This window comes from Populus alba, chromosome 10 (assembly GCF_005239225.2).
Source record: "Populus alba chromosome 10, ASM523922v2, whole genome shotgun sequence".
NCBI lineage: Eukaryota > Viridiplantae > Streptophyta > Magnoliopsida > Malpighiales > Salicaceae > Populus > Populus alba.
Genome location: NC_133293.1, coordinates 2,056,973 through 2,121,684, shown reverse-complemented (window position 1 = coordinate 2,121,684; position 64,712 = coordinate 2,056,973). Strand labels below are relative to the sequence as shown.

General features: G+C 35.5%; 4 protein-coding genes and 1 long non-coding RNA gene across 6 annotated transcripts; 4 read left to right on the top strand and 1 right to left on the bottom strand.

The window, feature by feature from the left end:
• Positions 1-9,915: 9,915 nt before the first annotated feature.
• LOC140955989 (G-type lectin S-receptor-like serine/threonine-protein kinase At4g27290) lies at positions 9,916-11,451 on the top strand. Its single transcript, XM_073411674.1, has 4 exons — positions 9,916-10,067; positions 10,183-10,263; positions 10,411-11,272; positions 11,377-11,451. The coding sequence occupies exons 1-4, from the start codon at positions 9,916-9,918 to the stop codon at positions 11,449-11,451; spliced, it is 1,170 nt and encodes a 389-aa protein (XP_073267775.1).
• An 881-nt stretch (positions 11,452-12,332) lies between these two features.
• On the bottom strand, positions 12,333-13,534 carry LOC118036986 (uncharacterized). Its single transcript, XR_004685485.2, has 3 exons — positions 13,045-13,534; positions 12,780-12,965; positions 12,333-12,643 (listed from the first exon to the last, which is right to left on the bottom strand). It is a non-coding gene; the product is annotated as an uncharacterized lncRNA (long non-coding RNA).
• Positions 13,535-39,335: 25,801 nt separating this feature from the next.
• LOC140955988 (G-type lectin S-receptor-like serine/threonine-protein kinase At4g27290) lies at positions 39,336-40,544 on the top strand. Its single transcript, XM_073411673.1, has 3 exons — positions 39,336-39,788; positions 39,932-40,279; positions 40,362-40,544. Exons 1-3 carry the CDS (start codon positions 39,336-39,338, stop codon positions 40,542-40,544), a joined length of 984 nt encoding a protein of 327 aa, XP_073267774.1.
• LOC118036985 (G-type lectin S-receptor-like serine/threonine-protein kinase SD1-1) lies at positions 40,520-43,175 on the top strand. Its single transcript, XM_073411608.1, has 7 exons — positions 40,520-40,609; positions 41,036-41,176; positions 41,442-41,587; positions 41,827-42,037; positions 42,271-42,508; positions 42,586-42,736; positions 42,866-43,175. Exons 1-7 carry the CDS (start codon positions 40,591-40,593, stop codon positions 43,169-43,171), a joined length of 1,212 nt encoding a protein of 403 aa, XP_073267709.1. The 5' UTR covers positions 40,520-40,590; the 3' UTR covers positions 43,172-43,175.
• Positions 43,176-53,515: 10,340 nt separating this feature from the next.
• LOC118036984 (G-type lectin S-receptor-like serine/threonine-protein kinase At4g27290) lies at positions 53,516-58,207 on the top strand. 2 transcript variants are annotated; one of them, XM_035042859.2, is made up of 7 exons: positions 53,516-55,077; positions 55,737-55,877; positions 56,045-56,202; positions 56,444-56,654; positions 56,905-57,142; positions 57,220-57,370; positions 57,579-58,207. In XM_035042859.2, exons 1-7 carry the CDS (start codon positions 53,811-53,813, stop codon positions 57,882-57,884), a joined length of 2,472 nt encoding a protein of 823 aa, XP_034898750.1. In that variant the 5' UTR covers positions 53,516-53,810; the 3' UTR covers positions 57,885-58,207. The 2 variants fall into 2 exon arrangements, with proteins under 2 accessions (XP_034898750.1, XP_034898749.1); XM_035042858.2 differs by having other exon boundaries at positions 53,520-55,077; positions 56,042-56,202.
• Positions 58,208-64,712: the final 6,505 nt, after the last annotated feature.

Sequence of the window (64,712 nt, the reverse complement as noted above, 5' to 3'; positions counted from 1 at the left end):
AAAAATCAACTTATCGAAGAATAATTATCCTTCATGTTGTCATCCTATACTTCTTATTCACGAACTAATTATTCATTGGATAGGGTAATCAAATTTTAATAGTGCTAGTGCATATGTTCAAGGTTATCTTTGTGTCACACATCCAAACCTAATTTCTTGGCTTTTCGAGAGTTGTATCGTTTCCATATGAGTTTTATGTCACCAAGTTCTCACAAGCAGAGGCAGAGCTAGGGGTGACTTTAATTGGGGCTAAGCCCCTGCAAAAGTCTTTAAGATTTTATAACTAGACCCAACTCTATTTTTATATATATATATATATAAGGAAAATGTTGTCTTTTTCCATAAGAGATATAAATCCCTAGTTAAAAAGACAATAGCCACACCAATCACCTAGAATTCTCCCTTCCTCTATTGTTTTCCCTGGCCCTCATACACCAAAATCCTTCAATTAAGATGGTCTAAAATTCTCCTTGCTTTTTTCTAAGCCACAACGAAGAATATTTAATGGGAAACAATATAGTTTTCATATGTGGCATGGACTCCATATTAATGTGGAATCCTTATGGTGTATGGAAACAATTATTCTATCCTTATTATAATAGAACTCTATCATTAAAAAAGTTTCCAAGTCCGCTAAGAATACTTTACAAACAAGAAAACTAAAGAGGAGACAACTTCAGATTTGATTCTCCTAACTTGTACAGGACTTCTAAAGGGCAGCAAATTTGATCCTATCATATTTAAGATATTAAATTCGGATTTATTATTGTTATTATTATTTTCTTATTAGTTTAGGGTTTATTTATATTATTTGAGTTTAATTGTAGGTGGACATCATATAAGTCCATATAATGGGTCCATTAGAGTTTGTTTCAGTCTAGAGTCAGTATAAATAAAGGCATAACCAGATATGTAAGTAAGACAATTCAAATTAAATAAAATTTCTTCAATAGGTGTTGATGTTTTCTCTCAACCCTTCCATTTTGTTCATGTGTTTCAACACAAGATAATTGATGAATGATGCCATGCTCTTGATAAAAAAAATAAATAAAAAAATAGGCATATTAAACTCTTGTCCATTATCTAATCTAAGAGTTTGAATATTAGTGTTGAAATGAGTATGAACACAAGCTAGAAAGTTGGTAAGAATAGCTCTAGTTTCAAATTTGAATTTCATTAAAAATAACTAGGTGAGTAGTGTAATCATCAACAATGGTAAGGAAGAATCTATAACCAGAGTAAGAAGGAACAGAAAAAGGTCCCCAAATATCAATCTGAACCAATTGAAAGGCTTGATTGGATTTATTAGTTGACAAAGGTAAATAAAGGTTTTTTTTACTTAGCTAAAGGACAAAAATCGCTGATAGAAATGCTAGTAGCTGTTACATAACTACTTAGGAGATTAATTTTTTACGCTGGAATATGGCCTAAAAAAATGCCAAAGATCAGTGGCAACGATGCATGATTTGACTAATGAACTAGAAGGCAAGCCAATAGAGTTGGGAAGGATTTCAATATTAGATTGAGCAAAAGGTCTGTGAAGATGGTATGGGCCAAATTGAACTTCAACAAGCTCAATCATCCTCCATTTGCTTAGATCCTACAAGATACATTTTATTTGAAGAAAAATAATCCAATAGAATTATCAGTAGTTAATCTTGAGACAAAAACAAGATTGACATCAAAGGATGAAACATAAAGAGCATTATGTAAAACGATATCAGGAGAAAATTTAACAATTCCAGTAAAAACAATTGGAACCGTTTGACCATTTGGTAAATGAACCTTGGAAGGAGTTCTAGGCAAAATAATTGAATAAAAAAGAAGAGGGCTACAAATCATATGATTTGTTGCTCCTGTATCAAGAATCCAAACAAGTTGATTCTGTGATGAAGAAATGGTATGACAAGAAGAAGACATGCCTCATGCAAATGCAACATTAGTAGTAGAGTTTAAGTTTGAGTTGGAAATGCTATTACAAGAGTGAGTAGATTTTGGATTTGCTTTCAAGAGAAAACAATGTTGGGAGTGCTAGAATTTTGCTCCAAAACAACAATATTGTTTGCAGTGGATAACCTTTGAAAATTCTTGCCAATAGTTGGTGTATAAATAAATCTTTTTCCTCTTGGCCCCTTCCATCCAGAAGGGTATCTAATTAGCTGAAAGCATTTATCTACAAGATGTCTTGAATAACCATAATGAGAGTGGATTGCACCAAACTTTCCTTTTTGTTTAGTAAAATGATTGGCGTATGTTGAACCTGGTCTTGAGGATTGATTCACAGATTATTCAGCAACCATTGCTTGTGAATCAATAGAAATGTCAACTGCATTTGTCAAATACCTCTGACTCTCTTCTTGCAAAAGTAAAGAAAAAAATCTACCCATAGATGGTAAAGGAGATTGAAACAATAGTTGACTCTTAATTGCAGAATAGGAATCATGAAGACCCATAAGAAATTTCAAAACATAATCTGATTGTTGTCAATCTATCAGATGTTTTAGAATATTACATAAGCAATGATCAAGATTTCCACATTTACAACTGGGAATTGGACAATAATTGATGTATTCATCCCACAAAGCCTTGAATTCACTGAAATACACGATGACAGATTTGGAGTTCTGAGAAATAGTACTTAAAGATTTCTCCAAAGAGAAAACCCTTGGTATCACTTCTAAGATATCTAATTCTCAGTTCTTCCCAAATATCGAAAGTTGTTGTCAAGTAAAAAAGACTACTATGGATATCCTTGGCAATGGAATTCATTAGCCAAAACAAAAAAAGATTGTTAGATCTTAGCCAGGCCACACAAAGTAATTGATCAGTGGTGATAGGCTGAGCTAGAGAAGCTAGAGAACCATCAACAAAGGCAATTTAATTTTTCACTGTTAAAGCAATTGACATGGATCGACTCCATGCAATTTAATTCTCACTAGTGAAGATCTTAGAGACTAAAAGAGCACCAGGATTATCAGAAGAATGCAAGTAGTAGCAGCTGGATGAATCATCAGAAAGGTTCTCAATAGAGGTATTGATTGAACAATTATGTGCCGTAGAAGCATTATCCTCAAGATGATTAGACATTGTGAAGTCTTGGAAAGATCAAGAAAATGGTGAAAAGAAATGTGTAGACATATATCTAATTATCAGAAATGTACTCTGATACCATGTAAAACTACACAGAAATAATTTGTGCAGAAGAAAAATGTGAAGCTTAAGAGAAGAAAAATATGTTATGCTCGAAAAGGAATTCCCCTTTCTTTTGATATATCTTTCGTATATTACTTTTTTTATAGGATGGTGTGAATATATATATATATATATAGACTTTGATCCGCTGCAACTAACTATAAACTGCTATAACTAATTGCAGCTGTTATAACTAACTTTAATTGCTATAACTAACTTTACGAGCTAACCATGACTACAGACTTTAACTCCATTGTATCAATAACATTCTGTATATTCCAACACTTTTTTCTAAGCCACAACAAAGAAATTCAATTCAAGTTTGGTTTATTTTCAATTTATGGCAAGTTAACTTCTCATTTTTACTTCTCTCCACATGTTTCAACAAAAAAATTTACAAGTAGATTGTATAATGTGCTACTTGGATAGTTGGATTAGCCAATACTGGTAATATGCTTAGGTTCTTCTTGTAGATGAATTCATTACACGAGTTTAATGTTAATTTTTTTGTCGTTTTCATTTTGTATAGCTTATAAAGTGTGTTCACTACCAGAAAATCAATAAATACAAATGGAAATACTGAGGGAATATTTCCGTCGGTAAATTTCCGAGGGATTTTACCGACGAAAAGATTCCCTCGGTATATCCCGAGGGAATTACCGTGGGAAAAAAAATAAAGCAAAGAAAAAAAAAAGATGACGTGTCATTTTTTACCAACGGAATTACCGACGGAATTTTTCCGTCCGTAAATCCGTCGGGAAATCCGTTGGTAAACTGTGAACATTGTTCATCATGTCAATTACAAAGGGAATTACCGACGGAATTTACAGAGAGCTCCAGAACTGTTCATCTTCCAATTGCACTGTTAATTGTTTTACTTTACAGACAAAATCACCGACGGATTGAAAATTCGTCGACGTGTTTTGGCGGTTTTCTGAAAAAATTCAATTGATTTAAAATTTTCATTTAAATATTACAGACGGAATCACCGACGGATTGAAAAATCATCGGTAATTTTTGGCGGTTTCTAAAAACTTTTTACGAAATTGAAAATTTAAATTAAATATTACCGACGGAATAATTAAAAAATATTAATATTCAATTATCCGTCGGTAAATCCGTCGGTAACGAGCCCCAATAAAAAACCTAAATCCGCTTATTTCACAAGAGACAGACTCATTTCTTCTTCTTCTTCTTCTTCTTCTTCTTCTTCTTCTTCTTCTACTACTTCTATTTCTTCTTCTTCTTCTTCTTCTTCTTCACTATATGTAAAAAACATCAATATCTATTTCTTTCTCTTCTTTTCTCTCCTCATCTCCTTCTCTTTTCCTCCATGCTCGGGTATGTCTTCTTCTTCCTTCTTCTTCTTTCTTCTTTTATCCTCTTAGTTTTTTTTAATTAATATGCTTCACGAATTTTTTTTTCCTTAGCTTCACTTGCAAGTATATTAAGGTAAGATCTTTCTTTTTTCTTATTTTTTCATGATTTTTCACTATATTTGTTTTTTATTTAATTTTAATTGATTTTGCTCTTAATAATTGTATAAATGTTGTTGTGAGTTTTTTCTTTTTTTTTTCATATGAGATCAATTTTTAGTTGATTTATTTATAGGATTTTTAAATTTTTAGCAATTGCAACATTTTTTTCATATGAATTTTTTAGTTGAATTAATTTTTTTGTTTTATTTATTTGTTACAAATTTGTTTGAGTTGATTTTCTTATTCTTTTTTCCAAGTATTTTGAGTATATATTATACAATGTTGATTTATGTTAATTTAATTATTTTATAATTTTATAAAAATGAATTTTTTCAAAAATGTTTTTAAATAATTACCGACGGATTTACCGACGGAAATTTCCGTCGGTAAATCCGTTGGTAAATCCATCGGTAATAAAAAAAAATTTACCGACGCGTCTGTTCCGCCAGTAAATCCGTCGGTAATATTATTACCGACAGAATTACCGACGGACAAAAATTACCGACAAAAGATTCACCGATGAAAATTCTCTGTAGTTGATTTAGTCGGTAAATTAATTACCGATGGAATATGTGTCTTATGCCGACGGAAAAAGTTCGTCTGTAAAACTGTTAAATCTTGTAGTGGTTTGTCAATTTTTTTTATTAGGGTTTTTTTAGGAATGTCATAATGATTGTGATTTAAAATGTTTTTTTATTTAAAAATACATTATAATATATATATATATATATATATATTTTTAAAAAATTATTTTTAACATCAGTATATCAAAACAACTTAAAAATATATAAAAAATTAATATTTTTTAAAAAATAAATTTTAAGGGAGCACTATGCAAAACATGCCCTGGCTTTGCTCAGGACAATGCACCTTATCATTTCATATAATGTCATAATTCAATTTTTATCTCTTTTTATTTTTATTTTATTCTTTCTATTTATTTTTTATTTTTACTATATTTTCTATAAAAATGATAATAAAAATCATGAAAAAATGATAATAAAAATGACGATGAAAAAAATGATGATGAAAGACAAATAAAAATTGAAATGAAATGAAGAATAAATTAATATTTGAGTCAAGACAATATAAATTGAAAGTTTGAGGACTTAATTAAACTTTGGTTAGTTTAATTAAAGAATTGATAAGTTTGGAAGCTTAATTGAACTTGAAATAGTTTAAGTAATGAAATCAGGGTCTTAATTGAAAATAATACCAAAGTTTGGAGCTGAATTCAGTCAAAATTGCAAGGAATTAAAGAACAAGGACCAAAGTAAAAAAACAAGGGTAGTGTAGGGAGCTTAATTGATTTTTTAAGAGATAGTTTTGAAAGCATTAAAAGTTGAAGAGTTAATTAAGGACTGGATTGAAACATTTAGAATACAAGGACTGTTTTGTAAAGGGCTCTAAACTCCAGTGGTCCTATTGCAATTTATCCATGGCACAAAATTACAAAACAAAAGGAGCGAATTTCCTGATTAAGGGGCTTAATTACAAAATTGAAAAACGTCAGTGAGCAAAATAAAAATGATCATTTTCCATCTCAAAACGGTGTCGTTTCAAAGAGCATTGTTCACCAACTTCTTCATTACACCAGGGAAGCCGTTCCAGCAGGAAGAAGAAGGAACAATTCGCTCAGCTGACCACGATGCAATACGTTACTGAAACGTATGGCATTCTCCGGCTATAAAGCCAGAGAAAGAAAGGCAACGAGCAAACCGAGAGAACCAGAGGACGAACTGAGAGACCAAAAAGGAATAGGGAAAACCCCCGAACAGGGGAACGAAAAAAAACACGCAGGAGTGAGAGAGAGAGAGAGAGACCGAGAGAAAGAGGGAGAGACAGAGAAAAACTAAAACAGAAAAAAAGAACAGAAAAGGAAGCGAAAGGCGAGAAGGCAACAGAGAAGAACAACGAAATGAAGAGTAGAAACAGAAGTGCACCACTGTTTTCAAGCTTTGGTCTTCAGCAGCTACAGGTAAGCCTTCCTGTTTTCCCTCCCTAAAATTTAATTAATTCACGCTTGCGGAGAAAAGAAGACCAGTCGGGTTACTGGTTTCACTGGTCTGAAACCAGTAACAGTACTGGGCCGGCCGGTTGAAAAAAAATCAAAAAACAGCTGAGATTGAGGTGTGCTGGGCCAGGCCCAGCCTGCCCAATCTATTTGGATTAAGATTGTGTTTCATAAAACACACCATGGTTTTTTACTCCTCTATTTTCACCCTTTTCTATTTTGATATCTAGCAAAAAAAACAAAACTTTTTGAATATCAAAAAATTCTAAAAGAATTTGTTGATTTTTTTGAATTTATTTATAAGTACCTCTTGTTTTTTTATATATGTATATGTATGCATTAATTTAAATTTATTTCATTAGTTTAGTTAGTAAGGTTAGATTCAGGAATATCACACTTTTTTGTTTGCTACGTAATATATAACAACACTAGAGTGAAAAGTATCCGTAACCGAATATTTACTAGCACTAAAATCAGGAATATTACAGGTATACCATCAAAGATAAAACACAATAAACTCTTAGAAATTTAAAACAAAATCAGCAATGCATTCTGTCTTATGAATGATGATTAAGAGGTGATAATATCTTTTATTTCAAGTAACTAGTTCTATGCTATATAATCTCTATTGATCATTTAGGATTTTTAGTAACTATATTATTAAGTTACCAAGTTCTTGTTGGGTCCTGAAAGCCATACACACAGCTAAAATGATAAATTTAAGGTAATATTTAGGAGTTCCTAGGATTTCATTAGATAGATCTAGAGTTGTATTATTTGCATGTGAGTTATATGACTAAGTACTCACAAGTAGGGGTGAATCTAGGAGGAGGTTAGTGGGGCTTAGGCCCTATAAAATTCTTAACATTTTATAACCAGACCAAACTCGAATATATGCCCTTCATGGATTGGCTTCCAAACCTGAGCCTTCTTTTATGGGCAAAATTATGATGGAATAGCAAGCAAGCTACAACTTGCTCCACAGAAATATGCATCTTCCCAATGCTCTGCTCGCACTCTTGGAAGCTTCATCAACATTGCATCTTAACAATTTCCATCGAGCCACAAATACTTTAATTTTTAGTAGTTTTCAACGATTAAAATTCAAGAACGTTAAGATTTTAATAGAAGAAACCTTAATTTTATCGCTAAATTAGTACAAAATTCTTAACATTTCTTACACAATCTTGAAATTCATCACATCAACACAGTCATTAATGATCCACTGGATCTAGACCAAGTGCTCTAATACCAACTGTAACAATCCGGCTTTTCAAAACCAAAACAATAATAATTTTGTTTTTTAATAACATTCTAGAAATTGATAAACCGGTTTCCACTAGTTCTCGTAGCTCAATCTATACACCAAACATCAATCAACATTTCATTAACAATAATTTTTACACATACACATAATATTACATTTGCATGATTACAAGCTCGCATTATAATATACGTACATAATCATAAGTTTGTCCTTTTGTACCACTAATAAATATCATGAAATTAAATAAGAGTATCGAATAACAGATACACAATTAGTACACTTAGTTCATACAAAATACATCACGATTCAAAATGTAACTGTATGATTCTTTGCAAAAGTGAGTTCCCGTGTAATAAGGTTCCTAGGTACCTCATTGTTGAGATGTCCCTAATACAGTACAAATATTTACAAGAATTATAAACAGTTACTAATAACAATTAAATAGTTTAACAGAAGCATTAATGTTATTCTTCGTTTAAGGCATAACAAGCATAGTTTCTTGCATAAACTTGATATATAGAAAACATAGTGCACATGAACACATCAATTCTTGAAACTAACTCGTAACTCACAGATCCGTCTATCCTCTTAGGATGTCATTAGTCAAAGCTAATCATTTAATCACCCCAATCATCCTTTTAGGATGCCGTTAGCTGAAACTAATCATTTACTCATCCTGCTCATTCACTTAGGATGCCATTAGCCGAAATTAATCATTTAAGCATCCCAGTCACCCTCTTAAGATGCCCTTAGCCGAAGTTAGTTATGTAATCATCTCGGTCATCCTTTTAAGATGCCATTAGCCGAAGATAATCATATAATCATCACGGTCATCCACTTAGGACGCTATTAGCTGAAGCAAATCATGTAATCATCTTACTCATCCTCTTAGGATGTCATTAGCCAAAGCTAATCATTTAATCATCTCGGTCTCCCCCCTTCTTCTAAGTAGGTTTAAGGAAAGTTTTACAATATTCCTTCTTTTCTTCTCCTAGTTTTCCTCCTTTCTTCTTCCTCTCTCGATTTCTAGCCCCATTTCTCCTTCCCTTTAGGCAGCTATTCGATCTTCTCTCAAGTTCTCAACTCTCTCTCTCTCTCCCTCACACACACACACGTTCAAAGAGGCACTTACTGTTAGATTAGTTTAATATCCGTTAGGAAGGAGGAAGAGAAGAGAAGCATGCAGCTGAATATGCAGCTGCTGCAGATAGATTTTGGGAAGAGGAAGGGTCACCTTCTCTCTCCTCCTTGTATTTATACCTCCTCTTAAAGAGCTAGGGTGTTTGGGTGCTGGTTTAAGTTGGTTCCTATCCCCCCCTTGGTTATTCCAAGATTGGTCCCCCCTAACTCCTTAAGGCAGGCCAATTTGCTCCCCCAACTATAACTTAGCATGATCTAGCCTTTTACTTAGATTTATGTTGGGTATTACAACCACGAATGACACATAAATTCATCAGCGCTCATAACCACTGTTGACTCAGGAATCGTCACAAAAAACTAGGTCGCTACTGATTCAAAAATCAATAGCGAAAATTGATTTTTTTTTTCTATTCTAGTTTAATTCCAATCTGGAGTACACCCATAAAAATAATTTTTTAAAATAATTTAAAACTAGGGATAGGACTCAATTCAATTAAGACAGGGGTAAAAATATTATAAATTATAATTTTTTTCATGCAATCCAATGAAATCACAGCTAGACATTTTTTTAAAAAAGAGTGGTTAGTTACTATGAACTTCCCTTTTTTTTTTTATGATTCTAAATTTACATGTATTTATAACAAAGACAAAAAAAAATTATTATAGTATTAAAATTATCAAACTTGATAATTCAAAAATAAAAGCCACATGCACTATATTTACTTCATGCTGACAGACCCACAAAGTTTCTCTCATTGTGTGGGCTTCTCTTGGGGGCTAAAGCACCGAGGATAGTCTGGTGGTATGTCACTTTACATTATTACATGTACAAGTTATTCAGTCTTCGCTTGAAGTCTCCAGCACCGACTGCTCTTGGCCTCTTTCACTTGACAAGGAATAAGCTTCGCTCCACTATCCTTGACTGGTGGTATGCCACTTCCATGATTGGATATGAGTTCTCTGTACCAGAAGATTGGTATTCCAACGAACTCAAGCAATGGAGAAGAGATCTTAAGCTTGTAGGGTCGTAATTCAGAGTCCACTAGCCTCAATTTTCAAAGTAAACGATTCCTTGAGCTTTATGTTTTAAGTCTTAAAGTAGTGTCAACCATTTTTGGAGCACAAGGGTCACTTCAGAGCAATGATTTCCAGAGTCTTGCGTTCTCTGTAGAGTAATTGTGATGTTAAATAGGCAATTCCTTGAGACGAATATTTTCACATCTAGCAAGGCCAGCCATTTTTTAATATAAAAAATTGAGAGAACCAATGGATTACATCCCCATGCTTGTTTTCTGCTTCATTTCATTTCTGATTGTAAGAACAGCCACACCTACTGACACCATAAACACAGCTCAGTTCATTAGAGATGGAGACACTATAGTTTCAGCTGGTGGGACCTATGAATTAGGATTTTTTACCCCCGAGAAATCCAGAAACCGATACTTGGGGATATGGTATGGCAAAATATCTGTCCAGACAGCAGTTTGGGTTGCCAACAGAGAAACTCCACTTAACGATTCGTCAGGAGTTGTAAGGCTTACCAACGAAGGACTTCTTGTCCTTCTCAATCGTAGTGGAAGCATCATTTGGTCTTCCAACACATCAGCACCTGCTAGGAATCCAGTTGCACAGCTATTGGATTCAGGAAACCTTGTTGTGAAAGAGGAGGGTGATAATAACATGGAGAACTCCTTGTGGCAGAGTTTTGATTATCCAGGTAACACACTAATACCGGGCTCGAAGCTAGGACGGAATAGAATAACTGGCATGGACTGGCACTTGACATCATGGAAGTCATCAGATGATCCTTCCATAGGTAATATTTCAATAACCCTTATTCCTGGTGGATATCCCGAGTATGCAGCGGTGGAAGATTCAAATGTGAAGTATCGAGCTGGGCCATGGAATGGTCTGGGGTTCAGTGGATTGCCTCGGTTAAAACCAAATCCGATATACACATTTGAATTTGTTTTTAATGACAAGGAGATATTTTACAGAGAAACTCTTGTCAATAACTCAACGCATTGGAGAGCCGTCGCAACTCAGAATGGTGATCTCCAGCTCCTTTTGTGGATGGAGCAAACCCAAAGCTGGTTTCTTTACGCAACAGTAAATACAGATAATTGTGAGCGTTATAACCTCTGTGGTCCAAATGGTATCTGTAGCATTGACCACTCTCCAGTTTGCGATTGCTTGAATGGATTTGTACCAAAAGTTCCAAGAGACTGGAAGAAGACAGATTGGTTAAGTGGTTGCGTTAGAAAGACTGCACTAAATTGTTCCAGAGATGGGTTTCGGAAGCTCAGAGGTTTGAAGATGCCGGAGACAAGAAAATCATGGTTCAACAGGAGTATTGTTAGACAATTGACATTTTTTAACTCTAGTGTTTCATGTTGTTTAATCAAGTATTGTCTGTTTTCTTTTCTTTCATTTTTGTTTTGATTTTGTTAAAGTAAATCCCTTGTTTTTCTGATGTTGTTGCTGAGATTAGTGGCAGCATATTCTCCACTACAGTTAGTGGCTAGTGACAGCAAATTGTCCACTACAGTTAGTGGCTGATAACTAGGGAGGTTTGTTGTATTTAAAGACATGGAGTTAATGAAATACTCACTGAGACATTTTATCAAACACCTTGTGTGTAATTCGTGTTCTTCAATACCAGCATTGTTGTTCTTGATTGTGCATCCCTTCACCTGCACAAAACACAGCAACACAATTCTTAACAGTGGTATCAGAGCATCTCAGATCTTACAGGATCAAAACACCTTTTTTTTTCAAAATCTCAAAAATGACATCCAACAACTTACTTTTAAACTCCCCCATTATATTTACTGGTGAAAACTACCATATTTGGTCAGTGAAGATGCAAGCTTTTCTTGAAGCTTATGATCTTTGGGAAATTGTTTCCGAAGACAAACCAATAGCTCCCTTACCAACAAATCCCACTATGGCTCAAATCAAGTTCAACAGTGAGGAAAAGGCAAAGAAATCCAAGGCGAAATCAATCATCCAAAAGGCTGTGGCAGAAAGCATTTTCTACAGAATTATGGCATGCAATTCAGCCAAAGAGGCTTGGAACAAACTAAAAGAAGAATACCAAGACAGTGACAGAACAAGGCAAATGCAAGTGCTGAATTTGAAGAGAGATTTTGAGGCACTTAACATGCAAGAAGATGAAACAACCTCTAAGTATTCTGATCGAATTTCACTAATTATCAACAACATCAGATTACTTGGAGTAGACTTTCCTGACAGTAGGATTGTGGAGAAGGTTCTTGTGACTCTTCCTGAGAGGTTTGAATCCAAAATCTCCTCTCTAGAAGAATCAAAGGACCTCAGTAAAATCTCATTAGGTGAACTAATGAGTGCTCTTCAAGCACAGGAGCAACGAAGAACAATCAGGCAAGACAGATTGACTGAAGGAGCCTTTTATGTGCAAAAACAACAAGCTGGAAAAGGAAAGAAGTTGCCTAATCTGAGATTCAAAGGCAGAAATGAAGGGGGCAGCACTAGTGAAGCTTCAAAACAAAAGAAGTTTCCTCCTTGCACTCACTGCAAAAGAAACACACATTCAGAAAAATATTGTTGGTGGAGGCCAGATGCAATTTGTGGAAATTGCAAGCAATCAGGGCACATCACAAAGGTCTGCAAGTTCAAAAAATCAGATCCAAAACCTCAACAAGCTCACCTAGCAGATGAAGTTGATACACAGGAGGAGCAATTCTTTGCTGTCACTTGTTTCTCAACAAATGATCCAGCTGATACTTGGCTTATTGACAGTGGATGCACACATCATTTGTGCAATGATGCTGGAATGTTCAAAACCCTTGATGAATCTTACAAATCCAGAGTAAAGGTTGGCAATGGAGAATTTCTGGAGGTCAAAGGCAGAGGGTCAGTAAATTTTCAAACAAGTTCAGGTATCAAAATCATTCCTGATGTGTTATTTATACCTGAAATCAGTCAAAATTTGTTGAGTGTTGGACAAATGATGGAGAAAAACTATTCTCTTCAGTTTAAGGATCATAAATGCATTATCTTTGATCCTTCTGGAGAACAAATGTTCTGTGTAAAGATGAAAAACAGAAGCTTTGTTGTTGACTGGGATAAAGTATCCAATCATGCATATGTGAGTGCTACTCAGGATGTTTCAAATCTTTGGCATAAAAGATTTGGACATTTCAATCAAAAGGGCTTGTCAATTTTGAAACAAAAGGAAATGGTTGAAGCATTGCCCACATTGAATGGTGAGATTCAATTGTGTGAAACATGTCAACTTGGCAAGCAATCAAGGCCACCATTTCCTAAAAGGCAAGCATGGAGAGCCAGCCAAAAACTTCAGCTCATCCACACTGACGTGTGTGGACCTATGAAGACAGCCTCATTATGTGGTAACAAGTATTTCATTCTCTTTATTGATGATTATACTAGGATGTGTTGGGTGTATTTCATCAAATTTAAGAGTGAAGTATTTACAATCTTTCAAGCATTCAAAGCTTTAGTTGAGAATCAAAGTGACATGCTAATTAAATGCTTAATATCTGACAATGGTACTGAATATACTTCAAATCAGTTTCTTGAGTTTTGCAACAGCAGAGGCATTGTGCACCAGTACACTACACCATACACACCACAACAAAATGGTGTATGTGAGAGGAAGAACAGGACAGTAATGGAGATGGCTAGATGTCTCTTACTTGAAAAGAAAATGCCAAACAAATTATGGGCAGAGGCAGTCAATACCTCTGTTTACTTGTTGAACTGACTTCCAACCAAAGCACTGGAGGACAAGACACCATACGAAGGCTGGAATGGTGTTAAACCTGCTGTAGATCATCTTCGAATCTTTGGCAGCATATGCTATTATCATATAGCTGAGCCAAAGAGGAGCAAACTTGACAACAAAGCTCAAAAGGGAGTTCTTGTGGGTTATGGAATAACAACCAAAGGATACAGAATTCTTTACTTACAAACAGAGAAGGTAATTCTCAGCAGAGATGTGAAGGTTGATGAAGCAATCACATGGGATTGGGAACATCAGAAAAATATGATTTCTGATCAACCATTCACCATTCAGCCCCAGCCAGTAGCTGATGAATCAGTGGATGATTTTCCAGTTAAAGGCACAAGATCATTGGAAGATATTCACCTAAGATGCAACATGGCAATCCTAGAACCAACCAGCTATACTGAAGCTCAAGAATTTCCAGCATGGAGGAGAGCAATGGAGGCAGAAATGGAAATGATCAACAAAAATGCAACATGGCAGCTGATTGAAAGGCCTAAGCATCGCAAGGTGATAGGTGTAAGATGGGTTTTCAAAACAAAACTCAATTCAGATGGGTCAGTATGCAAACACAAGGCTAGATTGGTGGTAAAGGGCTATGCTCAGCAATATGGTGTGGACTACCTAGAGACCTTTGCTCCAGTAGCAAGGTATGATACTATTAGACTTCTCATTACACTTGCAGCACATAACTCTTGGCAGATTCACCAACTTGATGTCAAGTCTGCCTTCTTGAATGGATTTCTTGCTGAAGAAATCTTTGTAGAGCAACCCGATGGGTATGCTGTTAAAGATAAAGAAGATCATGTGTATCTACTTAAGAAGGCCTTGTATGGGTTGAAACAAGCTCCTCGAGCTTGGTATGACAGAATGGACACACATCTGCTTCAACTTGGGTTCAGTAGAAGCCAAAATGAAGCAACTTTGTATGTGAAATCATGTGGTAACCATTTTCTAATTGTATCTATTTACATAGATGATATGCTTATCACAGGAAGTGAACTTGGAATGATCCAAGAGTTCAAAGATGAAATGAAGAAGATGTTTGAGATGTCTGACCTTGGAATGATGAATTACTTCCTTGGAATGGAAGTGATGCAATCCAACAATGGCATTTTTACATGCCAAAAGAAGTATGCTTCAGACATCCTAAAAAGATTCAAAATGGAGGATTGTAAACCAGTGGGGACTCCTATGACAACAAGTATCAAGCTTAGCAAGGATGATGAATCTGAAAAAGTGGATGAAAGTTTGTATAGAGGCTTAATTGGCAACCTTCAATATCTTACAGCAAGTAGACCTGACATATTATTTGTTGTGAGTATTCTTTCAAGGTTCATGCATTCTCCAAGGGAGACTCATTTCATTGCAGCAAAAAGGATACTTAGATACATCAAAGGTACCATTGATCTTGGTATTTTCTGTCCAAGATCATCAGAAGGGGCTGTGGAACTAAAAGGCTATACTGACAGTGACTGGGGAGGCTGTGTTGATGATTCAAGAAGCACTTCAGGGTATTTATTCTCACTCAATTCAGGTGTCTTCACCTGGAGTTCAAAGAAGCAAGAGACAACAGCTCAATCTACAGCAGAAGCAGAGTACATTGCTGCTGCCGCTGCTGTCAACCAAGCAATTTGGTTGAGAAAAATGTTAAAGGATTTGGGACATGAACAGGTTGAAGCTACTAAAATCATGTGTGATAACAGTTCTGCAGTATCAATTTCAAAGAATCCAGTCTTTCATGGACGTACAAAGCATATCAAAATCAAGTTTCATTTTATTAGAGAAGTTCAACAATCTAATGAAGTGATGCTGATTCATTGTTCTTCCGAAGAACAACTTGCAGATATATTTACCAAACCACTACCTAAAGAGAGATTTGAGACATTAAGACAAATGATTGGAATTTGTCGTCAAAATGTCAAGGAGGAGTGTTAGACAATTGACATTTTTTAACTCTAGTGTTTCATGTTGTTTAATCAAGTATTGTCTGTTTTCTTTTCTTTCATTTCTGTTTTGATTTTGTTAAAGTAAATCCCTTGTTTTTCTGATGTTGTTGCTGAGATTAGTGGCAGCATATTCTCCACTACAGTTAGTGGCTAGTGACAGCAAATTGTCCACTACAGTTAGTGGCTGATAACTAGGGAGGTTTGATGTATTTAAAGACATGCAGTTAATGAAATACTCACTGAGACATTTTATCAAACACCTTGTGTGTAATTCGTGTTCTTCAATACCAGCATTGTTGTTCTTGATTGTGCATCCCTTCACCTGCACAAAACACAGCAACACAATTCTTAACAAGTATGAACCTGGAGGAGTGCAAGAACACATGCTTGAAGAACTGCAGCTGTACTGCGTATGCAAACTTGGACATCAGGGATGGAGGAAGCGGTTGCTTGCTTTGGTTCAATGATTTGATTGATATGAGAACTTTCCTTCAAAACGAGCAAGACATTTTTATACGGATGGCTGCATCAGAACTAGGTATGAATTTATCCTCAGATTAGAGAAGTCGTTTTCTTAATTATTATTAAAATTCGAAATATATTCAGATAGAAAACTAGCAAGCTATTGGAAAAAGGATGCAACGTTTAAAAATCTTAAAACCAAGCTATATAGTCTCTGATCGTATCCAAGCCTTTCCTACCAAGGCTATCAGCGACAGAGTTTCCTTCTGTTTCTCTGAGCGTATCCAAACCAAGCTATTAATTTTCCCTTATACACAACTAGATTAGTCATGGCTTGGCATGTCACTTGGTGATGGATTGGTTTTCTCCTACCCAAAATGATACTGTTTTATAATGAATGAGTAGAAATCTGAAATTGAATGATAATAACTAACCAAACAAATACAAAAGGCATTTGGCATTTCCTCTTTTTAACACCATTTTTTCTGTACCATGTTACAGATAACGGTGACTCTGCAAAGGTTAATACCAAATCCAAAGTGAAGAAAAGGATCATAGTAGGCTCAGTGTTGTCTACTGGGATTCTGTTCGTTGGCCTATGCTTGGTCTTGTATGTTTGGAAAAAGAAGCAGCAGAAAAACAGTACGTATTCACGCCATCAAAATCTAAGTATTCCTATTGCACCAGTTCTGGATCATTAGATAACATGATTGGGTTTTTTTTAAAAAATAAAATATAAATTTGATTTTCAGTAATGTAAGGTATGACTGTAAGTTGTTCAAAGCCCCGTTGTGTTTGATGCTATAAAAATATTGAGTTTAGCAGCAAATAGAGATCCTTTGTCTTTCTTTCTATTTTTTAAACAAGCATAACAGTTATGCTGACAGGAAAAATGACAGGTGATTTGCAGAGAACATCAAATAACAAGGACTTGAAGGAAGAACTGGAGTTACCCTTCTTTAACATGGATGAGTTGGCTTGCGCAACAAATAACTTTTCTGTATCCAATAAACTAGGACAAGGGGGTTTCGGACCTGTTTATAAGGTAATAATTATCCATAAGCAGTCGTGCAATATAGCTTCTGAGTTTTCATGGTACAAACTCCAGGCACCAATGGAGTTCTGTGTGTAGAAACACAAATTTTCCACCAATCAAATTTCACCATGTGTTATTTTATTCTTTAAAATAAAGGATAAAATAAAATTGAAATAAATGACATGGAAAAACAAATGAGCCTTCAAATATTTCTTGGCCAATGAAAAGTTGACACTTGAGATGAGATATTCAAGATATCTTGTCATAAAGTCAAGATTCCGTCAATAAAGACCAACCAATAAAATTATGTCACGTGGCATTGGAAAAGGACCTGAGAGCCCCTACAGATCTCTATAAATAGAGGGCCTCAACCTAAAGGCAGGGGACTGGAGGAGATACAAATTTTCTTCAAGACTCTCTCTCTCTCTCTCTCTCTCTTCAAGCAAGGAAGCTCTCTCTCAAAGAATTCTCGAGCCTCCTTCATCTACGCTTGAAGTTTAACAAGAACGAAGCTCTGTTGGATCAAGCCAAAACGCCCCATAAGAGTTCTTCAACAACACTTTGAAGACAAATCAAGGTACTCTTCAAATCATCAAACCACAACATCTCGCTTCGCAATACACGCTCAAATTCACGTTCTTGCAAAGCACAAATCTTGGCTTGATTACTCAAATAAATCAAGTCACCATACATCAAATCCAAGGGAGGAATCAGAGGATTGCCATATTCTTTTGATAGAATATATTACATAGAGATTGTACTCATTCATATATTTAATAAAATCATATATTTGTACACGTGTGCTTGTTTAATTTCAGGTGCACAAAATTGTGTCTACAAATTTCTAGCGACTCCACTAGGGACTCTCTACCTTTCATCTCTTCCCTTCAAGAAAGAATTTTCAACAAAACTCTTAATGGCAACTACGAGGAACATGATCACCATTGCCGCTTCGAAGAGCAACAAGGCCATTAATTCAAGTCCCCAACATACTATTGAAGATTCTTCAACCCTGCCATTGAAAACAAAATCCATCGTCGAGTTGTATGCACAAACTAGGCCGATTCTCAAGTTGACATCAACTTTGAATGCAAGAGGGGCACAAGATGTCGCCTCAAAGATGAAGCCACAAGCAACTCCACTGCAAAAGTCAAGTGAGGCGCGTGAAATTGTCTTCAGCACTCAAGGCGACTTTGACAATTCACCTATGGAAACTTCTCCATGTCAATCACCAAGTAAGGCTTTGGGTTCTAGCACCATGTCAGTGATGATGACCGAGACAACATCATTAGAAGATCAAGTGGCTAACTTGACAAAACTCGTCGAGGGGCTTTCGACTTCACTCAAGGCAAAAGACCACGAGATAGCAAAGTTGATGAACAAACTTGAGAGCTTGAACGAAGGAGGCCAAACCTCGACTACCAAGGCTTTTCAAGTAAATCAACTAGATGTCATTGAGGAGTCTGTAATCGGAGCTGTGAAGAATATACGTGGTATTACTGATGGCATCTTCACCACAAATCAACTGAAAGAACTCATCAAGGAAGCCATCACAGACCAGGTGGAAAGCTTAATTCAACCCTCATATTCGTATGCGAAGCCGTACACCCAAAGAATCGACCTGTTAAAAATGCCTCTAAGTTACCAACCATCAAAGTTTCAACAGTTCGATGGCAAGGGAAATCCTCGACAACATATAGCTCACTTTGTGGAGACTTGCAACAATGCCGGGACTAATGGTGATCTCATGGTAAAACAGTTTGTTCGTTCCTTGAAAGGTAATGCCTTTGACTGGTACACTGACTTGGAATCTTGCTCGATTGATACTTGGGAGCAGTTGGAGCGTGAGTTTCTTAACCGCTTTTACAGCACTCGTCGTGTGGTTAGACATGGATTCTTTTGAATACACATGTCTAGCGCAGAAGTTTCGGTGAGTCGATCTCTACAGTTGAGGCTAAGGTTTCTCCACCGATGAATGTAGTCAATGACAGGCTCTTCCTTCCACTGACGTGCATTAGTGAGTTCAATCATGCACTTAGCATTACGGCGGCTGAAAGTTCATTGTTACCTATGCAAGAGCCTAAAAGAAATAAGCCTGAAGGTCATAGATTTGGAAAGAGCACTCTGAAGGTCGAGGGAAAGCAATCTTTAGTAGTTAACTCGACTGCTGTAAGGGTACCAACTGGAGTTAAGAGGAATGATCATGCAGCGCCGACTACTTTTCAAAAGGGTGAAAGAAAGAAACCATCATTGAAAGAGCGACAAGAAAAAGTGTATCCATTCCCTGACTCAGACATATCTAGGATGCTGGATGATCTGCTTGAGGCAAATATCATTGAGTTGCCGAAGGTGAAACGCCCTGAAGAAGCAAACCAAGTAGATAATCCGAATTATTGCAAATATCATCGCTTAATCAGTCATCCCGTAGAGAAGTGTTTTGTGTTGAAAGACAAGATCATGAGGCTACACGAGAATGGAGATATCGTTTTTGATGATGAAATAGCAGCCTCTAATATCACAACCACGGTCAATTTAGGACCATGTCAATCACTCTCTACAATAAGTTTCGGCTCCTGTGAACCTATAAGACTTGATGCCATTTTCCCAATGAGCTTCACTGCATCCTCAAGTCAAACTCCATGTATAACCCTCACACCTCAAGTTGACGACTTGAAGCCTGAATGGTCTGAAAATTATGATGATGAAGGATGGACTTTAGTCACATGTAAAAGAGGAAGGAGGAAGCACATGCAAATGACAAAGCCAACAAGAATGAGGATCTCAATGGTGAGGAAGCTAATTGGTGAGCCGATACGCCGAAAGACTCAACAAAAATCCATACCAGTTAGAAAGGAGGGTTTTTCAGTTCAAAGTATAAGAAAGCCTGTTACACTGAATGAGTACATGCCAACAGAAATGAAAAGAATTGAAAATGTACCTGTTGCTTGCTATCAGGTTGATGAAGAGAAAACTCCTATTGATTATGTCATGAAGAAAAATCATGATGACTCTTCAAACTTATCTCACGGTGTATGCACAACAGAGATATCCTTCAACGATGAAGACTTGTTGCTTGGATCAAAACTCCATAACCGACCTCTTTTCATTAAAGGATATGTTGATGAAAAGATAGTGAATCGCATCTTGGTGGATGATGGCTCGGCGGTCAATATACTACCTCTTAAGACCATGAGAGAGCTAGGGATTCCTATGGATGAACTCTTCCCAAGTCATCTGATGATTCAAGGTTTTAATCAAGGAGGGCAAAATGCTATAGGAAAGATAAGACTTGCGATGCACATGGAAGATATGGAATCCAATGCACTTTTCCATGTCATAGATGCCAAAACTACCTACAATATGTTGCTTGGGCGACCATGGATACATGAAAATGGTATTATCTCCTCAACACTCCACCAATGTTTTAAGTATTGCCGAGATGGACAAGTAAGAAAGATAATGGCAGACACCGATCCCTTCACCATAGCTGAAGCTCACTTTGCAGACGCAAAATTCTATTTCAAGTCAAATATGATGGAGGAACTACGATCACCACCTGACCACTTAGGAGAAGGAATAATTGACTCTAAAAGCTTAAAAGGGCATAAGTCATCTGCAAATGAAGGGGTGTCTCAGCCAACAAAGAATAAAGGAAAAGAAAAGGTGGTAGAAAACTTTGTTGATAATAAACCACCACGTAAAGCTGCGACACTCCGATATATTCCAGTATCAGCAAGAAAAGAGGGTCAGTCTTCTTTTGCAAAGGATGAAGAAAAGATCAATAAAGAGCTTGAAAACTTGACCTTGCCAGCTACTAATCTCGCCTTGAACAAGGTTTCAAAACCTTTACTAAAAGGGTTTGTTCATCAAACTGAGTCGGTGGTGATAAATCTTAAAGGACTCCCTGATAGACGGTCAAATGGCTTTGATCCCAACGCTTACAAGCTTTTAGCCAGGGCTGGCTATAGTCGTGAGGACATCAACGAGATATCAAAGGATGGTGATACGACTCAACTTGAAGGTCAACAAGTTTCTGCAAGGACTAGAAAGGCATGGAGAGAGAAGAAAATTTCTAAAAAAACTTTGAGGGCTGGTCTTGGATATGAGTCTTCCACACCACTGTATTTTCATATTAATAAAGAAGCCTCACGGTACATAAGTGCGGAAGAAGTGAAGGACAAACAACAAAGTCAGTCGACACCTCTTAGAGCTTCAGTCTGGGATCGTCTTGGTGGAACTACAAGTCGTGCTCCTGTTTTTACTAGGATTGGAACCCAAAATAATGGAAGGGTGCTAAAACGCACACCAGTCTTTGCAAGACTTGGACAATCCATGTCAAAAGAGACAAGTTTGATGGGTGATTCAAAGGTTCTTCATAGCAAAATACCTTTACGCATGAAGAGACAATGTGAATGGGTAGTGAGTGCTGAAGAGACATTAAAAGGAAAAACACGCACAATAGTGATAACAAACCCCTCTAATGAAGAAGAAGATGATGAAATAATGAGTCTCACTTCAAATCACATCACTATTGAAGAAGATGATAATGATAAGTTTGTCGTCGAAGAAGATGTTGAGGAAGCTCCATCTTCCCTTGAATCAGAAAATAAGCCTACAATGGATGAACTTAAAGAGGTTAACTTAGGAACTGTTGAAAACCCACGACCAACCTTCATCAATGCAAACTTATCACCTGAAGAGGAAGCGAATTACATGGAACTTCTGATGGAATATCGAGATATCTTTGCTTGGTCCTATGATGAAATGCCAGGTTTAGACCCAAGGGTTGTTGTACACCAACTAGCAGTGAAACATGGGGCTAGACCTGTAAAACAAACTCAGCGTCGCTTTCGTCCTAAACTCATATCACAAATTGAGGCTGAAGTCAATAAACTTATCCAAGCAGGTTTCATTCGTGAGGTCAAGTATCCTACGTGGATTTCAAATATCGTGCCAGTAAAAAAGAAGAATGGCCAAATGCGTGTTTGTGTGGATTTTCGAGATCTTAACAATGCTTGTCCCAAAGATGACTTTCCACTTCCAATTACTGAGATCATGGTAGATGCTACCACGGGTCATGGGAGATTAACCTTCATGGACGGTTCATCTGGCTATAATCAAATTCGAATGGCACCCGCAGATGAGGAGAAGACGGCTTTCCGAACTCCAAAAGGGATATATTGTTATAAAGTTATGCCTTTTGGTTTAAAGAATGCAGGTGCCACTTATCAAAGGGCAATGCAGAAGATTTTTGACGATATGCTTCACCAACATGTTGAATGCTATGTTGATGACCTCGTGGTGAAATCAAAAGAAAAGGAAAATCATTTGCAGGATCTTCGTTTGGTGTTTGAACGGTTACGTCGATTCCAACTAAAAATGAACCCATTGAAATGTGCATTTGGTGTGTCCTCAGGAAAATTCCTAGGGTTTATAGTTCGACATCGAGGAATTGAGATTGATCAGTCTAAGATCGAGGCCATTCTAAAAATGCCGAAGCCAAGAAACATCCATGAGTTGAAGAGTCTCCAAGGAAAGTTGGCCTATATACGGAGATTTATTTCTAACTTAGCGGGCCGATGTCAACCATTCACCCACTTAATGAAGAAGGATACATCATTCTATTGGGATAAAGCTTGTACTAATGCCTTCAACAAGATAAAAGAATACTTGTTGAACCCATCTGTCCTTCGAGCACCGGTACAGGGACGTCCACTTATCCTCTATATTGCGGCTCAAATACGTTCCTTAGGAGTGTTGTTGGCACAACAAAATGATGAAGGCAAGGAAAGTGCTCTCTACTACCTTAGTAGGACATTAAATGGGGCTGAACTGAATTATTCCCCAATAGAGAAGACATGTCTAGCATTGATGTTTGCAATAAAGAAGTTAAGGCATTACCTCCAAGCGCATTCAGTAAGATTAATCTCCTAAGCTGACCCCCTCAAGTACATCATCTCAAGACCAGTATTATCAGGAAGATTGGCAAAATGGGCTTTATTGCTTCAAGAATTTGAAATTGTCTACGTCTCACAAAAAGCTATCAAGGGGCAAGCACTAGCTGATTTTCTGGCTGATCATCCTATTCCCGATGAATGGAAGTTCTCTGAAGACCTACCCAATGAGGATGTTCTGTTTATTGAACTATCAGAACCATGGAAAATGTTCTTTGATGGCGCAGCACGACAAGATGAAGCCGGTGCTGGGGTTATATTCATCACACCAGAAGGGGAGGTCTTGCCTTTCTCCTTTTCACTTACCAAATGTTGTTCTAATAACATGGCTGAATATCAAGCTTTGATTCTTGGGTTGGAAATGGCAGTGAATATAAAAATGTCTCGCTTTAAAGTTTTTGGTGATTCTCAATTAGTCATCAGACAACTCCTCTCACTATATGAAGTCAGGAAGCCAGAATTCATCCCATATCACAAGTATGCACTTAAACTGATAACATCACTTGATTGTGTCACTTTAGAACATGTACCACGAAAAGAGAATAAGCAAGCCGATGCCTTGGAAAATCTAGCGTCAACACTAGCATCATGTAGTGAGGAGATAAAAGTCCCTGTATGTCAAAGATGGGTCGTTCCACCACTAAGCCATGACATAGAAGAGAAAGAACAAGTGGGCGTAGTTTCTGTCTACGAGATTGAAAGAGAAGACTGGCGTCAGCCGCTTATCGATTATTTGAGACATGGAAAACTACCTAAAGACTTACGCCATAAGACAGAGGTGAGGCGGAGAGCTTCTCGCTTCATATACTTCCAAGGCACTCTTTATCGACGCTCTTTTGATGGAATCTTTTTGCGCTGTCTCGGAGAAGAAGAAGCAACAAAAGCACTAGAAGAAACTCACTCAGGGATTTGTGGAGCACACCAATCAGGCCCTAAACTTCACTTCCGGATCAAAAGAATGGGATATTACTGGCCAACAATGGTGAAGGATTGCATAGACTATGCTAGAAAATGTCAAAGTTGTCAATTGCATGCTAATTTGATTCACCAGCCACCCGAGCCTTTACACCCAACAGTTGCCTCTTGGCCCTTTGATGCTTGGGGACTCGATGTGGTAGGACCATTGCCGAAAAGCTCCGGGGGGCATCTTTACATATTGGCTGCAACAGATTACTTCTCCAAGTGGGCAGATGCTGCAGCATTAAGAGAGGTCAAGAAAGAGACAGTTGTAAGTTTCATCCGAACAAACATCATTTACCGTTATGGGGTACCAAGATACATCATAACCGATAATGGAAAGGAATTCTACAATACAGCCATGAACAAGTTGTGTGCACAGTTCAGTTTCAAACAACATAACTCTTCTATGTACAATGCTCCGGCTAATGGTTTGGCGGAAGCCTTTAACAAGACTTTATGCAACATTCTCAAGAAGGTGGTGAATCGCTCGAAAAAGGACTGGCATGAGAGAATTGGGGAGGCGCTATGGGCTTATCGTACTACATTCTGAACACCAACTCAAGCTACTCCATACTCCCTGGTATATGGGGTTGAAGCTGTTCTTCCACTAGAATGTCAAATTCCATCTTTAAGAATTGCGATCCAAGAAGGACTTTCCAATGAAGACAATGTTCGCCTACGCCTTGAAGAGCTTGAAGCTTTAGATGAAAAACATCTTGAGGCACAACAACGACTAGAATGTTATCAAGCACGACTTTGTAGAGCTTTCAACAAGAAGGTGCGACCACGTTCCTTTCAAGAAGGGGATCTTGTCTTGGCAGTACGACGCCCGATAATCATGTCAAAACGCATGGGCAGCAAGTTCCTCTCCAAATGGGATGGCCCTTATGTGGTTCAAGAAGTCTACACCAATGGAGCTTACAAGATTGTTGATGAGAATGGATTGAGGATTGGGCCTATCAATGGCAAATTCTTGAAAAGATACTATGCTTGAAATCTGATGTAACTCCTGGCCCGCACGAGCTAAAACTATGAAAGGCACAAAAAAAAAAGACAAAAAAAAATGTGTGAACTACGTTATGACTTGATCCTTTTATCCACAAAGGTACGTAGGCAACTTGGAATTCATTCCAAGTACAGTCATGCAAAAAAAAAAATCTTTTGAACTACATCGTGACTTGATCCTTTATCCATAAAGGTACGTAGGCAACTTAGAAATTATTCTAAGTACAGTCGCACCATCCTTTAAAGTTGTTTGAACCAATACTATTGTTCACGTAGAGAAGAGGGACAAATAAACCTCAGAACACAATCGTAACATGGAAATCTAGGTAACAAGACACAAGCGAAGGCAAAATATAGACTTTATTAATGGAAAGAAGAATTCTATTACATAAAGTATGTAGTCTCAACAGAAAGTCACAAGCCGATGTTACCAAAACAAAAAAATTCCAAAGCATAATAAACCATTATCATACTACGGTTTCCAGTTATGTCCTTCCATCTCCTTTTGTTTGGTCTCCAACAATCCTTTTAATTTTTGAAGAATGACTGCGTCAGTTTCACTTATCACAGGGGAAGAGGATAGTGTGGTGATCTCTGCTCGAATGCCGGAGGTGATGATTTTTCTCTCAGAAAGTTTTTCATCACACGCCTTGAGAGATGACTCTAACTCAGTCTTCTTGCTCTGCAACTCCATCAATTGTCCTGTTATTTTTGTTATCTCAGCATGAGTAATAGAAATGGATGTAGATGCCTCCTCTTCAAAAGCTTCTGAATTTTTAAGTTGCACTTCAAGCTTTTCAACATTTAAGGCTCGTTGCTCTAATGTCATCATAAGAGATAATGAAGACTCTAAGTGAATAAACTTTTTAGCATCCTCAATCACCTCGGTCACCATTCTTCTGATAGAAGAGCAATCAACCTTTATATCTTCAATGGAGAGGAGGATCTTCTCAACTTCACCAGCCAGGCTAGGAATATAATGGATCGGTGTACGAGCAATCTTATTTCTGATGCTCTCCCAACACTTGATAGCAAATTCAGATCTTATCTCTCCTATTATGTCATCAGCACAATACCTAGTGACTCCTGAAGGCTCAAAGGCAATAGTAGGTCCAAGATTATGCAAGTTGGTCACTATATTAAAGATCGGTTGAGGTGGATTAGGCTACTCATGTGGTAAACTGAATGAAGGATTAGAGGTTCCAATCCCAGCAGCTAAAATATTGAAAGGGTTAGGGCTAGCAACAGAAGCAACACTCATTTCTGGCCCAATATACATATTAAATTCATTCCCCAAGTCTTGTTGACCAAGCTGAAACAAAAAAAAAAGGGTTAATATATGACAAATGACATGAATTGAAAAAAAAAAAAAAGGAAAGTGTCAAACCAGTTCATCAATATTGTCTGGCATGATTGATGCACTAGGGACTCCATGAAGAAAACCCGAGCTGCAAGGATTGAACTTTTTTTTGGTACGTTTTAAACGTTTCCAATGATGATCACTGTTTTCATGCTCACTGTCCTCAACATTTAAGATTGCTTCAACATTATCTTCCTCCTCCTGCTACAATATCTTTATGAGCATCTCAATAATAATAAAAAATAGGAATTGATAAGGCACATAAAAAAGGAGACAAGTATTTATTTACCAATTGTGGAGAAAAGGATTGTGCACTCATTTCCTTTGCCCCTAAGGAGTTAGAGGATTTCTTATTAAGATGATCTTTTGAAGTACTCACTCTCTTCACACTAGGAATCACAAGTGGTGTCCTATTTATGTGGGCAGATGTTCGATTATCATCTTCCTTGCCTAAATCAACATCAACTACCCGCTTGTCTCTTTTATAGGTAGGAGAAGATCGTTTCTTTTTTGTTAAGAGAGGGTCATTCTTCTTTTCTTTTGTCCTTCAAGATACTATGGCAACATTAGCAGGACTTTTAAGAATGATCTTCATCTCTGGAGAACAAACTTTGGACCACTTTGGAGTCCACCAATCCATGTAACGTTTAGTCACCAAAGGAAGTTTATCATTTGGGGGTAACGGAAGCTTGCACTGGGAATGAGTGTTGAGTTTGGTAAAACTATGCCAAAGTTGATATACATCCTCCAAGGATGGGACTCCAGTTCTCCCTCCAAAGTCACGGGGAATATGTTGGCAAAACCCAAATTGTCTACTGAATCTATCAAGACAGTAAGATTCAATAATAAAAGCATCATCATAACGAAGAGTCAAATAGCCGGATCGAATACACATAAAGTAGTCACTCTCAAGGATTGACAAGTTGTCATCATCACATAAGACCCCAACTTTAGCCAAGGGAAGTAATGCAGGAAATATGATTCTCTTGGGATCTCTGAAAAGAGCATGAGCTTGAGATTCATTGAAATGTTTTGCCAACCCCACGCCGGCATATTTTGTCATCCCGACTAACTTGGTAGGGCTAATTGTTTTTTGATGGGTGCCAAATTTTTCTGCAAGCCAACTGCTGAGAAAATGAATAGGAAAAGGGATGTCTCGTGCGGTCACACTTAATGCAGATTGGACTTCCTTTAGACCTTTGAAGATACTTGCCAGAACTGGTATCGCAAGAGAGAATTGTCTTCTAGCTGCCATCATGGATGCTACTTTAAAAGTACTAGGACGAATGAAACCAACGTCCTTGCTAGGAAATACAAATTTGCATAGCCAACATGAAAGAAAAGCCGATAAATAAACTTCATCCTGAATATGAGAAGGGACATTAAGCTCCTTCAAAGGATGAATGAATTTGCTGGAACGAACACGAGACTTATCAATTGAGCCAGAAGGATAGGTAGTCTTATTGGATCCGCTAGACTTACCCACAGAAAAAGGTACCTTGTATCTCAAGTCATCTCGAAACCAGAAATCTACCCAATCTTAAAGGGTCATTACATGGTCACCATCAATGGTTTGACATTCTTTATGAAAGGCGATGAATAGGTACTTGCAGCTCTTTGGAAGAAAAGAACGTCCTTTCTTGTCAGCTTCATTAAGTTCATCGGCAGAAGGGATGACTTCATCATAAAACGTGCCAAAAATAGGAAGGTTGCTACATGATTTTAATTCCCAAAGGGATATAGATTCCTCGCCATTCGGGGTAGATAGCGTGTTGGTAGCAGGATTCCAATGGTTATAAAAAGAAAGGATAACATTCATCTGCAAGTCATATGTAAAAACGGATGCAAAAATAGTGTCTCGAATATGTGCTCTCTCGAGGATTGGCTCGTAATGTTTCAAAATATCTTCTGTCCATTCCCAATATTTGGGAGTATACTCAAGTGCATCGGAGATTGGGAAATAATCCTTGCAAGTAGCATTTCCATCACGTTTATGGTAGTCTAATGACGGCAGATCAGCTAGAAAAGTTGTTGAATGTGGAAAGGAGGATTGAAGTTGTAAAACTGATTGAGGCAAACCACCATGACCATAAAGTTCATAAGAAGTCTCCAATGACCAGGAAGTCAAATGCTTGATGCTTTCGAAAGATCGCTTCTTAGCAAATGGACCAATGGCGGGTTCATATACGCGAAGGCTTGTCCGACGATACTTCTCATCAATTACTAAGAATCTTTTAGTGGAAGAAGAAGAGTTCTTGAAAAGCACCATCTAAAAAAAGAAAAGGAAATATAAAAATGCATGAATTAGATGCATATTTGAAAGAAGAGAGGGGGAACAAGATTATAAATCCCATAATATTTATATGTCCTAAGAAAAAAAAATCTAATGATAAAAAGGTAGAGAATAAGAACTTACCTTGATCAAGAGCCAAAGAAAAGTGATGCTCCAATGTTAAGAAATTTATGATTGGCCAAAATTGATGAAAAAAAAAAAAAAAAAAACAGCAACCGTGACCTTTAAGGAGCAACTCGTCAAGCACCAATGCTTGTGAAGTATTACGGCAAGAGAATTCAGATCACCCAAAGAAACCTGCAACCCTGCAATAAGAATAGATGTTAATTAATGGAAACAGGCAGGCACACCAACAACTCAATCAGGCTTAGTCAAGTCTATTTCAATAACAAGTTTGCACCATCCATCATGCAGTTGCAGAAACAGATAAGGGTTGCTTTTGGTTAACACACGCATGTCAACAATATGCCTTTCCTCAACAAGGAAGCTGTTACAACTCCAAATATATTTTTGGGCGTCCATATTTTTCTCTTCCAGTACAAGCTCTCTCTTTGGATGTGCCATCAAGAAACTCTGCAGTGCTCCAAGGCTTTGAAAGGAGTTCTTTCATCTAGATAACAACAGTCTTGAAACAACTTGTCCGGAGCCTGCTAAGGTGAAGTTAAAAAAAAAAAAAAACTGTTGTTGTCGCTGCGGCATCTAGAGTTCACCTTTACTGTCAACATAAAGAAAATAGTTGCTTTCTAGTCACTGAGCAGTCACCGTCTCTGCGTCTCCATGTAATTCAACCATGGCAGATAAAATAACACATGACCGAATGCAGTTTCACTGCGTCACTATGTAATTCAATGAATAGAGGACTGCGGATTGTCAAGTTTTCCATGTCAGCTCTTAAGACTAGGCAAATTGTTGGAAATATTTCGCTGAGCAATCACTCCCTTCTTTTTTTTTTTTTTTTGCTTTATTCTAGGCCATGCATAATTTCACTCTTCTCCATGCGGTCAAAAAATACGAAGACGATGCAAATGCATTTATAAAAGAGAGGAGTTTGAATTACTATCATCATGAGCTTTGGTTAGAAGTTTAAAGCTCACTTCACATGCACAAACTCAGAATTGTGTCCTGCATATATATAAAGGACTTGCAGTTGTAAAACAAATACTGAAGAGTTATGCCTACCTGCTAAGACCGTCGATGATGCTGAGCTGCTAAGTGGAGGCTGCACTGTTAGTGAAGAAACAGAAGTATTGCTAGGTTGAGGCTGCACCGTTAATTAAATCCAAACTTGAGCAGTACCACACTTGGTTTAATGATATCACCAATTCTGCCCGTAGATATTGACACAATCTTCACAAAGCATCAAGTTAGATATTGATTTTGAAGCAAGACGTTTGGTTACTAGGTGGATGCTACGCAGTTAATAAAAAAAAAGCAACATGAAGTGCTGCGTGGTGGGTAACAGGAAAAGAGCAATGTAATGTTCTTTTATAGCCGCCTCAGTGACTCTTTCCTAATCTAAAACAAAGTCTTTTCTTATTCTGTGAGAGCAAGCAAAGTCGGCTTCCAGTACAAGAAATTGTGTTGGTCTCTTTCTTAGTAATTAATTCACGTTGGACAATTTATTTAGAAAAGAAAGTCAATTACACAAAGCAATTTACGTTGCAAAGTTATTTTGCTCTCTGGACATTCTTCCAAAAGGTTGAAATTAATTAAGGATGGGGGCACGGTTCCCAAAGCAGTGAGAAAAGGGAGTTGCAACTTTCATAATTCATAACTTGTTGATCGCTACTCGGAATCACAAACAGATTGCGTTATTGGATTCAGAATAACGAGATCTTTAAAACAAGATGCTACAGTGACCATTTTCAGTGAAAAGAAAAATTCATGCAGCCCGGTCAAAGTGTTGGTTGCTATTCGGGTATAAAGATAAATTTTGTTTGGCCCTGCATATGCAGCAGTTTCAAATGAGCAATTGGACCTGAATATTCTATCATGTTTATCTGATAAATCTCAATCAAGATTGATCCATAAATTTTCAATTTTTTGATTATTATATTTTATTTTCACAATAAGATTTATCTGTTTATTGTGAAAATCGAATATGATCAAATCAAATTTTAGTCGGAAATATAAAACCCTCACAGCCATATTTTTCGAGACATGCCCACTTGTTCCAAAAGTAAGTGAACTTGTCTCGAGGGGGCATCTATAGAAACACAAATTTTCCACCAATCAAATTTCACCATGTGTTATTTTATTCTTTAAAATAAAGGATAAAATAAAATTGAAATAAATGACATGGAAAAACAAATGAGCCTTCAAATATTTCTTGGCCAATGAAAAGTTGACACTTGAGATGAGATATTCAAGATATCTTGTCATAAAGTCAAGATTCCGTCAATAAAGACCAACCAATAAAATTATGCCACGTGGCATTGGAAAAGGACCTGAGAGCCCCTACAGATCTCTATAAATAGAGGGCCTCAACCTAAAGGCAGGAGACTGGAGGAGATACAAATTTTCTTCAAGACTCTCTCTCTCTCTCTCTCTCTCTTCAAGCAAGGAAGCTCTCTCTCAAAGAATTCTCGAGCCTCCTTCATCTACGCTTGAAGTTTAACAAGAACGAAGCTCTGTTGGATCAAGCCAAAACGCCCCATAAGAGTTCTTCAACAACACTTTGAAGACAAATCAAGGTACTCTTCAAATCATCAAACCACAACATCTCGCTTCGCAATACACGCTCAAATTCACGTTCTTGCAAAGCACAAATCTTGGCTTGATTACTCAAATAAATCAAGTCACCATACATCAAATCCAAGGGAGGAATCAGAGGATTGCCATATTCTTTTTATATAATATATTACATAGAGATTGTACCCATTCATATATTTAATAAAATCATATATTTGTACACGTGTGCTTGTTTAATTTCAGGTGCACAAAATTGTGTCTACAAATTTCTGGCGACTCCACTAGGGACTCTCTACCTTTCATCTCTACCTTGTTTAATTTCCCCAGTGGAGTCGCCAGAAATCTTGTGAGCCTTATTCAAGTGAGTTTTTATTTGCACAAAGTGAAAACCAAGAAAGCCTTAAGGATAAATAATTTTAACTTTAGCAACAACAAAATAATGAAATTGGTTATATTCTAAAATCTTCAACAAGTAATTACTTTAAACTGGTTTTGTTTAAATATATATTTTTATAAAAATTTAGTATACATGCTAGGATTGTATTTCTATATCTTATGCAAGTCTATATATTTACTTAATATGCATGCTATCTTTTTTTTATTGCAAGGTTATCATGTTCTTGTTGAGTTCTAAAATCCATACTCATAGCAAAATCAATAAATTTAATGTAATATTTGGGAGTCCGTAGGATTTTATTAGATAGATCTAGAGTTATATTATTTGCATTTGAGTTATGTGACCAAGTGCTCACGAGTAGGAAAAGAGCTAGGAGGAGGTTAATGGGGGCCTAGGCCCCTGCAAAAGTCTTAAAATTTTATAACCAGACCAAACTCTTTTTTTTTTTAAAGAAAAACGTTGTTGTTTTCCATTAAAGATATAAATCCTTAGTTGATAATAATTTAGATTGCAGCATCTCTCTTTGTGAGTGTGTGAGGATGAGTTATCTCTTTTACTTTAGTTTTTTAACGAAATGAATCGACTTATTAAAAAACAATTGTTTTCATGTTGTCATCATATATTTTTTATTCATGAATTGCTATTCCTTGGGTGAGATATCAAGAAAAGGATGCTGGAATGCCGAGGAAAGGTCAGAATTGGTTGAGAAGGCTTAGAAATACAAGAATTGAAATTTGGCGTTATATTTTTTACTAATGAGAGCCTTATTGACAAAGAAAATTCAAGTTGAGGAAGAAAAGTTCAAAATCAGATGTTTATGGACTCAATTAAATATTATCTAAGGTTTAATTGAATTTATGGAGGGTTGGATTGTAAGGAAAATTGATTTTTTAAAGTCAATTTAGGCTTTTATTGGAAGAAATTAAAGTTCTAGGATCCAATTATAATTTTTAAAAGTTGATTCGATCAAATCAGGGTTTAATTGCATAATTATTGAAGTTTGATGGCCAATTAGGGACTTAATTGAAACAATCCGAAACCAAGGACCAAATCGGAAAAGCCGCTAAAATCAAGGGATCCAATTACAATTTACCCGGGGGCTTAATTACAAAATTGCAAAAACATCCAAGGACCAAATCAGAAATATGCATGTTGAATTAGCAAACGACGTCGCTTCCTTGACAACTGTTGATCACCTTCTTCATCCGCAACGGCTTCAACAGTGAATGAGCGCTATCAATGGAGCCATTTCAGCAACAAAAACAGTAGAGTGCTTCAGTTATAGGGAATGTTTCACGGCTACTATTCAGACATGCCGTTACCAAGTTAGACGTTGCACTGCAGGCCATTCTTTGGCTTATAAAAGCCAGAGAAAGACGATGAAAAAAGGGAGGAAAAAGGTGATAAAAACAGAGAGAAGACAGGGAAAAAAAAGAGGGAGAAAACGGGGAAGAGTGGAACAGAAGGAGAGCAAAACAGAAACATAGAGAGGAAAGACAGCATAAAAACACGCAGAGAAAAGGAACGAGAGAGGAGAGGAGAGAAAAGGAGAGGAGAGGACGGGACAGAAAGGGAGAGAGGAAAGAACACAGTGGAAAGGAGAGGAGGAGGACGCAGACACACCAGGAAAAAAAAAAAAAAAAAAAAGAACAGGGAGAATAAAGAAAGGAAACAGAGGGAAGCGCACTGGGTAGCACAGGGAGAAGGAAGCAGGGAAGAGGGACTGTTGAACCTCTTTCAAAACCGCAGGATCCGTGATCAAGCTCAGACGAATTGGAAAAAAAAACACGAATACCAGTAGCAAGGAAAAACAGACAAAGAGGAAGAACCAGAGGAAAAGCAAACAAAACAGGGAAGATATAAAGCCAAAACATGTTGCTGTCTTCGTTTTGCTTCCAGGTAACTACAACTTTAGCAAAATAATGCACAAAACACTGTGCACTTGGAATTTAATTACAAGGTGGCTGTAGCAAGCGTGCGTGACTTATTCACGCACGCTGGCTGGTAGAATCCAGCCAGGTCACTGGTTTGGGCCAGTGACCCAGCTAGGCCAGCTGGGTCCAGCCCAGCCACATGGGCTGAGCTAGACCCAGCGAAAAAAACAATTTTCTTTAAAAAAATTATTTTAAAAAATCTGTTAATTTTTTGAAAATATTTTACCTTATTTTGATCAATATTGGTTTGTATTTTTATACAGTAAAGATATAAATCTGGTATTGAAATGCTTGATTTTTGTCAAAACATAAAAAACAAAAAAAATTATTTTCATGAATACGGCCAAGTCTCTCTAAATACACACACATATACACAACACACACACCCACCCACACACATATAATCATATTGTATCTTCATAAAAAAAATATATATATATATATATATTAGCATCCATTTTGGCTTTAATAACCAGTTTATTAAAGTCACAAGAACTAGACCAATATTTCAAAATTCAAAAAAAAATTATTTTGTTTTTTTTTTTTTAAATATCTAGGGTTATGATCTTGTACGTAAGACGTATTCCGGATATTAAAATTCTTTTGTTGACGTTAGAATAGTTAGGTTTTACCTGATAAGATAAGGATCTCTTTACCGTAGATAACTTTTCTTAAACCATAGACGGACCAACAACTAAAAAACACAAAAACACTTTAAATTTTATCAGACAATAAATAATGCAGCCTACCTTAGGTATGTCGTATTTGGGGTGCTAATACCTTCTCTTTACACAACTAGTCCCCGTACCTGATTTCTAAGACCAGTTAGGGTTCTTAATGGCCAAAATACTAGGTGGCGACTCCCATTCTAATTTTTCCACCAATAAAAGACAAGAATTTCTTGTCTCCCCATATTTTTCACATTTGCCACATTAGATAACATTTTTTAGGGTGGATGTTTTTTCACCGCGACGCAACACACGTGCGATAGTATTATTTGCAAATGAGTTAGGTTACCAAGTTCTCACAAGCAAAGGCGGAGCCAAGAGAGTTTAGTTGGGGCCAAAGTGCCCCCAAAGCCCCTGCAAAAGTCTTAAGATTTTATTAGAGACCCAACTCTATTTTGTTTTTTTAAGGAAAGTATTTTTGAGCCATGATAAAGTAAATGAGCCGAACACAACAAAGACCAGGGGACTGAGAGCAAATCGAGAGAACCAGAGGACGAACTGAAAGACCAAAAAGGAATAGGGAAAACCCACAAACAGGGGAACAAAAAAAAACACGCAGGAGAGAGAGATAGAGAGAGAGCGAGAGAAAGATGAAGCGAAAGGCGAGATTGAGCAAAGAAGACCAATCGGGTTACTGGTTTCACTGGTCTGAAACCAGTAACAGTATTGGGCCGGTCTAATTGGTCTAATTCATTTCAAAAAAAAAATTCAGAAAATAGCTGAGATTGAGCTGTGATGGGCGAGGCCCAGCCTGCCCAATCTATTTGGGGCCAAGATTGTGTTTCATAAAACACACCTGGTTTTTTACTCCTTTATTTTCACACTTTTTTATTTTGATATCTAACTAAAAAAAAAACTTTTCGAATATCAAAAAATTCTTAAACAATTTGTTGATTTTTTTGAATTTTATTTCTAAGTACCTCTTGTATTTTTAGGTATTTCACTATATAATCAATATGTGAATTTTTATTGTGAAATGCAAATCCAGTGTACGATATATATATATTTTTTCTTTAAAAAGATAAAAACAATATATGGATGCATTGATTTAAATTTATTTTATTGGTTTATTTATTGAGGTTAGATTCAAGAATACATTTTTTTTTTTTGCTACGTAATATTTACTAACACTAGAGTTAGAAGTATCCGCAGTTTAATATTTATTACCACTAAAGTCATGAATATTACAGGTATACCATCAAAGATAAACACACAACAAACTCTTACAAATTTAAAACAAAATCAACAATGCATTCTACCTTAGGAAGGATGCTTAAAAGGTGATAATGTTTTTTATTTTGAGTAACCATAATACTATTTTACCATGTTTTTATTGGGTCCTTAAATCTATACATACAACTAAAATGATAAATTTAAGGTAATATTTGGGAGTCCCTAGAATTTTATTAGATAGATCTAGAGTTGTATTATTTGCATGTGAGTTATGTCACCAAGTGCTCACGAGTAGGGGCGAAGCTAGGAGGAGGTTAATGGAGGCCTAGGCCACTGCAAAATTCTTAACATTTTATAGCTAGACCGAACTCTTTTTTTTTTTTTTTTAAGAAAAACGGTGTTGTTTTCCATTAAAAATATAAATCCCTAATTAATAATAATTTAGATTGCCTCATCTCTCTTTGTGAGTCTATAAGGATGAGTTTTCTCTCTCACTTTAATTCTCTAAAAAATTTATTTGATTTATCAATGAACAACTATTTTCATGGTGTCATTCTATACTTTTTATTCGCGAATTGTTATTCATTGGGTGGTGATATCAGATTTCAATAGTGTTGGTGTGTAGATTCAAGGTTATCTCTATATTAAATTTTCAAACCTGAATATTTATCTTTTCAAGAATTGTATCGTTTCAATATGAGTTATGTGACCAACCTCTCACAAGCATAGGTTAACTGTTAATTTTTCTGTCGTTTTCATTTTGTATAGCTTATAAATTGCGTTTCTCAATTTTCTTTCTTATCTCTGATCCGGACATTGCACCCTTTCTTTTCATATAATATGATTTATTAGCTCCATAGCTTTCAATCACTGAAGCCTTATTTTCTCTTATTTATCAACTTTTTCTCAACCCTTTTCACACAATCACATTAACTTTCTTTAGATTTATTGACTCACCTTTTCACTCAAAATATATTTTTTATTATCTTGGCATGTCTTGTCATTTTCTAATTTTTACTATTAAAATATTTATACTAATATACTTTTCCTTTATATTTGTAACGTGTTTAACTTTAAACTGCAATGCAATCGATTTGTTTTCAACAGTAATATATCAAAACAAAAAAAACAAAAAAAAAATATTTTTTTCAAAAAATATTTTAAAAATAAATAAACAGCTATGAATGAAATATACGGCGGATCAGTCTTCCCTTGAAGTCTCCAGCACCGACTGCTCTTGGCCTCTTTCACTTGACAAGGAATAAGCTTCGCTCCACTATCCTTGACTGGTGGTATGCCACTTCCATGATTGGATATGAGTTCTCTGTACCAGAAGATTGGTATTCCAACGAACTCAAGCAGTGGAGAAGAGATCTTAAGCTTATAGGGTCGTAATTCAGAGTCCACTAGCCTCCATTTTCAAAGTAAATGATTCCTTAAGCTTTGATGTTTTAAGTCTTAAAGTAGTGTCAACCATTTTTGGAATACAAGGGTCACTTCAGAGCAATAATTTCCAGAGCCTTGCGTTCTCTGTAGGTATTTGTTCAACCTAAAGAAAAAGTTCGAAACAAGGAGCGTATTAAGGCTTTGATATGCGAGACTTATATTTTTAAATAAATCTCAATATTTATCTTGTGTTATCTTGAGCCTCACTTGATAATAAGAGTCAACCGTGTCCCAAGACATGAAAAGTTAAAAATAAGAAGCATGTTAAGGGTTCGATATGCAATGATTATATTGTTAAATAAATTTTAATATTTATCTCGTACTTTTTTTAGCCTCACTTAATAATAAGATTCAACTGTGTCCCAAGACATAATGATGTGAAGAAGTGTCTTTAAGTGAGAATTTTTCAATATTTTCTCATCCTAAATGACTTTTACCAAAAAATATTGTAAGGGGAAAATATTTGATAAAAATTGAATACAGACATGTATATAATTTTGGGTTATTTAACTGCGATAAATTAAGAAATTTTTATTTAGTAAGTATAATATTAACATGTTATTTTTAAATATTTTCTCTTATATTCTCATAAACTGATAGATTAAAAATTCATCGTAGGTTACATCGTCAATTTCTACTATCTCAAAATTTACATATGACTGAATCTCAAATTTTCCAATTAAAAGAAGAAAAAAATTTCCATGTGGGATGGAATGTTTCTATTAAAACATAATTTCATTAAATATTTCTTTTTTTACATAAACTCCTTCATTTAGAAAGGATCGTTTTATAATTGATTGGTTACCCGTAATAAAAAATAAATGTAGGGGTCATGTCCAAGTTGTTCAGGATGGTAATGATAAAGTAACTACGAGAGATAATGTCTTCCAAAATCATGAGTTAATTGATACATATCGAGTTGTTTTGTCTACCGACTTGGAAGAAAAATTCAAATTTTTATATTATTAAGGAATTGTTTTTTTATGTTGATGTTAGGGAGTTAAATAATATATTGAAAATCAATGAACATATAGAAGTTGATAAAGATGAAGATATCAACAAGTATCAATTCAATGAAAAAAATATGATAGACATTTACGATAATGGAATTGATGAAGAAGAAGTTAATTCTAATTAAATTGTTAAACATCAATGTGCAATGATATTTGCTTTAATGTAATCTTTTTGGTTGTTCATTTACAATGAACTATTGTTAACATTGATGAAATATTTATTGTTGTGATTTTATTATTATGAATAAAAAATAATATTATTGTGTTGTGATTTCATTGTATATGCAAGTTGGATAGATAGGGAATGCAAAAACACTTTGGAAAACAATTACAAGACAGGCAAATTAAGTAACACAACCGGAATTATTGACAAACTAAGTCCCTCCGAAAATTCTAGAGAGTTGAAAAACAATTACATGACCTTGCCACTAATAATTATAGACAAGATCACTAACTAGTGCATATTATCCTTGATCTATTTTATTAACAAAACATCAAATTTTAAGCTTCTAATTATTTTTCTTTTTTTAATTAAGGATTTATATGTTATTTGATTTAAATCATGTTAAAAATATATTATAGCACGCAATTTAATATAATATTTTGAAAATTTTTATTAATTTATATAATTTTTGAAACTATCATGAATTGTGGAACAATTATCATTTTTGGAACGCTGTTAAAGAGTGTCATTCTACTGTTATATTAACTTAAAGAGTACTTTAGTACTTTAGCAATTAGGTAGGTGTTCTCTGTAGCAGAAGATTGGTATTCCAACGAACTCAAGCAATGGAGAAGAAATCTTAAGCTTATAGGGTCGTAATTCAGAGTCCACTAGCCTCAATTTTCAAAGTAAATGATTCCTTGAGCTTTATGTTTTAAGTCTTAAAGTAGTGTCAACCATTTTTGGAGCACAAGGGTCACTTCAGAGCAATAATTTCCAGAGTCTTGCGTTCTCTGTAGAGTAATTGTGATGTTAAATAGGCAATTCCTTGAGACGAATATTTTCACATCTAGCAAGGCCAGCCATTTTTTAAATAAAAAATTGAGAGAACCAATGGATTACATCCCCATGCTTGTTTTCTGCTTCATTTCATTTCTGATTGTAAGAACAGCCACACCTACTGACACCATAAACACAGCTCAGTTCATTAGAGATGGAGACACTATAGTTTCAGCTGGTGGGACCTATGAATTAGGATTTTTTACCCCCGAGAAATCCAGAAACCGATACTTGGGGATATGGTATGGCAAAATATCTGTCCAGACAGCAGTTTGGGTTGCCAACAGAGAAACTCCACTTAACGATTCGTCAGGAGTTGTAAGGCTTACCAACGAAGGACTTCTTGTCCTTCTCAATCGTAGTGGAAGCATCATTTGGTCTTCCAACACATCAGCACCTGCTAGGAATCCAGTTGCACAGCTATTGGATTCAGGAAACCTTGTTGTGAAAGAGGAGGGTGATAATAACATGGAGAACTCCTTGTGGCAGAGTTTTTTGATTATCCAGGTAACACACTAATACCGGGCTCGAAGCTAGGACGGAAATAGAATAACTGGCATGGACTGGCACTTGACATCATGGAAGTCATCAGATGATCCTTCCATAGGTAATATATTTCAATAACCCTTATTCCTGGTGGATATCCCGAGTATGCAGCGGTGGAAGATTCAAATGTGAAGTATCGAGCTGGGCCATGGAATGGTCTGGGGTTCAGTGGATTGCCTCGGTTAAAACCAAATCCGATATACACATTTGAATTTGTTTTTAATGACAAGGAGATATTTTACAGAGAAACTCTTGTCAATAACTCAACGCATTGGAGAGCCGTCGCAACTCAGAATGGTGATCTCCAGCTCCTTTTGTGGATGGAGCAAACCCAAAGCTGGTTTCTTTACGCAACAGTAAATACAGATAATTGTGAGCGTTATAACCTCTGTGGTCCAAATGGTATCTGTAGCATTGACCACTCTCCAGTTTGCGATTGCTTGAATGGATTTGTACCAAAAAGTTCCAAGAGACTGGAAGAAGACAGATTTGGTTAAGTGGTTGCGTTAGAAAGACTGCACTAAATTGTTCCAGAGATGGGTTTCGGAAGCTCAGAGGTTTGAAGATGCCGGAGACAAGAAAATCATGGTTCAACAGGAGTATGAACCTGGAGGAGTGCAAGAACACATGCTTGAAGAACTGCAGCTGTACTGCGTAATGCAAACTTGGACATTAAGGATGGAGGAAGCGGTTGCTTGCTTTGGTTCAATGATTTGATTGATATGAGAACTTTCCTTCAAACGAGCAAGACATTTTTATACGGATGGCTGCATCAGAACTAGGTATGAATTTATCCTCAGATTAGAGAAGTCGTTTTCTTAATTATTATTAAAATTCGAAATATATTAAGATAGAAAACTAGCAAGCTATTGGAAAAAGGATACAACGTTTAAAAATCTTAAAACCAAGCTATCTAGTCTCTGATCGTATCCAAGCCTTTCCTAGCAAGGCTATCAAGCGACAGAGTTTCCTTCTGTTTCTCTGAGCGTATCCAAACCAAGCTATTAATTTTCCCTTATACACAACTAGATTAGTCATGACTTGGCATGTCACTTGGTGATGGATTGGTTTTCTCCTACCCAAAATGATACTGTTTTATAATGAATGAGTAGAAATCTGAAATTGAATGATAATAACTAACCAAACAAATACAAAAGGCATTTGGCATTTCCTCTTTTTAACACCATTTTTTCTGTACCATGTTACAGATAACGGTGACTCTGCAAAGGTTAATACCAAATCCAAAGTGAAGAAAAGGATCATAGTAAGCTCAGCGTTGTCTACTGGGATTCTGTTCGTTGGCCTATGCTTGGTCTTGTATGTTTGGAAAAAGAAGCAGCAGAAAAACAGTACGTATTCAAGCCATCAAAATCTAAGTATTCCTATTGCACCAGTTCTGGATCATTAGATAACATGATTGGGTTTTTTAAAAAAATAAAATATAAATTTGATTTTCAGTAATGTAAAGGTATGACTGTAAGTTGTTCAAAAGCCCCGTTGTGTTTGATGCTATAAAAATATTGAGTTTAGCAGCAAATAGAGATCCTTTGTCTTTCTTTCTATTTTTTAAACAAGCATAACAGTTATGCTGATAGCTGACAAGAAAAATGACAGGTGATTTGCAGAGAACATCAAATAACAAGGACTTGAAGGAAGAACTGGAGTTACCCTTCTTTAACATGGATGAGTTGGCTTGCGCAACAAATAACTTTTCTGTATCCAATAAACTAGGACAAGGGGGTTTCGGACCTGTTTATAAGGTAATAATTATCCATAAACAGTCGTGCAATATAGCTTCTGAGTTTTCATGGTACAAACTCCAGGCACCAATGGAGTTCTGTGGTATTGAAATTGTTCCACTACGGAACCAACCTTTTTTTAGCATAAAAGGATGACTGATTGGAAAGAATTCCTGAACAGATACAAGCTGCATGAAATTCTCTAAGAATTTCAGCAGACAACGTATGATTTGCTTATGATGCTGAGTAATTATTTACAGGGAACATTAACAGATGGACGAGAAATAGCTGTCAAGAGGCTCTCTAAGAATTCAAGACAAGGACTTGATGAGTTCAAAAATGAAGTCAAACATATCGTGAAACTTCAGCACCGGAATCTAGTGAGGCTTCTTGGATGCTGCATTGAAAGAGATGAAAATATATTGGTCTACGAGCTTTTGCCTAACAAAAGCTTGGACTTCTACATTTTTGGTATGAATCTCACAAAACTATTCAAAAAGCTAATCCAATGTTTCAAATTTAGCACTATTGAGCTTCCAAAATGGTTTTGACATCAATTGTTTAGCCATCTATTGAGCATCGTTCATATGCATATGTAATTGTAACTCAAAATTCACTGATCGTAACTTATCATCTCCTTTTTTCTTGTTCCTTCACCAACATTTATGAATCTGATAAGAGATGTAATGGATTGACTTGGGCAGATGAGACTCGAAGCTTGCTACTAGATTGGCCTAAGCGATACAACATCATCAACGGGATTGCTCGAGGACTCCTTTATCTTCACCAAGATTCGAGACTACGAATAATCCACAGAGATCTAAAAACCAGCAATATTTTGTTGGATCACGAAATGAATCCAAAAATCTCAGACTTTGGCCTGGCTAGAAGTTTTGGAGAAAATGAAACTGAAGCCAATACTAATAAAGTGGCTGGAACGTAGTAAGTGTCATTTCTATCATACGCATTTTATCTTCATAGTCTGCAAATGAAACTTAAAATTCTATGAATACATGCAGTGGTTACATATCTCCAGAGTACGCAAATTATGGGCTCTACTCGCTAAAATCAGACGTCTTCAGCTTTGGAGTATTGGTGCTAGAGATAGTGAGTGGCTATAAGAACAGAGGATTCCATCATCCAGATCACCACCTCAACCTTATTGGGCATGTAGGTGTCACAGATTATCTTTAACTTCAATATATTCAGTTACCAAATGCCCGCGCATGTTTAATGAAACCTGAGCACCTTAAATCTTCAATGTGTTATTTATTGACAACATGGTTTTTGTTTTATCAGGCTTGGAGACTGTTCAAACAAGGCAGGCCTCTGGAACTAGCTGCGGGATCAAAAGTTGAAACACCCTTTTTGTCTGAAGTGCTACGTTCAATTCACGTAGGGCTATTGTGTGTGCAGGAAAATCCAGAAGATAGACCAAACATGTCATATGTGGTTTTGATGTTGGGTAATGAAGATGAATTGCCTCAGCCTAAACAACCAGGATTTTTCACTGAAAGGGATCTTGTTGAAGCAAGCAATTCATCAAGCCAGAGCAAACCACCTTCGGCAAACGTATGCTCAGTTTCAGTGTTAGAGGCAAGATAGATTACTTGTATTTTTTATTCTTATGAAAACTTGTCTGCTTGTTTCGCGTGGTCATGATGTTTGTGATCGTGTGCTCATAAAAAACTCTGCTGAATGTTTTCCATGGCAAGGTTAATTTCCAGGAAATTATTAACATTTTTTCAGCAAAATAAAAAAAGGAAAGTTGAGAGGAGAGGGACTTAAGTAAACTAGGCTCTCGGCTCGGCTCAGTTGAGGCCTGGACTTGGATGTATTGTAAAAATAATTTTTTGCATTACAAAATATTATTTTATCCCAACTTAGATTTGTGCTTGAGTCTAGTCCTTAAAGAATTACTAGTTCTGGTCCATGAATGTAAAACTGATTAGTTTTCTTCCAGAAGAATTTTTGTAGAACAGTTTTTCAACTTAAAAAACATCTAATTTAAAGCTACAAATGTTTTGGTTTAATTCAAATTTTATGGAGGGTAAACAAAGTTGATAATGAGAGAATTCTATCAGCTTTTTGGTTTCTAAAATTGTTTATAAAAAGGATTGAAGAAGAGTGTTTTCAGGATTGGTTTTTATACACTGTTTAATATATTTATCTACAGAATTTGACATTCTTCTTCACGTATTTTTCCATCTTAAATCTTCTGATTTTTTTAAGCTTTATTCATTTTTGTTTTTTTTCATAATCTAGAGCTTAGTTTCAATTATTGTAGAAAGACATTGAGGATAATTCATTTATATCTACTGGACCTTGATTACAAGGGCACCTAAACAAGATAATGTTGTTGAAATCTTGTGAGGTTTATTCAAGTGAGTTTTTATTTGCACAAAGTGAAAACCAATAAAGCCTTAACGATAAATAATTTTAACTTTAGCAACAACAAAATATTGAGGTTGGTTATATTCTAAAATCTTCAACAAGTAATTACTTTAAATTGGTTTTGTTTAAATATATATTTTTATAAAAATTTAGTATATATGCTAGGATTGTATTTCTATATCTTATGCAAGTCTATATATTTACTTAATATGCATGCTATCTTTTTTTTATTGCAAGGTTATCATGTTCTTGTTGGGTTCTAAAATCCATACTCACAGCGAAATCAATAAATTTAATGTAATATTTGGGAGTCCGTAGGATTTTATTAGATAGATCTAGAGTTATATTATTTGCATTTGAGTTATGTGACCAAGTGCTCACGAGTAGGAAAAGAGCTAGGAGGAGGTTAATGGGGGCCTAGGCCCCTGCAAAAGTTTTAAAATTTTATAACCAGACCAAACTTTTTTTTAAAAAAAAAGAAAAACGTTGTTGTTTTCTATTAAAGATATAAATCCCTAGTTAATAATAATTTAGATTGCAGCATCTCTCTTTGTGAGTGTGTGAGGATGAGTTTTCTCTTTTGCTTTAGTTTTTTAACAAACTGAATCGACTTATTAAAAAACAATTGTTTTCATGTTGTCATCATATATTTTTTATTCATGAATTGCTATTCATTGGGTGAGATATCAAATTTCAATTGTGTTGGTATCTAAGTTCAAAGTTATCTGTGTATCATATTTTCAAACCTGATTTCTTAGCTTTTTTATAGTTATATTTATTGTTATCTATTTTTGGGTTCCCACACAAAAAATAAGAAAATACAAAAAATGAAATATATTCAGAAAAAATCAAAAAAATAATGGAAGCAAGAAAAGGATGCTGGAATGCCGAGGAAATGTCAGAATTGGTTGAGAAGGTTTAGAAATACAAGAATTGAAATCTAGCGTTATATTTTTTACTAATGAGAGCCTTGTTGACAAAGAACATTCAAGTTGAGGAAGAAAAGTTCAAAATCAAATGTTTATGGAGTCAATTAAATATTATCTAAGGTTTAATTGAATTTATGGAGGGTTGGATTGTAAGAAAATTTGATTTTTTTAAGTCAATTTAGGCTTTTATTGGAAGAAATTAAAGTTCTAGGGTCCAATTATAATTTTTAAAAGTTGATTCGATCAAATCAGGGTTTAATTGCATAATTATTAAAGTTTGATGGCCAATTAGGGACTTGATTAAAACAATCCGAAACCAAGGACCAAACCGGAAAAGGCGCTAAAATCAAGGGATCCTTAATTACAAAATTGCAAAAACATCCAAGGACCAAATCAGAAATATGCATGTTGAATTAGCAAACGACGTCACTTCCTTAACAACTGTTGATCACCTTCTTCATCCGCAACAGCTTCAACAGTGAATGAGCGCTATCAATGGAGCCATTTTAGCAACAAAAACAGCAAAGTGCTTTAGTTATAGGGAATGTTTCACGGCTACTATTCAGACATGCCGTTACCAAGTTAGACGTTGCACTGCAGGCCATTCTTTGGCTATAAAAGCCAGAGAAAGATGATGAAAAAAGGGAGGAAAAAGGTGATAAAAACAGAGAGAAGACAGAGGAGAAAAAAAAAAGGGAGAAAACGGGGAAGAGTGGAACAGAAAGAGAGAAAAACAGAAACATAGAGAGGAAAGACAGCATAAAAACACGCAGAGAAAAGGAACGAGAGAGGAGAGAAGAGAAAAGGAGAGGAGAGGATGGGACAGAAAGGGAGAGAGGAAAGAAGACAGGGGAAAGGAGAGGAGGAGGACACAGACACACCAGCAAAAAAAGAACAGGGAGAATAAAGAAAGGAAACAGAGGGATGTGCACTGGGTAGCACAGGGAGAAGGAAGCAGGGAAGAGGGACTGTTGAACCTCTTTCAAAACCGCAAGATCCGTGATCAAGCTCAGACGAATTGGGAAAAAAAAACACGAATACCAGTAGCAAGGAAAAACAGATAAAGAGGAAGAACCAGAGGAAAAGCAAACTGAAGAAAACAGAGTTTTCTTATTTATCAAAAACTGATCTTACAATCTCTTTATACATAAGAAATATAAACGTAAACTTATCAGTTACAACAATTAATAATAGCATAACAGCTGTAAGCATTATATGCTGGCATTCATTGGTTTTAAACCATCCGTTACTAACCATAATTACGATAACTGCCTAACATTCCCCCGTAAACTAGACACCGGATAGGTGACAAGTTTGGAAACATGATGTTCAAAACGGTCAACTGGTAAGCCTTTTGTGAAGACATCTGCAAGTTGAAGTTGAGAAGGGATGAACTGAACTTTGTGACTGCCAGAGGCAACCCGTTCACGAACAAAATGATAATCAATAGCAATGTGTTTTGTACGAGCATGGAAGATAGGATTAGCGGCTAAGTATGTGGCAGACAGGTTGTCGCAATTAAGCAAAACTGGACGGGTAAGCGGACAACGAAGTTCAGTTAAGAGACCTTGAATCCACAGAGTATCGGCACAGGCATAGGCAAGGGCGCGATATTCTACTTCGGTACTGGAACGAGAAACTGTGGGCTGCTTCTTGGCACTCCAATAAATGAGGTTGGGTCCCAAGAATATACAATACCCGGTTGTGGACCTGCGAGTGTCAGGACATCCAGCCCAGTCTGCATCAGAATAGGCTACTAAGAAAGAATAGTCAGGAGACCTGCAAATGGGAAGGCCAACTCCAAGAGTGCCTTTTAGATAACGTAAAATCCGTTTGACAGCTTCAAAATGAACATTACTTGGTGATCCCATAAATTGAGAGACATGTTGAACAGCATAGGAGATATCTGGACGAGTCATGGTGAGATATTGTAAGGCGCCAACCATCTGTCAATAAGGAGTAGGATCCGTAAGGAGAGTACCATGGGTCCAAGAAAGGGTACCTTTGGAAGTCATGGGTGTAGAAACAGGTTTGCAGTCTAAGAGATTGTTGCGTTTAAGAAGATCAACGGTGTACTGGTTTTGAGTAAGATGGATGGAAATAGGGTGATAATGGACCTCCACACCAAGAAAATAATGCAAACGCCCCAAATCTTTTATGTCAAACTCAGCACCCAATGTGCGGAGAAAGGCAAGAAGATGAGAAGAATTACTACCAGTGAGAATGATGTCATCGACATATAGCAACAAGATCATAACAGAAAGGTGATCATGATAAATAAACATAGAATTGTCAGCCTTGCTTTGAGTAAAGCCAACACGAAGAAGGAAAGAACTAAAACGCTGAAACCATGCCCGAGGGGCCTGCTTAAGGCCATAAATAGCCTTATGAAGTTTACACACATGATTGGGCCGGTGAGGATCAGCAAAGCCAGGTGGCTGCCACATATATCGACGGATAGGGAGCCATGCAAGAATGCATTTTTGACATCGAGTTGCAGAAGAGGCCATCAAAAAGAAATAGCCAGACAGAGAATAGTGCGAATGGTTGTGGGCTTAACCACAGGACTGAAAGTATCAAAATAGTCAACACCAGATTGTTGATGGAAGCCTTTGGCAACAAGACGTGCCTTATATCGTTCAATTGTTCCATCAAATCGTCGCTTTATTCGGAAGACCCATTTGCAACCAACTGTGTTGAGTGAAGGAGATGACGGCACCAAGGACCAGGTGCCCTGCTGAAGAAGAGCATGATACTCATCTAACATGGCTTGTTTCCATTCGGGATGACGAGAGGCTTGGGTGTAACATGTGGGTTCAATGTTTGTGTTGACTAAAGCAGAGAAAACATGAGGAACGGGGTACCGAGTAGAAAAATTGGCATGATATTTGGGATTGGGCTTGACAATTCTAGATTTAGACCGCGTATGCACAAGACTGACACGGTCACTTGGCGGTAGAGGTTCGATGACAGGTGTTGAAGAAGAGATAGATAAGTCTGATGGTGTTGGAGCACGTGGGTCTGAGGATGGGGATGATACAGCCGATTGTGGAGAATTTATGAGGGCTAGTTGTGAAGAGCTAGGTTCAACGGGAAAAGATGGAGAGGAAATTGACCTAGAGGTGGACTAGGCTGATGTTTGGGAATTGTCAGTAGTAATGGACTGAGCTGGTGGATTAGGAAGAAAGCCCACGGGGACTACAACAAGATCTGAGATTTGAACATGCTTAGAAACAATAGCATAATAGAGTTGGTCTTCATGAAAAATGACATGGCGAGAAACATAGAGCCGACCTGTAGGAGGATGGAGGCAGCGGTAACCATGATGACGATCACTGTAGCCAACAAAAACACACTGTAGAGAACGAGGTTTTAATTTGTTAGTTACATAATCTCCAAGATAGGGGTAACAAATACATCCAAAAACACGAAGGAATGTGTAATCCAGGGAAACGCCAAATAATAACTTATAGGGGGAGGTTCCTTGAAGAATAGGGGTTGGAAGTCGATTAATCAAAGAAACTGTCGAACAAAATGCTTCGACCCATAGATTATGAGGCATGTGAGCAGTGTGTAAGAGGGTGCGACCCATATCAGCAATATGGCGATGTTTTCGCTCTGCTAACCCATTCTGTTGGGGTGTATGAGGACAAGAAAAACGATGCACAATGCCATTAATAGCACAAAACTGTTTAAATTATAGGTTATCATATTCCTTCCCCCCATCACTTTGAAATTGTTTGACAGACAAAGAGAATTGAGTTTTAACATACATAGCAAAAGTAGAAAAATGACCAAAAACTTTAGATTTAAGACGCATAGGGAAAATCCATGAATAATGAGTGTAATCATCCGTAAACAAGACATAATAGCGATATCCAGAAACAGAAACAACAGGAGATATCCACACATCTGAATGGATTAAAGCAAATGGCTCAGTAGAACAATGGTCATGAGATGAAAAGGGAAGTTTGATTGATTTAGCTAACGCACAATGGCTACAGGGAGAATTTGATAAGCGAGAAAAAGAACCTAATAAGGAGCGAGAGACAAGTGTGTGAAGAACTTTATTAGAGGGATGACCAAGACGACGATGCCATAAAGAGGACGATGCAAGGCTAGAAGAAAAAGCTTGCTTGGAGCTGGATGATAACGCTGGAAAGATAGGATAAAGACCATTTTTACATAGGCCCTGAAAGAGAACAACACCACACTGTAAGTCACAAATTTGATATCCCCAATGAAAGAAAGTAATACTAACATTAAAATCACGAGTAAATTGAGCGATAGATAAAAGATTTTTATGAAGAGAAGGGACATGAAGAACATCAGAAAGGGGGAAGACAAAAGGACCAGAAGAAAAGGAAAGGTTACCAGAATGAGTGATAGGGAGAGTGTCACCATTACCAACAACAACCTGATCAGAAGCTGCATATGGAGTGCCAGAGTGAAATTTTTACGCATCACGGGTCATGTGATTTGTGGCACCAGAGTCTAAATACCAGTTAGGGTCTGAAGAGGACGTAACATGCATACCAGCAAAAGCACGAAGATAAGAGCACTTAGCTCGAACATGACCAAATTGTTGGCAATTCCAGCATTGAATTGACTGGCGAGAGGGTGGAGGACCCAAAAGACCTTGAGAGAATGAGGAAAGGCGTGGAGCACAGTGGGAAGGCTGGCCTGGGCTAGAGGAAAGGTGAACTTGAGATGAACCACCAAAGGGACGAGAGGGTTGGTCACGCAGGCGCGGGTGACGGGGTCCACGGTTGAAGCGGGCAGCAACAAAAGCAGCAGGGGAAGCCACAGGAGTCATCTAAGCTGCTAAGGCCTGTTGCCCTTCAAAAGCAAGAAGACGAGTTCGTAGGTCTGAGAAGGAAGGAAGTGGTGGGAAGTTTAAAATTGCCGTCACAATCATTTGATAGTCAAGACCCAAATCGCGAAGCACATAAGTAACCAGATCAGAGTTGGATACAGGTTCCTGGATCGCAGTGAGTTCATCAGCCAAACTCTTGGCATGAGCAAGGTATTCAGAGATGGATTTGGAACCTTTGGTAATAGAAGAGGCGAAATTTGAGCTGGGCAGAATTGACAAGGGATTGCTATGAGAAATTTTGTTTGAGACAATCCCAAATGTCCTTCAAGGTGGAGAACCCAATAACTTGTGAAAGAACACTTTCAGACAGTGTAGCACGAAGAATACTAATCAGGCTTTGGTCAATTTGAAACCAAGAGACATAGTTAGGATTGGCCAAAGACGAAGTAGAGGACTCAGACTTATCAGAAGGAGAAAGGGGAGGGGAGGGGCAAGGATGAGAGCCGTCAATAAAACGCCAAAGATTCCGGCCTAGTAAGAAAGGTTTTACCTGGCTTTTCCATACAAGATAATTTGTATCAGATAGTTTGACAGAGACAAGATGGGAGATGTTGGGAATGGAGATACTGGGAACACTGCTTGAAGCCATCGGGAAGAAAAGTTCTGGCTCTGATACCATGAAGAAACAGAGTTTTCTTATTTATCAAAAACTGATCTTACAATCTCTTTATACATAAGAAATATAATCGTAAACTTATTAGTTACAACAATTAATAATAGCATAACAGCTGTAAGCATTATATGCTGGCATTCATTGGTTTTAAACCATCTGTTACTAACCATAATTACGATAACTGCCTAACACAAACAAAACAGGGAAGATATAAAGCCAAAACATGTTGCTGTCTTCGTTTTGCTTCTAGGTAACTCCAACCTTGGCAAAATAATGCACAAAACACTGTGCACTTGGAATTTAATTACAGGATGGCTGTAGCAAGCGTGCGTGACTTATTCACGCACTCTGGCTGGTAGAATCCAGCGGGTCACTGGTTTGGGCTAGTGACCCGGCTAGGCCAGCTGGGTCCAGCCCAGCCACATTGGTCGAGCTCGGCCCAACGAAAAAAAAATTTCTTTGAAAAAATTATTTCAAAAAATCTGTAATTTTCCGCAAATATTTTACCGTATTTTGATCAATATTGGTTTGTATTTTTATACTGTAAAGATATAAATCTGGTATTGAAATATTTGATTTTTGTCAAAACATAAAAAAAAAATATTTTATTTTCATGAATACGGCTAAGTCTCTCTAATATATATATATATATATATATATATATATATTAATCATATTGTATCTTCATAAAAAATATATATATATTAGCATGCATTTTGGCTTTAATAACCAGTTTATTAAAGTCACGAGAACTAGGCCAATATTTCAAAATTCAAAAAAAATTATTTTGTTTTTTTTCTTTTAAATATCTAGGGTTATGATCTTGTACGTAAGACGTATTCCGGATATTAAAATTCTTTTGTTGACGTTAGAATAGTTAGGTTTTACCTAATAAGATAAGGATCTCTTTACCTTAGATAACTTTTCTTAAACCATAGACGAATCAACAACTAGAAAACACAAAAAGACTTTAAATTTTATCAGACAATAAACAATGCAGTCTACCTTAGGTATGTCGTATTTGGGGTGCTAAGAGAACCAGAGGACGAATTGAAAGACCAAAAAGGAATAGGGAAAACCCACGAACAGAGGAACAAAAAAAAAACACGCAGGAGAGAGAGATAGAGAGAGCGAGAGAAAGAGGAAGCGAAAGGCGAGATTGAGCAAAGAAGACCAGTCAGGTTACTGGTTTCACTGGTCTGAAACCAGTAACAGTACTGGGCCGGTCTAATTAGTCTAATTCATTTCAAAAAAAAATTCAAAAAACAACTGAGATTGAGCTATGTTGGGCCAGGCCCAGCCTGCCCAACTATTTAGGGCCAAGATTGTGTTTCATAAAACACACACCTGGTTTTTTTACTCTTTTATTTTCACACTTTTTTATTTTGATATCTAGGTAAAAAAAAACTTTTTGAATATCAAAAAATTCTTAAACAATTTGTTGATTTTTTTGAATTTATTTCTAAGTACCTCTTGTATTTTTAGGTATTTCACTATATAATTAATATGTGAATTTTTATTGTGAAATGCAAATCCAGTGTACGATATATATTTTTTCTTTAAAAAGATAAAAACAATATATGGATGCATTGATTTAAATTTATTTTATTGGTTTATTTATTGAGGTTAGATTCAAGAATACCATTTTTTTTTTGCTACGTAATATTTAATAACACTAGAGTTAGAAGTATCCGCAATTTAATATTTATTACCACTAAAGTCATGAATATTATAGGTATACCATCAAAGATAAAACACAACAAACTCTTACAAATTTAAAACAAAACCAAGAATGTATTCTGCCTTAGGAAGGATGCTTAAAAGGTGATAATGTTTTTTATTTTGAGTAACCATAATACTATGTTACCATGTTTTTATTGGGTCCTGAAATCCATACATACAACTAAAATGATAAATTTAAGGTAATATTTGGGAGTCTCTGAGATTTTATTAGATAGATCTAGAGTTGTATTGTTTGTATGTGAGTTATGTCACCAAGTGCTCACAAGTAGGGGCGAAGCTAGGAGGAGGTTAGTGGGGGCCTAGGCCCCTGCAAAATTCTTAACATTTTATAACTAGACCGAACTCTTTTTTTTAAAAAAAAAATGGTGTTGTTTTCCATTAAAAATATAAATCCCTAATTAATAATAATTTAGATTGCCTTATCTTTCTTTGTGAGTGTGGAAGGATGAGTTTTCTCTCTCACTTTAATTCTTTAAAAATTTTAATTGATTTATCAAAGAATAATTGTCTTTATAGTGTTATTTTATACTTTTTATTTGTGAATTGTTATTCATTGGGTGGTGATATCAGATTTCAATAGTATTGGTGTGTAGGTTCAAAGTTATCTCTGTATTAAACTTTCAAACCTGAATTTTCGTCCTTTCAAGAATTGCATCGTTTGCATAATGTGGCCAACTTCTCACAAGCATAGGTTAACTGTTAATTTTTCTGTCGTTTTCATTTTGTATAGCTTATAAATTGCGTTTCTCAATTTTCTTTCTTAGCTCTGATCCGGACATGGCACCCTTTCTTTTCATATAATATGATTTATTAGCTCCATAGGTTTCAATCACTGAAGCCTTATTTTCTCTTTTTTATCAACTTTTTCTCAACCCTTTTCACACAATCACATTAACTTTCTTTAGATTTATTGACTCAACTTTTCACTCAAAATATATTTTTTATTATCTTGGCATGTCTTGGCATTTCTAATTTTACTATTAAAATATTTATACTAATATACTTTCTTTTATATTTGTAACGTGTTTAACTTTAAACTGCAATGCAATCTATTGTTTTTAACACTAATATATCAAAACAATATAAAAAAAAAAAAACAATTATTTTTTTTTCAAAAATACTTTAAAAATAAATAAATAAATAAACAGCTATGAATGAATATACGGCGGATCAGTCTTCCCTTGAAGTCGATCTCCAGCACCGACTGCTCTTGGCCTCTTTCACTTGACAAGGAATAAGCTTCGCTCCACTAGCCTTGATTGGTGGGTGGAAGCAACGAGGATAGTCTGGTGGTATGCCACTTCCATGATTCGACTAGATTTTCAAGATTGGGTTGGTGTTCTCTGTACCAGAAGATTGGTATTCCAACGAACTCAAGCAATGGAAAAGAGATCTTAATCTTATTGGGTCGTAATTCAGAGTCCACTAGCCTCAATTTTCAAAGTAAATGATTCCTTAAGCTTGCTGTTTTAAGTCTTAAAGTAGTGTCAACCGTTTTTGGAATACAAGGGTCACTTCAGAGCCAATAATTTCCAAAGACTTGCGTTTACCTAGATCTCTGTAGCGTAGCATTGCTAGCTCTCCCGGCCCGTAGACTAATTGTGATGTTAAATAGGCAATTCCTTGAGACGAATATTTTCACATTTCATAATAAAACGAAGTGAGCTCCTTGAAGAAACACGAGCAGCAATGGATTGCATCCCCATGCTCGTTTTCTGCTTCATTTCATTTCTGATTGTAAGAACAGCCACACCTACTGACACCATAAACACAGCCCAGTTCATTAGAGATGGAGAAACTATAGTTTCAGCTGGCGGGACCTATGAATTAGGATTTTTCAGCCCCGGGAAATCCAAAAGCCGATACTTGGGGATATGGTATGGCAAAATATCTGTCCAGACAGCAGTTTGGGTTGCCAACAGAGAAACTCCACTTAACGATTCATCAGGAGTCGTAAGGCTTACCAACGAAGGAATTCTTGTTCTTCTCAATCGTAGTGGAAGCATCATTTGGTCTTCCAACACCTCAACACCTGCTAGGAATCCAGTTGCGCAGCTTTTGGATACAGGAAACCTTGTTGTGAAAGAGGAGGGTGATAATAACATGGAGAACTCCTTGTGGCAGAGTTTTGATTATCCAGGCAACACACTAATACCGGGCATGAAGGTAGGACGGAATATCAAAACTGGCATGGACTGGTACGTGACATCATGGAAGTCACCTGATGATCCTTCCAGAGGTAATATTACAGGCATCCTTGTTCCTGAAGGATATCCGGAGTTACTACTGTTGGAAGATTCGAAGCCGAAGCATCGAGCTGGGCCATGGAATGGCTTGCAGTTCAGTGGCATGCCTCAAGTAAAACCAAATCCCGTGTACATATTTGAATTTGTTTATAATGAGAAGGAGATATATTACACAGAGCAACTTCATAATAGCTCAAGGCATTGGAGGGTCGTCTTACCTCAGAGTGGTGATATCCAGCACATCCTCTGGATCGAACAAACTCAAAGTTGGCTTCTTTATGAAACAGCAAATACAGATAATTGTGAAACTTATGCACTCTGTGGCGCAAATGGTATCTGTAGCATTAACAACTCTCCGGTGTGTAGCTGCTTGAAAGGATTTGTACCAAAAGTTCCTAGAGACTGGGACAAGACAGATTGGTCAAGTGGTTGCGTTAGAAAGACAGCACTAAATTGTTCCAGAGATGGGTTTCGGAAGCTCTCGGGTGTGAAGATGCCGGAGACAAGAAAATCATGGTTCAACAGGAGTATGGACCTGGAGGAGTGCAAGAACACATGCTTGAAGAACTGCAGCTGTACTGCGTATACAAACCTGGACATCAGGGATGGAGGAAGTGGTTGCTTGCTTTGGTTCAATGATTTGATTGATATGAGAACTTTCCTTCAAAATGAGCAAGACATTTTTATACGGATGGATGCATCAGAACTAGGTATGAATTTATCCTCAACTAGAAAAGTCACTCTTGCTCTTTTTTTTTTTATTAAAATTTGAAATATTTTCAGAAAGAAAACCAGTAAGATAAAGCTACTGGCAAAAGGATACAAAGTTTAAGAATATTAAAACCAAGCTATATAGTCTGTGAGCGTGTCTAGACCTTTCCTTGCGAGGCTATCATCAGCAACAGAGTTTCCTTCTCTTAAAATATGGCTAAAAGAAACCTGATTAAGACCCTTAAGCATCATATAGTTGATACTTTTTTTTGCTTTACATCTAAATGATTTTTTTTCCAAATATATATTCTAGTTATCTTTCAGATAACTAGAAATCAAATTCATGAGAAGAAAGTTATCTTTATATTTATTCATATAACATGATCCTTGAGAGTAGCTTGCATATATGCTTGTGTTGATAGCATAATATATTAGTTGGCATGAAAGTACTTGAAATTTTCAGGGAAAACAAACACACAAACAACTAGATTAGTCACTTGGTGTTGGTGACATGATGGATTGTTTTTCTCCTACCCAAAATGATACTGTTTTATAATGAGTAGAAAAACTTTCCACCCTTAATAACTAACGAAACAAATACAATTGGCATTTGGCATTTCCTCTTTTTAACACCAGTTTTTTCTCTACCATGTTATAGATAACGGTGGCTCTGCAAGCGTTAATACCAAATCCAAAGTGAAGGAAAGGATCGTAGTATCCACTGTGTTGTCCACAGGAATTCTGTTTATTGGCCTATGCTTGGTCTTTTATGTTTGGAAAAAGATGCCGAAGAAAAGTAGTAAGTATTCACACCATCAAAATCTAACTATTCTGTTGTCCACTGGAATTCTGTTTATCGACCCATTCCGTTGTGTTTGATGCTATGAAAATCTTGAGTTTACCAGCTAATAGAGATCCCTTGTCTTTCTCTTTCTTCCCCCCCCCCCCCCCCCCAATCCATAGAAGTTATGCTGACAGGAAAAATGCAAAGAAGATCAAACAACAATGACATGAAGGAAGAACTAGAATTACCCTTCTTTAACATGGATGAGTTGGCTTCTGCAACAAATAACTTTTCCGATTCCAATAAACTAGGAGAAGGGGGTTTCGGACCTGTTTATAAGGTAATAATTATCCATAAACAGTCATGCAATATAATAGCTTCTGAGTTTTCATGGTACAAACTCCAGGCACCAATGGAGTTCTGTGGTATTGAAATTGTTCCACTACGGAACCAACCTTTTTCTAGCATAAAAGGATGACTGATTGGAAAGAATTCCTGAACAGATACAAGCTGCATGAAATTCTCTAAGAATTCAGAAGACATCGCATGATTTGCTTATGATGCTGAGTCATTATTTACAGGGAACATTAACAGATGGACGAGAAATAGCTGTCAAGAGGCTCTCTAAGAATTCAAGACAAGGACTTGAGGAGTTTAAAAATGAAGTCCAACATATTGTGAAACTTCAGCACCGGAATCTAGTGAGGCTTCTTGGATGCTGTATTCAAAGTGATGAAACGATGCTGGTCTACGAGTTCTTGCCTAACAAAAGCTTGGACTTCTATATTTTTGGTATGAATCTCACAAAACCTTTTCAAAAAGTTACTCCAATTTTTCAAATTTAGCACTATTAAGCTTCTATGAATTGTTCTACAATCTATTGAGCTTCCATAAAGTGGCCTTGTAGGAGAAGAGTAGTTTTCCCCAATTTCATTCTCACAAATTCTGCCATGTATGTGTTTGTAATTGTAACACAAAAACTCATTGGTAGTCACTTACCACTTATCAACTGATAAGAGCCATAATGGATTGACTTGGGCAGATGAGACTCATAGCTTGCTGCTAGATTGGCCTAAACGCTACAACATCATCAACGGGATTGCTCGAGGACTCCTTTATCTTCACCAAGATTCGAGACTAAGAATAATCCACAGAGATCTGAAAACCAGCAATATTTTGTTGGATGACGAAATGAATCCAAAAATCTCAGACTTTGGCCTGGCTAGAAGTTTTGGAGAAAATGAAACTGAAGCCAATACTAATAAAGTGGCTGGAACGTAGTAAGTGTCATCTCCATCATACGCATTTTATCTTCATAGTCTGCGAATGGAACTTAAAATTCTATGAATACTTGCAGTGGTTACATATCTCCAGAGTACGCAAATTATGGACTCTACTCGCTAAAATCAGACGTCTTCAGCTTTGGAGTATTGGTGCTAGAGATAGTGAGTGGCTATAGGAACAGAGGATTCAGTCACCCAGATCACCACCTCAACCTTATCGGGCATGTAAGTGTGAAAGTTATGTCACTTTGACTGTTTCATTTCAATAAATACTAGAGTGCTTTTGTTAAGTACCAGATGCCTGCACATGCTTATGAGACATGAACACTTCAAATACTTGAAGAAAAACTGAAGAAATTTTGAAAAACAATTTGAAAAACAGAATTTGCATGAATAGATAATGTGTTCTTAATAGCATGGTTTTGTTTATCAGGCTTGGATGCTGTTCAAGCAAGGCAGGCCTCTGGAACTGGTTGCGAGATCAGGAGTTGAAACACCCTATTTGTCTGAAGTCCTACGTTCAATTCATGTGGGGCTGTTGTGTGTGCAAGAAAATACAGAAGATCGACCAAACATATCACATGTGGTTTTGATGTTGGGTAATGAAGATGAATTGCCTCAGCCTAAACAACCAGGTTTTTTCACTGAAAGAGATCTTGATGAAGCAAGCTATTTATCGAGCCAGAACAAACCACCTTCGGCAAACGGATGCTCGATTTCAATGTTAGAGGCAAGATAGATTGCTTTTATTTTCATTTCAAGTGATTAAAGGCGAATATTCGATAGATGTCCTAGTTGCAGAACAGCAATTACGGACAGAAGCAAGTCAAATAAATGCTTCTAAAGCTTATGTCTCTATGAAACGTGAAGAAATTGAAGACAAGTATCTTCATGTAATCCAAGAGTTGCAGCTACATTTATGAATCATGGAGAGGGGACTCCAGATATTTCTCTTACTTGATGTTCATGTATCATCAAGATGTGCAAGTAAAAGTTAATTAATATGATCATGAGTTGAGCAAGAAATTTATTAATAAGAATATGAGTTTGTCGCTCGAGGAATCGTTTGAGTTTGACTCTATTATTTATTAATAAAAACATTAGTATCTTGGAAATAGCAAGTCATGTTCAATGATTACTAAGTTGAGGTGACCAGCACCGAGAAAAAAAAAAAAAAAAAAAAAAAGTGGTGTGGCTTCCATATGAACTAGATGGTGGATATATCTTTTCTTGTCATAATTTTATATTCGTGATGTTTGAAAGGATAATAATAATTATAATTTAAAATATTTTTTATTTAAAAATATATTAAAATAATATTTTTTTTATTTTTAAAAAAATATTTTTACATTAACATATCAAAACTATTTATGATGATTGTTTAACCAAGTATTTATTATATTAGAATGGTTATTAAAGATAATAATTGTACATCAAGTATTGTGTGTCACACAATCTAGTAGTTGGGTTATGTTTTTACATGAATATTTGATCATAGTCAAAAGAGGCTGGATGTGGTGCGTGAGTGAAAGGTTCACCCACCCTCATTATTTTTTTATTTATTTTGTTGATAATATATTCATTTTAAGCCCTATAAAACAAACATATTTATTCAAGAAATATAATCATAGTTATGATTACATAAAAAAATTGTTATGAGCCGATTCAAGGAATCATCAAAATGGGCTAGAATAAATAACCCAAGTGGAGGTAATGACCTTTGAAATTCATTTTTTGTGTATTTAACCTACCTTTTCTCTTTTCCCAGGATTTAAAAAGAAAAAAAAGAGAAGAAGAAGTCAATCCACTAATGCTCAACTGACGTGTTTATTATATCTCCTCTCTTTCATGACTCGCCTATCAATTAACTTTCTCTTAACCAATTTCACACATTTAAATTAACTTCCTTTTGACTCATTTAGTTAATTTTTCACTCAAAATATAATTTTTTTATGCTTGTATTACTTGGTATCTCTTGTCTTTTTTAATTTTACTATTAAAGTGTTTATGCTATGATATTTTGCTAGATATTTATAACATGTAACTTTAGACACTATCAAATTTAACAATTTTATCAATGGTACTTTTCATCAATATTTACTCTCACAATCTATCAATACGTATTTTACTGACAGGATCATGAACAAAAACATTCCTTCAGAAAAACCCTTGTTATTAATTTATGATCTGTTGGTGAGTCCGTTGTTAATAAATTTACGGATGGATTTATAGACGAACAAAGCTCGCAAAAAAAATCTACCCATTTTATCTTATCGATAAATCCATCGGTAAATTTAATATATTACCAACAGGAAAACCATATGTAATTTCATTTGTGTTTTTATTTATCTGTCAGTAAATATAGCTTATCGCCAATAAAATACCATCTGCAATTTCATCGGAGAGTTAATAGTAGCAATAGTATTTATAGTAATTCTTTTCTAATTCTTTGGAATATACCGATGGAAGTGTTTAGTCAGTAACCCCGTCAGTAATAAATTAAAATATTTTTAAAAACAAATGAATTGAACAAAAGTAGAAAAATAATTAAAATAAATTAAAATCAAATAAAAATCAAATATATAAAAAGAAATTCTAAATAATATAAAAATTAAATATTTATTATAAATTTTAAACATTTTTAAATTCAAATACAATCAATCTAAAATAAAGACGGCGATGAAGAAGGAGAAGGTTGGTTATCACCAAGATCGTAGGGCCAATAAAAAGCACATGGATGACTCATATTCGATCCCATTTTCATTACCACTCGATGAAATTCTTCATAATCCGTAGTGAGTCATTTATATTTTTTATAAAGATGGGTCGTCTGATCCTGTACTCAATGGTTTAGCATCGTCACGAACTCTAAAGTTTAAGTGCTCGAAACCAAGTGCGAGTATTCAACGGTCAAAACACCATAGGTCATCCGTAAGTTTGCAGTCGTAATGTTAGAAAGTCCATACACCTGATTTCTATCGAGCCCACCAGACGATCCTACCTCCAACCAAAATTCTGGATCAAGATCCAGATGGGTTGAACAATTATCCTTGTATCTCTCCTTCAACTTGTTATATGTATCCTAAAAAGAAAAAAAAAATAAAGTCATTAAATTCAAGGAAATAATAACCTAAAATTTTTTTTATATAGAAAACCAACATACCATATAATGCTAAGCTCACTTATCCATAAACTGTTGCACTCTTTTTTTGTGGTCATCACTTAACACATGTGTTTCAACAAAAAGCTCCATTACGCTTGCCTACAAGATAAAAATATTATCAGCTAAATATATTTATAAAAAATAACTAATAAAAAAATAGATATAATAAAAAAATCTTATCTTATGCTTTACATGTTAAATGAACAAAACAGAGCCGCTGGTGTGTATGGTAACAGAACCGTGAACATTTTTTTGCTTTTAGACCATCATTTTTTTACTATCCAACATATATGGCGATTTGAAATCATTCCAAACTGCCATGTCATTTCAGGCTGGAAGCTCGCTTTCTCTCTATATTTTTTTTGTTTTCTTTTAAGTCTCGTACCAAAGATCACGCAACCTATATATTACCGATAAATTATTTATTAGTAAATGAAAAATATATATATTTTGAAAAAAATATATATCTCTTGATTTTGGTCTTATCTAGTTATAGCGTCCCTCCTCACAACATTATAATCATCTCTTTCTCATTCAAATTTTCTCTTGCAGTAAAAATTTATAAAAGAAAAATTTCAGTAATTTCAATAAACTAACTGAATTATAATAAAAAAAAAAAATTAAGTTAATACTAACCTTAAACCTTGAAAACCATGTATCAACTTGTGGTTTCTATTGAGAATGTTTGGAAACCAAACTTTATTAAAACAATGAAATTTCCATCAATGATTTAAAAGTCGATGTTATTTTTCTTGTAGCCTTAATGTTTGTAAGACTGAAATTACATTCATTAAATAAAATTATTTTAAAAAAATTATACCCACTGTGAAAAAGACCCCCCATTGCAACATTGCACTCAACGACCCCACATCATGAGTCAATGCATGTGCCTTAGGTGTCTATTTTTGGTTGACACCTAATGACTCGTGATTGTCAACATTTTTTCCAGAAGAACTAGCAGTGATCTTGTCCTCACGACGTGCAATAAACTATTCTCTAGGCATATACACAAATTAACAAAAAAAAATTTAAGCAATTTCTATTTTAAAAAAAATATTTAGTAGCACCTCCCACATACAGGAGGCTACAAAAAATTTTTAAACCTGCAAATACATAACATATATGCTACAAATCAATTGATTTTATCCAATTTATTCCAACAAATTAGAATAATTCAATTTCACACAAAAATTCTCATTTTCTAAGTGGTAATATATATAATCCTAAATATGTAAAAAAATGATCTAAATTTACAAAAATTCAAAATAATAATTAAAATTAATCCTACATATTTAATTAAAATTGAACAACAAAATTGAAAAAAAAACTAAAATTCAACAAAATAATGAAAAAATGTATTTCAATAACAACTAAAATTGAACACAATTATTTCTAAGTGGTAATATTTGTGATCCTAAATTTACAAAAAAAAAAATTATTCTAAATGAAATAAATACAAAATAATGCAAAAATTATTTCAATAACAACTAAAATTTAACACAACTATTAATTCATAAATTATTAAGAACATAAAATTGAACAAAAATAATGACCTAAAACAAATAATGCTAAAAAAAAAAAAGCACACAAATAAAGAAGAGAAAAGAATGAAAAAGTCTTACCTTTATGGTGTGGTTAGTTTCCGTTGAGAATTAAAAAAAAAAAAAGGAAATAAATGAAAAGAGATTGTTAAAAAAAAAACAAAAGAAAAAGAAAAATGAAGGAAAACAACATACATTAGGATGAGAAAAGAAGATGATGCTTGATGAGAAGAGAAAAATAACATGAATAGTTGAAAAAGAGTAGAGAAGATAATATAAAAGAGAAGAAGAGAGTAAGAACAGAGAAAAATGAAGAAGATGAAGCTTCACTTGCTATGTCCATGATTTTTTATATTAGGTTTTATTGATAGAATAAGCAATGATTGTGTCAATGAAGTTAAGTTGAAATTTTCATTTCGCATAAAATTTTTCAAAAACCCTTTAAATACTAATGACATATTACTGATGTCTTTTCATTCCATCAATGATATCTTTGATAAAAGAGTAAAAAATCAATAGCACAAAAAAAAAGGCATTATGTAGGTGATTCCATTGGCAAAAAACAAACATTAATTATCAGTGTTTTGAGAAGTGAATAGTGTCAGGGAGAAAGAGAACAATTCCTATAGTCTTTGAAATATATCAACGGAAACATTTCATCAATATACCCATGTATAATAAACATCGTGAACAGTACCAGGAAGAAGAAGAAGAATTCCCTTCATCACTGAAATATACTGACGAACACAATCTGTTGATATTTCCATCAAAGTAAAAACAATGTCTGATACTAGATTTGATCTGTATCCTTTATCTATCCATCTTGCAAATACTTAAATTCATAGTTGTACCCATGATACAATAACATTAGTTCACATTAAGATAATAATAAAAATGTTTACTTGTCATTCAATAATAAATTAACATTATTGTCATTACATTAAAGTGAATTTTGTCCATAAATATTACATTATAGTAAATATGATTAAGAGTGATAAGTCTGATTTGTTATTTAACTAATTCTATAAATGGAGGAACAAAGAAGAAAGATCTCAAAATGAGAAGTTAAAAAGTTTTATGTTATTTCTAAAAGTTCTTAATACTTGATATGAAACATCATTATATTTTTGGAACAACCCTCCAAGTCTAGGAAAATACTAAAATGATATAATTGAGATCTAAATAAATAACTTTGTCCAAAAAACTAAGCAAATAATAAATAACACATGTTTTTTACTTATAAAACACACACAGAAATTAAAACAACCATAACTTCTTGCATATAACTCCAACGCATGCATGGTTAAACAATCTAAATACATGACATTCTACACTTGAAATTTTCAATGCAATATGGTAGTAAAAATTCGGACTCGAATAGGCCCATAAGCTAACTGCAAATCTAAACTCTTCAAAACTCTCAAATCATGGCTTAGGTTTTATTTGAAAAAAAAAAAAACATAGTTTAATTATTTTCATTCAACTTACAAGCCTCTAAACTCATTAAAGCTTCAGTCGTATTAATTTGACTTGTTAATATATTTTTATAAGTATTTCACCCGAGCTCTTGTCATTGGACTATTTGGATGTCCATATACAATAAAATCAACCTCTTTTATATTAAAATCGTGATGTATATTAAAAAATAATTAAAGAAAAAAATACTTTTTAAATTTATTTTTAAAATATTTAAAGTTTAAACAAATAGGGAAAATAATTTCTTGTAGACTACGAGGCTACAGCTAATTTACCATCACGAGGAGTATGCTTTACAACTCAAAAACAACATTTCGAAAGCGTTAACGTTGTGGACTGTGTGCCTTATGAGGTAACTACCCTTGCAACGCTCGGAGGCTCTTACTTGCTCATAAGACAAGTTATTTTCATTAAAAAAAAACCTGAAAAGCCAAGAGTAATAACCAATAAACATAAAAGCATAAAAAAACCTAATTGTTTTTTTTTTAAAAAAAAAAACTACAATAAAAATAAAACTAACTTTTAAAAATCTTAAAAGTGAAAAATATCATATTCATAAAGTCTCCTAGTGGGAATATGTCTTAAATAATGGAATATAATTTGTGTAATATTCTAGTGTTTCGATTTTTTTCTTTTAATTTTCAGAATTTTTTATATTTTTTTAATGAGTTAGTTCAAGTTTTTTAGATTGTTCCAAGTTTTTAATTTTTAATTTTTTTTTTCATTTCTTAGTCTTCTCAGGTTTTGTTTAACTTTTTGAAAAATTAATTCTTTTTGTGATATAAGGGATAATATTTTTATCTAAAAAGTGACAAGAAATAATAAAGAAAGAAATATAAAATATACAAGCATTTATGACAATAGTGAAGAATTATTAAGAAACAAAAACACATGTAAGAATATTATAAATATTAAAATGCAGTTACATATATCATCCCTGATGATAAATAACCATTGCACAATACATCAAAAAAATCAAAAATCAAAGTTTGCAAGTACAGTAAAAACAAAGAAAAAGGGTTTTTAATACAGAAAAAAGAAAAAAAGAAAAATTTCAGAAAAAATATAAAATCTAAAATCCATAGTTTTTAGACCCGGCTTGGGTTTCGGGTTTTGACCGGGTCGTCTTGGTCAATTTTTTTAAAAAAACAAAATGATGTTATTTTAGTATAATACAAAAAGTCAACGAGTTACAACTAAGTTTTTTACTAGGTCTTGTTGAGTCAACCAGGTTTTTTCTTTCCTTATTTTTTTTTTATTTGGCCCGGTTTTAGCTCCGGATCGGCTAAATCCCAGATTGGCTGAGTCCCAGATTGACCCGTCAGACAAGACCGGATTTCAAAATTATACTAAAATCTAATTTTGACTGACGGTTTCAAAACTATGC

What these genes read in the sequence shown, in the direction of transcription:
- LOC140955989 (XM_073411674.1), top strand. Translation starts at nt 9,916, where the DNA reads ATGTACAAGTTATTCAGTCTTCGCTTGAAGTCTCCAGCACCGACTGCT. An exon ending in TTCTCTGTACCAGAAGATTG is followed by an intron (nt 10,068 to 10,182) that starts GTATTCCAACGA and finishes TTATGTTTTAAG; the next exon opens with TCTTAAAGTAGTGTCAACCA. An exon ending in AGTCTTGCGTTCTCTGTAGA is followed by an intron (nt 10,264 to 10,410) that starts GTAATTGTGATG and finishes TCTGATTGTAAG; the next exon opens with AACAGCCACACCTACTGACA.
- LOC118036985 (XM_073411608.1), top strand. An exon ending in CTTGGACTTCTACATTTTTG is followed by an intron (nt 42,038 to 42,270) that starts GTATGAATCTCA and finishes TGACTTGGGCAG; the next exon opens with ATGAGACTCGAAGCTTGCTA. An exon ending in AATAAAGTGGCTGGAACGTA is followed by an intron (nt 42,509 to 42,585) that starts GTAAGTGTCATT and finishes GAATACATGCAG; the next exon opens with TGGTTACATATCTCCAGAGT.
- LOC140955988 (XM_073411673.1), top strand. Translation starts at nt 39,336, where the DNA reads ATGGATTACATCCCCATGCTTGTTTTCTGCTTCATTTCATTTCTGATT. An exon ending in AGAGTTTTTTGATTATCCAG is followed by an intron (nt 39,789 to 39,931) that starts GTAACACACTAA and finishes GGATATCCCGAG; the next exon opens with TATGCAGCGGTGGAAGATTC. An exon ending in GCGATTGCTTGAATGGATTT is followed by an intron (nt 40,280 to 40,361) that starts GTACCAAAAAGT and finishes AAATTGTTCCAG; the next exon opens with AGATGGGTTTCGGAAGCTCA.
- LOC118036984 (XM_035042858.2), top strand. Translation starts at nt 53,811, where the DNA reads ATGGATTGCATCCCCATGCTCGTTTTCTGCTTCATTTCATTTCTGATT. An exon ending in AAAGATGCCGAAGAAAAGTA is followed by an intron (nt 55,878 to 56,041) that starts GTAAGTATTCAC and finishes CCCAATCCATAG; the next exon opens with AAGTTATGCTGACAGGAAAA. An exon ending in AATAAAGTGGCTGGAACGTA is followed by an intron (nt 57,143 to 57,219) that starts GTAAGTGTCATC and finishes GAATACTTGCAG; the next exon opens with TGGTTACATATCTCCAGAGT.